Raw genomic sequence first — 72,089 nt, forward strand, 5'->3', positions numbered from 1 at the left:
ATATACAAAATTAAATTTAATGAAATTAAAACATATATATATATATATATATATGTATATGTATATGTATATATATATATATATATATATATATATATATATATATATATATATATATATATATGTTAAATATTTTATAAAATAAAAAATAAAACAACAAAATATTATATATTATATGATATTTTGTTTTTTACATCTTTATTATTATTATGCTATAGCCTATTACTTATAGACTGTATTATACTATATAATTTGTATTCTGTTTTCCCGCTTTATAATATGTTTCTTATGAATCAACCGTAGGCTACTATAGTAAATAGTACATTTTTCATTTTTCCCAATACTAACGATAGCTTGTGCAGCAAAACTACACATCCCATCATCCTCTGCGACAGCAGCACGAGAATGGAAGTCATGTGACGTCATGCGGATGGAAACTTGTGTCCGCTGTCGCTGATAGAGACGAAAGTCCAGAGAAAGATGCATGAAGAGGATGACAGCGCTGCCAATCCCAGCAGGAACTCTCGGATCCTGGCGACCAAGTCCTTGGATGTGGCCGATTGCGATGGCACGAAGGACCAGAACTCCAAATTATGCGGCTACCTGAATAAACTGACAGTGAAAGGGCCCCTGAGAGGCTTCAAAACGCGCTGGTTTGTGTACGACCCAAGGAAATGTTATTTGTATTACTTTAAGACTCCTCAAGACGCCCTTCCACTGGGACACATTGAGATCGCGGATGCTTGTTTCAGATATGATGTGGAGGTCGATGAGGGGCTTTTTGAGATCCACACCGAGGGGAAGGAGTTCATACTGAAGGTATGTAGATCTTTTACTTCTGCCTATGCCAATAAGAACCAACAGTTCTCCATATACAGATTAAAAGCACTGGATTTATTGGCTTCTTTATGAAATACTATTTTCTAAATGAACTTTAACGGAGTGAAGTGACTGTGAGAAAGTTCTAGTGCAACAAGTGGTTACTACTGACCATCCTTAAAGTGACCTACAGTAAACCAAAATTGTGCATAATTTAATATTTTCCCTTTTATAATATATTAAAGATAAAATATTGCATATCATGCACGATTTTGGTGCACCATGCATGCATAATTGTACATACATACATATATATATATATATAATGTATGTATGTGTGTGTGTGTATGTGCATAATTTTAACTATATATAAAATATGTATAATTAACCTATATAAAACTATGCATTCATGATTTCTCTATGTAAGGATGCATGTAGACAGAAGGGAATATTTCTTTACACAAAGCACACTGGCTCAGTCATTCAGCTGTTGTTAGGATACAATATAACATGCTGGACTCATCGTGTAAACCTCTTTCCTCATGACTGGAGAATGTAGGACTATAACACAAGATTAATTGTGAACTGTGCTGTCTTTGCAAGCTCTGTCTGCAACAGTTTGGTCTTATCGCTGGACATGGAAAGCGGTTTATCAGATCTAAAACTGTTCAGTAATTCAACAGGATGCTGCTTTCTTAACTTCAAGTTTTATAAATTTAATTGTGCATAAAACTCGCTTGGCTTCAGGCCCTCATGACACTGCAGTGTATAGCGATTTGTTAACACGATCTAGGTTGAAGGAAATGTCTTCAAACGGATCTGAGCTGGCACAGGTCCCAGCATGCCTGTGCTGACTGAAGATGAGCAGTGTTTACTGCAAAACTTTGCATACCATGTAATGTAACATTGTGGAGTCAATGTCATTATGCTAATATTTTGTTCTGTTGACTAATTTATTCAAAGCTATATTTAAAATGCAATGCATACGTACATTTATTTTCTTGAATACAATTTTTTATGATAAGCATGTCTTAGTCTCTGAATTCAAATGTATTTTTAACACTTAAATGCATGATTTTTCACCAATCATTATTACATATTCAGGTCTTTGGCGACTAGGTTCTATATCTAACACGGATGGTGTTATAGATTGATTGACTGATTATAGAGTAACAATTACAGAAGAATAAAATTAAGCATATTTTGTTATCTTTTGGAGCTTGGAAGGGTTCAGTTTGAGCAGATGTTTTATCATCACTGTCCTCATCAGAGCTCATTTCCCTGTACATTCAGCATCTGGCTCATATTCGCCATCTATTATTAAAACTATTATTTTCAACATCTTCAAAATCAATATTTTTAATACTGACAGCTTCTTCACCAGATCCACCATCAAGTGACAGTGACACTGATATTAGATTGCGTTCTGTACTTGCTCTGCTGTAAATCACTAAGCCATTTCAAGTTTTGCTGATGATACTTCCTATTCTTTTGTTTTCTGCCTGCAGTAACTATGAGTGAAACTTCACTTTATCATTGTGTATAAGACACTGTACTGCACTTATTCAGTCATCAAAAATTAAATTATTGTTGTGCAGAAAAAATATACTTACACTGTTACACACCTCAGGTCGTTAGCGACCCTATACAATTTTTACAAAAAAAACAAAACAATTTATATTGTTTAACAGTGTTATATTGTTTATAATGAATTAATTGAGGAATACTAAGAAGGTTGATGTCTAACTTTAAAAAATGAATGAGGAGGAGGGTGGTGGTGAATAACGTCCCGAGTCACTAAAGACTTGAGTTATGCGTATTAAGGGTTAATATGTACATAAATATACAGTATGTGGTAATACAACTGTCCCAATATTATAATGAAAATAAAAAAGCCTCATTAAAAAAAACCTCAAGTAGTTTTAAATAATCCTTTATTATTTTTTCTTAGGAAAAGAACAAAACCGCTCATGTCATGTGGTGCATCCAACATATAAAAAATAAAACATGAAATTATATAATAGAGGTCTCCTGAATGACTGTTTCAAGTCAGTACCGTTTATTAAATTTCAGATGATTTTGACAAAGCAACGTTAATTAAGAAATGTCATGTGGTGCGACTCCCCCAAACCGTAATGGTATTTCATGATATGTGTAAACTATCTTTTTCAAACTGAAAAATATATTGAAAAACATTTTTGGAAATATTAAGATGTGTGCACTCGCATGTATTCAAGATTTAAGGAAAATGTTACACCATATGACATTTTTAGAGGCATTAAATTGAAACTTTTCTCGAAAATGGTATTAAAGACTTTCAAAACCAGATGAATCCAACAGTACATTTTTAAGACCTTGGGTTTTTAAAATGATTTTCTTTATTGTGGACACTAATTGACCATTTATTAGGGTTTTTCTGTTTTTAAATGTGTTTTGATTCTCACAGTTAAAGAGACACTTCATCACCAAACTGGAACTGAGAACGAAACAAGCATGATTATTCTCAAAGGGGACAGTCACATTCACACCTGACCCTGTTCCTCCGAAGACTGCTCTTATACCACAAAACAACAAGCAAAAATAGAGCCTTAGTTTCACACTCCTTTTTTTGCCCTTTCTGCATGCAGGCACCCAACAGGCAGGTGATGCATTACTGGCTGCAGCAGTTGCAGCAGAAACGATGGGAGTTCTGTAACATGTCTGGCCACAGAGACAGCTGGTGCTCCCCCACCCCGTTTCATCCACATACGGGCCTGGTGGCCAAAGATGCAGGTGAGATTATATGGAGAAGTGAGCAGGCCGTGACAAATACACAATGAATACACAAGAAAGATAAAAATCAGTTTTTGATCATGTCCTCTATTCTTATGTGGAATTTTCTATGTCAACCTGTATTTTGTTTGCTACTGATCATGTGAGGTGAGTCAAAGCTCATACTGTAAACTCCCATGACGACTCAGTCCGTGTGACACCGTTTTACATATTTTCCAGAAAGCATGTGTGCAAATATAGAGGTGGAAAGTTATTGTGTATCTGTGAGTACATACTAGGGATGGTTATTGACACACATTTCATGATTCCACGCAATTTCAATTCACAAACTTCAAAACTATTCACTTGGATATATATCAGGTGCAGTACATGTCAGTTTTTCTCAAGGAAAAAAACATCTTTCTCAAGTAATGCTGTAAACTAACCCTGTCAGTTGGTCCATTACTAATAATAAAGGTAAAAAACAACTGATTTGTATACCAACAATAGAGTTATAATAATTATATAATAATTGTATAATAATTATATTATATAATTATATAATAATAAAATAACGTTTTAATTATATTTTTCTAATCCAATTTGTTGTTGAATTATAAACATTTAAAGGTGGCTGTTAAAAAAACTTTTTATGATGGTAAAAATATAATGACTATGTGAATATATTTAGCATATATAATATAATATAATATAAATATAATAATATAATATAAATATTATATATATATATATATATATATACACACATACATATGTGTGTGTGTGACTGTGTATGTGTGTGTATATATATATATATATATACACACACATACAGACACACACACACACATATATATATATTTGTAAGCTTCTATGTTAAATGTGAAAATATTACAAATAATTTATATATTAATAATTAAATGTAAATAGATAATAGTGCCAGATAATGATATAGAAATAAAGTTTTTTTTTTTTTTTTTTTTTTTAATGAGGGACTATAAAGGGTTTAGACCGTTTTGTGGTTTCTGCTCTGAGAATGTCTGTAGCAGTTAGCATTATTTTTGAAGTCGAAAAGGCAGAACCAAAACAAAAAGCGAGTGCGCTTCCTCCTTATTAGTGTCAGTTTGCAAGTCATTAGCAATTCATTTTTAATGAACAGAAAAAATGCACCTGTGAATTTCTCTCTGCATTAGTCAATAAATTCAATTGATCAGCATAGTTGTTACTGACCTTTGTAATGTAATTTGTTTGCAACTTTGCATACGCAGCATGATTTCACATGCAAACAACATTCAGGAATGTTTCAGCGAAATGATAGTAAAGTAGAGCTCATAGCCTTGGTATCACAATAACTTTTGTTACGCAGTCAATGGGAGTAAAGCTACAGTGAGGAAAATAAGTATTTGAACACCCTGCTATTTTGCAAGTTCTCCCACTTAGAAATCATGGAGGGGTCTGAAATTGTCATCGTAGGTGCATGTCCACTGTGAGAGACATAATAAATAAAAAAAATCCAGAAATCACATTGTATGATTTTTTAACTATTTATTTGTATGATACAGCTGCAAATAAGTATTTGAACACCTGAGAAAATCAGTGTTAATATTTGGTACAGTAGCCTTTGTTTGCAATTACAGAGGTCAAACGTTTCCTGTAGTTTTTCACCAGGTTTGCACACACTGCAGGAGGGATTTTGGCCCACTCCTCCACACAGATCTTCTCTAGATCAGTCAGGTTTCTGGGCTGTCGCTGAGAAACACGGAGTTTGAGCTCCCTCCAAAGATTCTCTATTGGGTTTAGGTCTGGAGACTGGCTAGGCCACGCCAGAACCTTGATATGCTTCTTACAGAGCCACTCCTTGGTTATCCTGGCTGTGTGCTTCGGGTCATTGTCATGTTGGAAGACCCAGCCTCGACCCATCTTCAATGCTCTAACTGAGGGAAGGAGGTTGTTCCCCAAAATCTCGCAATACATGGCCCCGGTCATCCTCTCCTTAATACAGTGCAGTCGCCCTGTCCCATGTGCAGAAAAACATGATGCTACCACCCCCATGCTTCACAGTAGGGATGGTGTTCTTGGGATGGTACTCATCATTCTTCTTCCTCCAAACACGTTTAGTGGAATTATGACCAAAAAGTTATATTTTGGTCTCATCTGACCACATGACTTTCTCCCATGACTCCTCTGGATCATCCAAATGGTCATTGGCAAACTTAAGACGGGCCTTGACATGTGCTGGTTTAAGCAGGGGAACCTTCCGTGCCATGCATGATTTCAAACCATGACGTCTTAGTGTATTACCAACAGTAACCTTGGAAACGGTGGTCCCAGCTCTTTTCAGGTCATTGACCAGCTCCTCCCGTGTAGTTCTGGGCTGATTTCTCACCTTTCTTAGGATCATTGAGACCCCACGAGGTGAGATCTTGCATGGAGCCCCAGTCCGAGGGAGATTGACAGTCATGTTTAGCTTCTTCCATTTTCTAATGATTGCTCCAACAGTTGACCTTTTTTCACCAAGCTGCTTGGCAATTTCCCCGTAGCCCTTTCCAGCCTTGTGGAGGTGTACAATTTTGTCTCTAGTGTCTTTGGACAGCTCTTTGGTCTTGGCCATGTTAGTAGTTGGATTCTTACTGATTGTATGGGGTGGACAGGTGTCTTTATGCAGCTAACGACCTCAAACAGGTGCATCTAATTTAGGATCATAAATGGAGTGGAGGTGGACATTTTAAAGGCAGACTAACAGGTCTTTGAGGGTCAGAAGCTGATAGACAGGTGTTCAAATACTTATTTGCAGCTGTATCATACAAATAAATAGTTAAAAAATCATATATTGTGATTTCTAGATTTTTTTTTTTGATTATGTCTCTCACAGTGGACATGCACCTACGATGACAATTTCAGACCCCTCCATGATTTCCAAGTGGGAGAACTTGCAAAATAGCAGGGTGTTCAAATACTTATTTTCCTCACTGTATATTTAGAACTGTAAATGTGCTTTACACTTGCTAAAATGTAGATATTCGTCAGCAACATTATTATTGCACCATGGAGTCAAAGACTGTAGCGGTTTCTGATACTTCCTGACTGTATTTTCATACATGGAGATCTTAGTATATAAAAGACAGACTTAGTAGGGTCTGTTTTAACAGAGTAGCAATTTTGCCAAAGTCCTGTCATTTATTCTGTAGTATTTATTTACATTACATAAATATTTGCTTAAATGCATATTCTGGCAATACATAACTATATACATAAATATATGTTGGAATAAAACTAACAAAGGTAACAGGGTTGACAATTTTAGACTTCATTTAGACATTACTAACATTGTGCATGGCTAGATACTTATTAGAAAGAGAATTTATTTCTTATATTTCTATAAATATCTGATTTACAATAATAAATTATTTACTGTACAAACTCACAGTAACATGGTTGATAATTTAGGATTGTGGACAAATACCGAGACATAGTATTTGTTAGTAGATTCAATATGTTACATATTTTTGTGCACAATCCTAAATTTTTATTAGAAGACATTTTTGTGCTTGCAGCGTTCGCTTCCTAGAAATATGATGATGCAATTTTGACAAGTTTATGCAACTGTAGTTTAACTGTAGAGAAGGGAGATTTAATGGTAACAGGTTTGCATAAACCAGGGAAATAAACCTTTAATTTATTTTTTAAAAGTGCATTATGTAAATCCAATGGAATGTCCAGGAAAAATCTTACATTTATTTTAAAGTTAAACTTAAAAGTTATTTTTTTTATCAAAATCTGTGTATTTGTGCAACAAATTGTCAACCCTGTTACCATTATTGGCATTGATAAACAATAGAAATGGTTTATTCTAATGATTGAAAAATCCCTTGCATCATTTATGGTTAAAGTAAATGTTTGCACATAAGTTAATAAGGGTCAATAAAGTCGTTTTGTAGACTCAAATGACTTATTTCTCTGGTGTGCAAATTGACTTATGTGTGGCATTACGGACACATCTTTGGATTGATGAATGACACTAAGAAAAGTGCCAGACTGTGACGGTTGATACACACAAATGAACACCGATGACTCAAACCGTGACTGTGTTGTTTTAGAAGCAATGCTCAACGAGAAGCCCAACGAGAGCATGGAAAGTGTTCGGAATGACTTTGCTTTGGAGATGGACAATGACGGGCTGGTCGAGCTCCAGTCATCACGTAACCCTGTGGCACAACCGACCGCAGCTCTCAACTCCCTCCGACACTGGGGCTCCGGGCTCAGGTAGGTCTGTGAGACTCGCACTAGAATGGACGTTTATTGTTATTGGACATCAAATTGCATGTAGAGCAAGTACTACAAAAAAAAATTTAAAAATAAAAATGATAAGAACAACAACTACTGTAATTATGTGTATAATATAAAATCAAATTTTCATGTTTTTTTTTATTATTTTTTTATTTTTCTTTATTATGATCTGGAATTTAGTGATTAAATCTGTCTCATTCCTTAAAAACTCTGGAAAAAACAGAATTGGTTTGGATTTGATCTATATGCAATTTGTATCAAAACAACATTTAATCCTGTTTTGCGCACAGTATAGCATATAGTCGTACATTTATATTTGTTTTTTAATAGCCTTCAATTTGCTTCAAATTATTAGTATTTTTAAATCCGCTTTATATTTTCTTAATAATAATATAGTGTAATTCATAGAGTTATTTGATATCAATCTGGTTACTAACACATTGTACTACACATCCCACTTAGTCAGTATGGTTAATTTATTTGGGGAATTGTGGTTGAAACGGAAGAATTTTCCGCTTTTAATGGTCTTTATTTATGCATTTATATTATAGAATTGTTCATATTTAACTACTTTGACGACCGTTGCCACGTGTGATCTCTTCCTCAAACTTTCCAAAAGACTTTGGATCTGTTTAGATGACGTAATACTGAAGCCGGCCAAAGGACTGAATCTGGATTTCAGCACTGATAAACAAACTAAACCAGTTGGAAATGCTTCAGCAGCTCTGTGTTAGATTTTAAGAGGCTGGGAATAGAATACTTTGACCCCTTGTGCAAATAAAAGAAGTCATGTGAGATTGGTTTAAAAAACGATGATCCCAGAACATGCTGATAGCAAGATAAATGTACCACGTATTTCTTTATTATCTCAAGGTTTGGAATTAACCTTTACTATGTAACTCAAATGAACATTTGACGTCAGCGGTTGCATGTTATAATATACTGTGATTGAGTTATTACTTTTACAGATGGCATGCATTTTGCTCCTCCTTACTACATTGTGTGAAAACAATGTGTTTTTTCATTCCTTGTACGGTCTATCAGAAATAGCATGTCTCACCTGCGACCCGGCCGAGGAGGAGAGAACAGACGCAGTGTGTTTTACACAGCCAGCAATGAGGACTGGGAAATGGTGGATCCTCCAACCAAGGACGCACCGGATCACAAATCCCCAGTAGACAGCCAACGCCGGGAGAGCCCATCTCACTTTCACCGATGTAAGATCATAATTCAGAGATTTAACTTAATAAAACACAAATTATTCAATTGAAAGGCCTTTAAAACTCACTCCTGACTGTCCACAGACTCCATTGGCTCAGCGTTCACGTTTGATTTCCGCAACCCCTCGAGGATGAAACGGCCCTTTCACGTGGGCTCTGGCAAAGTTAACCGCAGCGCCGAGAGCTCGCCGGTTGAGTGTAATGGGACCAAGACCTCCGAACTTCAGCTCTGCATTCAGAACCAGCAGGAAGAGATCAGCCGGTTGCAGGAGCAAGAGAACAACCTCAGGGAGGAACTCGCCAGTCAGAAGGTACAATATGAATAAATCATGTAGTGGTAGTTTTTTAAAGCAATCAGAACACTCTTAACTTTCATCCTTAAAAAAAAAAAATCATAAACCATATTTTATTTATATTGTTTCCTCGGCCGGCAGCGTTAGTATCAAATGTTAGTTTGCAATCCCATTCTAAATTTTCCAAAGTGTAATAATATAGTATTTGCTTGTGAAATGGCAACCTGTAAAATGTGTCTTCAATCATTTATTATTTTTTATTTCTGTTTTTTTATTTTCTTTTTTTTCCATGTTGTAGTTTCCTCATTCCTTGTAACATGGGGATTTCCCTTGTGGAAGTTAATGTTGACACAGTATCTGATGATTCTACATTTTCTTCTACATTTGTAATTCAAAGCATTTTCTAATACCCACCAGAAAGCTTTGGTGCAGTAAATGCTTGCTACTCCAGTCATAAATTTCTGTGTGCTTTTCTATAAAGGTGTTTTAGCGGATCTAAAACAAGGGCCGTGAGAACCACAAAATGGGTACTGTTGTTATGTTTTTCCCTTTAGAGTTCCCCTTTGGCCAATAGATGTGCGGTTAACACATTAACAACTCTAAATAAGGATTCTTTGTAACATATATAAACAACAATATGTGGTTATTCATTATTACAACATTACTGATAACATTTTGTTAACCTTTTTAGGATTTGCATACTCAAAATAAAAATGTTTTCAGTTATTAGGTGAATTAGGTGTAAAGCCAGGGACACACCAGGCCGTTTTTGAGCGTCGGCTGACTTAGTTTTTTCGTTGTGTTCCGCACCGTTGGCTCTAGTCGGACGCTGTTGGTTTTTTGGGCCGATTCAACATGTAGAATCGGCGTCAGGCCGTCGATGAGAGAGAACTCTGATTGGCTGTTCAGTTTAGCAAATGTCAGTGCACAAGAAAAAGAGCAAAAGTGATGAAAGCGAGTTAAGAAGTCATGACGGCACTGACAGAAAGGCTGTTCTAATTTTACGTCATCTTACCTGAGCATTCCAGTGCACGAATATTTTCATTATAACATGAGCGGAGTGAAATAAAGAACATGATCAGCATGATTGGTATTCAAAACGGTTAGCAAGCGCTGCTTTGTTTATGGTTTGTATACCTGCAGTCTTAGTTTACCTGCAGTCAAAAAGCTTTCCCTTTTTGAATATATCTGCTGAAATAGACAGTTATCTCCTTTACACGCAGGCGCAGAACGAGCGTCCTAGCTCTCAGTCGGCTGTAGTCCTTTCGGTGTGTTCAAGCACAGATTTTCCCTCCCGACGCAGGCGACAACACAGTCGGCTTTCATCAGCGCTAGTTCTTTGGCGTCGGTTTGGTGTGTCCCTACCTTAATGAGACTGCTAATGACTTGAAATGGTGTTATGATTTATTAACAACTAAAAAAGCATGCTGAGAAAAGTATTTATCAAACCAAAACTTGTTCCAGCGAACCAACCGATCACTGGGTCTTTCTTCCTGAAGACTCGACGACTAATTTTGAAATTAACCAATGTACCTGTATTTCAATTCGATGTCATATTTAAGGTTCCGTCATTTCACCATGTGCAGACTCTTGAAACTATTTTTACCGGGCAAATTGAATGTTTGTACAGAATAATGGTTAACTTTGATCTTCATGTTTCTTTTTTGTTGTATCAGTATTTTGGTGATAATGCACTGGTCCATGAAGATAAAAGACCATTGAACGCTGAAGTTTATCATTGCCTTTCTCCAAAATGTTGATCTAATTAGTAATACCTAATACAATACCAGACCGTTCTAGGGTCAGGATGTAACATAAATGACTTTCGACTTATACCGGACAAGCCCCTAACTTATTTTGACCCAAGTTAAGGGTCCTAGTAAAGCAAGTGTTCTGAAATGTCTTGATTTTTTTTTTCGTTTCCCAGACAAAAGTAATAAACCATGAATGAGTAATTTAGTCAATCTGAAGACTAGAGCTCAATGACTCAAATGGAGGTGTACATTTTCGTAACTGGTTCAAATGCAAGGGTAGCCAACCCCACTCTTGGAGGGCTACCTTCCTGCAGACTTTAGATCCATTTCTGCCTTAACACACCTGCCTGTTATTTTCTAGTTCAGGTGTGTTTGATTTAGAGTTGGAGCAATACGGCAGGATGGTTGCCTTCCAGTAGCAGGGTAGACTACCCCTGTTCTAATGGATTACAGTAAACTTTGACCTCAGGACTTTAAAGAGTGATCAATGATTATAAAGGATCCCCATTTTGCTTGATCAGATCAGTTAGTGTGTGTCTGAGTTGTGTAAGTAAGTGATGGGTCACTGTGCTCTGCTGAACTATATTAGAAACATATTCACACCGTATTCCTTCTACCAGGAGTTGGTTCGTCTTCTACAACAAACACTACGTAGCTCCCAATGCGATTGGCGTTCCACAGTGCCTCCTGGGAACATGGAGCCTCACAATCATAACGAAGATGAGACTGAGGTGAACAAAGCCCTGACAGAACGGGACACCCAGATCAAAGATCTCTGTGGTCATATGGAGAGGCTAGCCTTGGAGAAGGAGAGTCTTCAACAGGAGTTGAAAGGTTTGAAGATCAAAATCGGGGAGATAAATGAACAGCTGGGCATGCTCATGGAAACCATTCAGGCCAAGGACGAAGTCATCATGAAACTTTCCCAGCAGAGTGACGAAGGAGGAAACCAGTCAGCTGAATGCAACTCACCTAGTGCAACTAGGGAACAACAAGAGCTGGACAGCCTGAAGGTATTACAAGACCACTGTTACATGTACTTCCCAATCAGTAGATCTGAATGTGTTTGTGAGATTATTAATAGCTTAGGGTGAAATGGATCTGACATTGGCAACAGTTGCATGCAATATTAAGGCATGAACAGAAGTACTTGACGTAGAGTTCAAGTCAAGTCTTGAGAGTTTTATCATAAGACAAATTAAATTCTCAGATCCTTTTTGGTATTAGTTGTCTATATTCCAGGTTAGTTTCATGATAGTTGTGGTTTTTGATGTCATGGTTAACTAATAAGTATATTAACATAGTAGGGGTTGGAATTGTTGGGTGTTGGGTAACAACTGTTAAGTGAATCTATTACAAAAATGTAAAATAATGTTCAGATTTAGTCCTTTAATACTTTCAGTTGCTTGTCCAAGCACAGTAACAGTACATACCTGTAAAAGTTCTGATTATTTTTAGTGTCTTACATACAACTTGTTGGTTTTTCACACTTTTCCAGGACAGTCTTCAGGGCTACAAATCCCAAAATAAATTCTTGAACAAAGAAATTCTCGAGCTGACAGTCTTACGAAGAAATGCTGAATCCAGAGAGAAAGTGCTTGAGGCAAAGGTCTGTGACTTCAGCTACTCAATGCACACAACCATCCTGGATGTTACAGATTCTTTCTTATGTGTCATGTTAGCATTTCCTTTTCCTTTCCCCTAGCATTCCACTATCCTTTGCCAGGTTGTCTGTGATGTCTCATGATTTTGTTTGCTGAGGAATCATTTTTTGTTCTTTGCGCTTTCTACAGTACAACAGTTTGGAGGCCAAGATGTGTCAGGTGGAGAGCAAGTACCTGGTTCTACTACAGGAAGTGAAGACTCCGGTGTGCTCCTCCTCAGAGCAGACCCATAGTGGAGAGGTCATCACCCGCTTACTAGAAGATGCGCTACAGGTGGAGAGTGCAGACCAGCAGGAGCACCCTATCCTCAAACCCAACGCTGTCAGGTATCATGCCCACCCCCCATGATAATGAAGCCACAAACATGAAAAGGTTGGCCGTCCTTGTTTATGTCAACATAAATTCAGTATATTCAGTAAGTTGGCAAATAATAGACCTTATTTAGAGCAGCGCCATGACAGGTATGAAAGCATGGCTGTGAGAGATAGACTTACCGAGCTTTTTTGTCTACTTAAATTCCTTGGAAAGATATTTAGCAGTTTTTTGTCAGCAGAACAATCCAAAAACATTAAATAACAGCACAACCCACTGAAGAGATGTATGTCATTCCCGTTAAAAATCAAAGATGGCACTGCTGTGAATAAGGTTTATTGTTATTCATTTCATATACAAAGAGTCCAGTCATAGCAGAGGTCATTTACATATTGCAGTCTTAAACGTACAGTAGTAAAAACATTTCAGTTTAATTGTAAGAGAAGGTATAGAGATGATCAAGTAAGAAACCTTGACTAACATTACAAGAGGACGTATGGGGAAATGATGATGCAAATTTATAAAATATGGCTCCTTTAAACTTTTGGTTACTGAAACAAACATGGTAGATTTGAGTTTTCTTTTGTTTACTTTCATTTTTGTGCTGCCACACTTCTAAATATCCCATCTTCAAACATGTTTGGTCATGTTAGTGTTTTTCAAATGCTACTTATCTACAGGAACAGGATGTTTTCTTGCTTCCACTAAACATGTCATGCTCTTCTTAAGTGGATCTATCCTAATACAAATGCTTGATTTCAAGTAGTTGTTGGTTTCAATAAGTTATTTTGACAACTCACCAACTACTAGATTTGTTGTTTTGCTAATGTCTACTAGCTTACTTTTGAAACTGGGCTTAGTTACTTTTAAAATTGTTGCCTCGTGTTACAAATTGTACATATAACCAGTGATAATGTTACCTTTCTCATATAGTGAATATGACATTTTTGGCTTCAAAACTGTCCCAGAGGAGGAAGATGAGGAGGAAAAAATTGAAGCAAAAAAGAGAGCGCTGGACCTGAAGTCTCTCTCCCTGACAGACCAGGAGACATCAGTCAGAGTGAAGTGGGACAACTACCTGGCCATCACCATGAACAGAGAGATGGTTCGATCTCCAGAGCTGAAGGCACTGATGCGAAGCGGGGTACCCCATATCCACCGTTCCAAAGTGTGGATCTGGTGCGTGAGCTTCCATGTGAAGAAGATTCGTGACAGCCAGTCGAAAGACTATTACCAAAACCTTCTGTGCACGGCGAATGATAAACCCAACCCGGCCTGCAAGCAAATAGAGCTCGATCTTCTGCGGACGCTCCCAAACAACAAGCACTATGCCTCTCCTGACTCAGATGGCATCCAGAAACTCAGGAACGTGCTACTGGCTTTTTCTTGGAGGAATCCAGATATCGGCTACTGCCAAGGCCTTAACAGGTAGCAGATCCAAATGATTCCATCAGCTCTTGACTTCATTGCTGGGGTGTTTGTATGTCTAAAGTGAAATCAACTTCTTAATAGTCCCCTTGAAATCAAATTTTAAGTTTTTTGACTTTTGGTATGAATACAGTATGTTCACCCAAAAAAAAAAATTCTGTCATTAATTACTCACCCTCGTGTCATTCCAAACCCGTAAGACTTTCATTCATCTTCGGAACAAAAATTAAAATCTTTTTGATGAATTTGAGAGCTTTCTGTCCCTCCATTGACAGCTACACAACTACCACTTTTACGCTTCAAAAAGTTCATAATTAAAATCCATGTTACGCAGCACGTTTGAGCTTCATCAAGAACCAATGAGGTTCATTCTCGTGTTACGCAGCACGTTTGAGCTTCAGCAAGAACCAATGAGGTTCATTCTCGCGTTACGCAGCACGTTTGAGCTTCAGCAAGAACCAATGAGGTTCATTCTCGCGTTACGCAGCACGTTTGAGCTTCAGCAAGAACCAATGAGGTTCATTCTCATGTTACGCAGCACGTTTGAGCTTCAGCAAGAACCAATGAGGTTCATTCTCGCGTTAACGCAGCACGTTTGAGCTTCAGCAAGAACCAATGAGGTTCATTCTCGCGTTACGCAGCACGCTTGAGCTTCAGCAAGAACCAATGAGGTTCATTCTCATGTTACGCAGCACGTTTGAGCTTCAGCAAGAACCAATGAGGTTCATTCTCGTGTTACGCAGCACGTTTGAGCTTCTGCAAGAACCAATGAGGTTCATTCTCGCGTTACGCAGCACGTTTGAGCTTCAGCAAGAACCAATGAGGTTCATTCTCGTGTTACGCAGCACGTTTGAGCTTCAGCAAGAACCAATGAGGTTCATTCTCGTGTTACGCAGCACGTTTGAGCTTCAGCAAGAACCAATGAGGTTCATTCTCGCGTTAACGCAGCACGTTTGAGCTTCAGCAAGAACCAGTGAGGTTCATTCTCACGTTACGCAGCACGTTTGAGCTTCAGCAAGAACCAATGAGGTTCATTCTCGCGTTACGCAGCACGTTTGAGCTTCAGCAAGAACCAAGGAGGTTCATTCTGGTGTTACGCAGCACGTTTGAGCTTCAGCAAGAACCAAGGAGGTTCATTCTGGTGTTACGCAGCACGTTTGAGCTTCAGCAAGAACCAAGGAGGTTCATTCTCGCGTTAACGCAGCACGTTTGAGCTTCAGCAAGAACCAATGAGGTTCATTCTGGTGTTACGCAGCACGTTTGAGCTTCAGCAAGAACCAATGAGGTTCATTCTCGCGTTACGCAGCACGTTTGAGCTTCAGCAAGAACCAATGAGGTTCATTCTCACGTTACGCAGCACGTTTGAGCTTCAGCAAGAACCAATGAGGTTCATTCTCGCGTTACGCAGCACGTTTGAGCTTCAGCAAGAACCAATGAGGTTCATTCTCGTGTTACGCAGCATGTTTGAGCTTCAGCAAGAACCAGTGAGGTTCATTCTCGCGTTACGCAGCACGTTTGAGCTTCAGCAAGAACCAATGAGGTTCATTCTCGTGTTACGCAGCACGTTTGAGCTTCAGCAAGAACCAGTGAGGTTCATTCTCGCGTTACACAGCACGTTTGAGCTTCAGCAAGAGATTTGTTCTCGCGCATCAAGCAGATTCAGTTGAGCTTCTTTTTATGTTTGCTGATTAGTGTTTATATGTGAATAAAGCCTAAATTCAATCTGTTCATCATATAAAGCGATCATGTCTCTTCAGAAAATTTGGACTGAACCCCTCAATTTATATGGATTAGTTTTATGATCTCTTTATGGAATTTTCGAAGCGTCAAAGTGGTAGTTGTGTAGATGTCTATGGAGGGACAGAAAGCCCTCAGATTTCATCAAAAAGATCTTAATTTGTGTAACATCAACACATTGAATAATGCTGTGCGTTTCAAGGCACTTAAATTGGCCTTTAAATGATTTCTGATTATAATTTTTTTCAGGCTGGCAGCTATTGCTCTTCTGTATTTGGACCAAGAAGATGCTTTCTGGTGTCTCGTTGCCATTGTGGAGGTTTTCATGCCACGTGACTATTACACTAAGACACTGCTAGGCTCACAGGTACCGTTTCAAGATTATTCATTCACTCAGATGAGAAAAATCCCCCAAAACTCTGGATATCATATGACTCATGAGCAGCAGGCTAACAGCACGACTCTTTTATATTCTGTCATCTGTCACAGTGACTTTTTAGGTTTTTAGGTTCCCTTCCATCTTCAAGACATTAACATACTTGCTGAGCAAACTTTACCACATTTTGACCTTATACAACATGAATACTCTCTTGTTTTACCGAAGTTTTCAGTTACTAACCACATGATCATTTATGGAGGGACTTGCCAACTGCTTTTCAGTTGAAACCATTTTATTGGCACGCTTCTAGTTATGGCTTGTCATTGCTGACATGTGACTTCAGCAGGGTCCAAAATATAATATTTAAAGTGACTTAAATATATTTTGTATTCTTTTTCTTAAAAATCTGTATTTTTGTCCTGTTACAAAATGGTTTTGGTTTGTTAACCGTTTTGATTGTCTTATTTTTGATGTAGGTAGATCAGCGTGTGTTTAAGGACCTGATGTACGAGAAGTTACCCAGGCTTCATGCTCATTTCGAGCACTATAAGGTAGACTTCTCTCTCATCACCTTCAACTGGTTCCTGGTTGTGTTTGTGGACAGTGTTGTCAGTGACATCCTCTTCAAGATCTGGGACGCTTTTCTCTATGAGGGACCCAAGGTATGGTGGAATAATGCCACTTAAACATAGAATACAGTGATACCTACTTTTTCCCTTGAAGCCTGCTAATCATTACTCAGTTTATATAACCGCAAAAGCAAATGATGTGAAACATTTACTAACAAACCTAAAATGAGCATTGTAAATCCTTAAATTAATGTATGATTATGATACTTAATAATACAGATGATAATACTAATACTCACCTTTCTTTTTAATTTCCATAATGGGTCTGATTGTTTCAGGGTGACAGTAGTCCTCCATGATTGCTGACGCACTTTGATGTTTCTTTTTACCTTGACAGATAATATTCCGATTTGCTCTTGCGCTCTTCAAGTACAAAGAAGAGGAATTTCTAAAGCTCCAGGATCCCATGACCATTTTCAAGTACCTTCGGTACTTCACACGTACCATCTTGGATGCAAGGTGCATGCAATCATGAAACCACAATCATTGCGCAACTTTGTTTTTATTAGTTTTGATTATTTGTCAAAATGGTGACTTAATAGTTAGTTACTATATGTTTATACATTTATTATTATATTCATTTTAATAAGAAGAAAATAAATATTTGAATTTGTGTTTTTATTATTATTATAAATATTTTTTATAGTTTTTTATAGTTTAGAAATGTTTTGGAAACATTACAGTTGTAGTTTTGTGATTATTTATGGTGACATCTTGTGGTTTTATTTAGTTTTTGCAGGAATTTTATTGTCTTATTTTTATTTACTGCTTGCATTTATTAGCAATTACTACTAGTATATATCATAAACATGGTGCTGGAAACATTCCTCAGAGATTTTGGTCCATATTGACATGAAATCATCACGCAGTTGCTGCAGATTTGTTGGCTGCACATCCATGATCCGAATCTCCCATTTCTCCACATCCCAAAGATGCTCTATTGGATTGAGATCAGGTGACTGTGGAGTCAGTTTCAGTATAATGAACTCATTGTCATGTTCAAGAAACCAGTTTGAGATGATTTGAGCTTTGAGACATGGTGTGTTGTCCTGCTGGAAGTATCCATCAGAATATGATACAGTGTGATCATAAAGAGATGGACATGGTCAGCAACAAATAGACTGTGGTGTTTAAATGATGCTCAATTGGTACTAAGGCTGCATTTACACTGCAGGTCTTGATGCCCGATTCCGATTTGCTGACTATATCCGATTTTTTTGACGACCCGCTTACATCATCTTTTAAAAGTGACCCGTATCCGATATTTGCATTTACACTATACACTGCCAAAACAACCAAATGTAGACGTTCTGACCCGGAAAATGAAGTAAAACAGCTCAATATGCAATGGATGCAGAAGCAGACAAAATTATTATAGTGATGCGCGGATCGCGGTCATATCCGCGGGGACTCTGTGGATAATCCGCGGATCGGGCGGGTTAAGTAGGCTAATAAAAATAACATTCTGATTAATTTCGGGTGGGTCGCGGGTGGATATGATAAATCATTATTAACGAAAATATTAACTACATTCTCTAAAATATGAGTATGTTCCATTCCAGTTTAAGTTTCAAGGGAGTAAAGCCTGTTTATGCCATTAAGAAAATAAAATTCTGTCAAATAAATTTTGTTTTAAAGAAATGTTCATTTAAAAGCAGCGCTCATTCATCAGTGTATTATGTTACCATTAGAGATGCACGCATCAACCGTCGCCTCGAGTCCGCTGTTGAAGGTGATGATCATCCATTTATCCTCACCAAGCGGCAACATTCTAATCTGAAAAATGAAGCCTACCCGGAAGTGCGAAAAACTGCAATACATCGAAAATCCGCTAGAGGAAGGTCCCAAAAGGGAACAAATGTCCATAGCCCCCATGTTAAAATGTCCGTTTTCACAGCATAAATTCATGTTTTTACAGGTTGGTCCCATGGACTTTTATTTTATTTTTCGATAGGTTCCGAGTGCCTGACAACTGTGAGGGGGGTGAATTTTTTTCTAACTCGTTAGTTTAGATCGTATTTAGATATAAAATGTATGACAAATAAGGGCGTGGTTAACTTTGATTGACAGCTTGATTGACCACTGATAACGAGCATAGGCTGCGCCAAGGAGAATGACAACATAAGAAGCGCCATTTTTTAACACAGTTGAAATATAATACTACTGTTTTTGAATCATGAAATGTAGTTTTAAGAGTTTTTCAGGCGAGAATGTAGTTGTTTAAAGCTCAAATCTGTGGTTTATTTATAAAGATTTATGAAAATTTTATCCAGGTTGTGAGATCCAGCGATGACCGGGCGCTCGGCGTTCATGTACCCCGCCTGGTACAGCCTTTCCTCGGCTAGTCGTTCTGACGTTTGCCGCTGTCTCTGTAGTGGTTAAACATGAGATATAATTCGTCTTGTGTATATCTAACGGGCGATTTTTGGTCTCGTGAATCTATAATTTGTTCCCTGGCCAATCGTTTTGGCTGAGGGGAAGTTTCATAACTTTATAAGCTATTTAACTTTACCGTTGTATGGTTAGACTAGAGCGCTGACTTTGTATGTTTGACTGAATTGTTTGCTTTATTTGTATAGCTTCTTGTACCTTTTACTTATACTTTTATAATAGCTAATATTGATAAAAACTGAAATTTAACAAAAAGAGACTGGGTTGAGTTTTGAAACCGTTCTTCAGAAAGTCTATGGGTGACGTCACAGACGCTTTGTCCATATTTTTTACAGTCTATGATCCTCACGCGTAACAACACATACAAATACATAATTTGACCATCGGGTGCGGATACTTAAATCAGACAAAAATATTGGTGCAGGTGGATGATTTGTTTTTGGCTGCGGATTCGGGTGACGTTGGAGCTCATCTGCGCATCTCTAATTATCCAGTGTTTTGCTTTCCGCACTATTTTCAAAAATCAGCAAAACATTGCTCTCGTAAGGCGGAGAAAAAATACTCCACTATGTTGAGCCTTCGTCCTCCATCGCACCATTAATAAGTCATGTGATCGCAGTTGGTGTCCACCTGAGTTGACGTCCCTTTTTTAATGACGTACGACTTGCATTTACTGGGGAATATCCGATTTGTCTGCTTACATGGCACACGCAAATGCATGTATCCGATTCATATCCGATTTATTACCACATATGAGTGAGGCCTGAATCCGATCTGAGAAAATCGGAATCCATGCGTTTTTTTCCTGCTTACTGTTTTCTGTGCCACATGAGAGGAAAAAATCGGAATTGGGTCACTTGAACCATGCAGTGTAAATGGGGCCGTGCCAAGAAAATATCCAACACACCATTACACCACCAGCAGCCTGAACCGTTGATACAAGTTAGGATGGATCCATGCTTTCATGTTGTTTACGCCAAATTGTTTGTTACCAGCAGAAATAGAGACTCATCAGACCAGGCACGTTTTTCAAACTTCTGCTGTCCAATTTTGGTGAGCTCGTGCGAACTGAAGCCTCGGTTTCCTGTTCTCATCTGACAGGAGTGTCACAATACTCAGACCAGCCCGTCTGGCTCCAACAAACATGCCATGTTTAAAAGTCACTTAAATCGCATTTCTTCCCCATTCTAATGCTCCATTTGAACTTCATGAGATCGTCTTGACCATGCCTAAATGCATTGATTTCCTGCCATATGATTGGCTGATTAGATATTTGCATTAACGAGCAGTTGAACAGGTGTACCTAATAAAGTGGCCGGTAAGTTTGTATGTATGCATACTCAGTACCATGATTATTTGTGTTTCTCGCAGGAAGTTGATGAGCATGGCCTTTGTGGACATGAACCCATTCCCACTGAGGCAGATCCAGAACCGCCGCACATTCCACCTGGAGAAGGTCCGTCTGGAGCTGACCGAGCTGGAAGCCATCCGTCAGACCTTCCTGCGGGAGAGAGACACCACCCTGGACGGCCGCTCGCTCATCAGTGACGACGACGAGGACAGCTGAACCACAGCCAACGAGGGAACAAAACCTGCTAAGCATTAGCTTTACATCTTAGCATACATCTTTCAATGTATTCCATTCAACAAACTGTGACTTCGAGAGACCAAAGAACAGTATTCCTTTTGATTAATCAAAAATGGATGACTTTTTTTCATTGTCTTTTAATTGCTTGTCCAATATTTCATCCATTTGTACATATGGACCAAAATCAGTATTAAAGTAACTAAAGTACTTGCATTTAGATAGTAATTATCGTGCGGGTGCGGGTGCGGATTGGACACAATTTTAATACACTTGCATTATGCTGGACATATTAACAGACACCAACACTTTTCCTTTCAGTCTCACGGCTCGCACTTATTAAACAGTTTCATTTGTTTACATACTATTGGTTATAATATCAACACGTATTATATTGCATGACAATTTGATATAAATCAAATTCAGGTTTGCAAGACTTGCCCTTTTTCTAAGCATTCGGTACTGTTCATTTACAGTAATTTTAATAACTTCCACTTAATTCAGTGTCCAGTCAAGGCGTGGAAAAGCACACATATGTTGCAAACACAACATTTCACAAGATAGATCGTCCTGTCTGCTCACAACATGATTGCCAAACCCTGCCATATCACAGAATGACATTTTAACATGTTTCTCACAAGTTTCAGCTCATGTTTCTTACAAGTATCTGCTCAGTTTTAGAAGCACAATCCACATTTGCTGTTGCCTAATTGGTACATTTATGTATTTGTTCCACGCATGTTTCTGTGGTCTTCACTTCCATTTGAAATATTCTAACAAAAAATGTATGTTGTTATACTTAAAATTTTAGTCTAAAATCCACAAAAAGCTGCTTAAAATGAAGATAATAATATGGAAAATGTGAACAAGTTTTTTTTTTGTCATGGGTTCCACGCATGTTCATTTTGTGTCGTTACTGAAATTCACTTAAAATCTAAAATGGAATAAGAATCCATAAGGGCCTGTATAATGAGGGAATGTATATCTAAATGAATAGCACTTTTCTTAACTTTCCATGCACAATTTGGCTTTGAAGTCATTTGTTACACATTTGTATGCTTGGAAAAGCTACTTTCTTTTAAATATCAGTGTATGTACTTCTAAGTGCAGTCAATTAATCTCTTCTACGCCATTGCATCATGATAATACACATATTATACATTTTAACACCTGCTGTCATGACAAACAAAAACTGTCTTTGGTTTTTGAGAGCTGGTCTCTCTGATTGACCATGTTTTTTTTTACATGTAGGACGTAGATTTTGTCATCCACAGTGCCATTATAAAGAAAATGTATTGTGAGATACATTTTAAGACAGTCTAATCCCTCATTTACATAATTATTCTTTTTTATATAGAAATTTTGGTGTAAGACTTGTTGGAGCATTCATTGTTCCATAAAATCTTTCATATTACCCATGTTATTTAGCCATCAAATATGTTTCATGAGCTATATGTCTTCAGTGAGTAAGCTATGGTTTCAAACCGTCTTTGTTGCTGTTTCTCAATGCAATGTGTTGAGCAGACCTTTGATACAAAATTATTGAATTCTTTGAAATGTTACTGAAACTTACATCATTATAATCCTCCAATACTGTTTTTTTTTACTTATGCATGATTTCCCAATAAATTTCTATTGCATACAATTGTTTTTGTGTAGTTTTTATATACAGTACATCTTTACAGCCAGTCCCAGTAGTTGCGCTCTCCATGAACGATATCAATTACAAAGGTCTTCCTCACTGTAATTTATTTATTTTTATTTTTTTGCAATTAGTTATACCAACTTAAAATTTGTTGAGATAACTAAACAACTAAAGTTAACTAAACTTAATATTTTAAGTCAAGCACGAACACATACTTTTTTAAGTTGAAACAACACTTTTTTTTATTCTAATGTTGAATTTTAAGTTGTGATAGATAATCACAATCATTTTTTACAGTGTAGGCCTACATGATAAATAGTTTGACAGGAAATACTGCATAAGTGCAACAATAGAGTTCCAGTTTCGTTATGGTTATGTAATAAAATACAAAATTCAGCATCTAAAATATATTTATGTACTAAAATATACTTTTCATTTTTATTTTTTAAGTAAAAAATGGGATGTTGGGGAAAAAAATAATGCTTAAATTATTTGTCGGCTATATTAGTGCATCTCATACAGATGCACCTTGCTTATTATGCCCAGCAGATGGCGATAATAGTGCAAACATAATAGAGCAAGCACAAGCAATAAAGACAGTAGACTAAATTATTTATTTAGTAGGCCTATTCTATTTTTAGTATTCTATAGTAATTATTTATTTATATTTACGAACCGGTTTTATTGAATCAATGAATGACTCACTCGCGAATCAGACATGACTGCTGAAGCATAGAATAGCTTATACAGTCAAAATAATTTACATAGCCTATTGGTATTATTAAAACTCTGTTTCGTTATTAAACTGTCATTTATTTTCAGTACATATTATTTGTAACGCTTCCACTCTAGTCAAATTCTTGGTTTACTCCAAATATTATGTGTAGGCCTATCTGTCTATTCAAGCATTCATGGCAAAAAGTTGAATTACTCCGATTACTCCGATTAAGCGTAAACTATGTTGGAGGAAGCCATTTAAAGCGTATATTAAAAAAAAAAAAAAAAATGAATAGCCTATGCTTTAGTTCGATTGAAATCAAATTTTAAGAATGTTTTGATTAAAAAATTATTCAGAAAAATGTCTAATAAATGACTCATGCAAGCGGATGTGTTTAAACCGGTTCAACTGATTCACTCAAAAGATTTGCCAATCTGACATTACCGCTGTGCTCAACAGGTGGCGCGTGAGCAAGCTCGAGATTGACAACATAAGCGCGTGCGTTCATCCAGTCTCCAGTTCTACAGCGCGACTCGCGCAAGATACGAGCTCGAACCCGGGAATATGCTTCAAATGTCAGCGGAATACAGTAATATAAGAGTTATTTCTTAAAAAAGGTAAGACATCCTTTTTATGACTAATTTACAATATCACATAAATAAACCCTTCTTGTAGTTCAGTGTGTCTTGTAAAACTTGTGAACAATGAAATAGGAGGAGATAATATTGTGTAAATGCAAACGGAACTTTTCTAACGTTCCGGCAAAGTTCTGAAAAAGCGTTCTTCCAGTAGCCTAACATTAATAGAACGTTCGCTTTCATTTTCTCAAAACAGCAGGAAACATGTTATTTAAACATCGTTCATTGAAGGTTTTTATTCCGTTTTTTAACTGTCACTGTTTGTTTCAGAACGTTCAGAGAACATTCAAAAGTAACATTCCCATGATGTTTGCAAAATTATCAAAGGGAATATTCCCTTAAAGTTTGCATAACCAAACATGTTTTTAAAACGTCAATGTTGACAATTAAGATGACATTAAGTTCATAACTTAATGCGAACGTTAGAAAACGTCCTTATGTTTGTTAGCTGGGTATGCAGCTCTTAGTTATAGAATATAACAAACAATTAAAACAGAAGGCTGCGTTCTCTGTACATCTGTGAGGTAAATATTTGATATCAGTATACACTTATATTCTTTACTTTTATAAGGGTTGTCAGCCTGTCAGAACACTAATGCTGCCCGGCATGGTTGGCATTTTTTCCACAGCACTCTCAATTGCACCTGATAATTCTCATGACATTGAAACCCTCATTTTGCTCTAAAGAAAGTAATTTGATCACTTTTAACGACTTGATATGTACGTCAGCTTTGGCATTTCATGCTTCAGGAAGCTAAACTTGAGGTGCCAAGGGTTTTGTTATATTATCACATTGCCATAAACGTCCAAGCAAGGACAATTCTATACGTTCTCTAACATCTTATTGCAAGTGCAGGAATGCAGTGCAGCATGCTGGAACATGTGCTTATGTGTGTGTCTTTTAATTGCAGAGTTGCACCCTACAAATCGACAGAACTTCCCTGAGATTGTGACAGATTTGGCCTGCTGTCCCTTGTTTACTGAGACACAAACATCATCATCAATGAGGACATTAGGAATGGCTGTGTTCAAGCAACAAAAAGTGGAGGATTTCTATGATATTGGTGAAGATCTTGGAAGGTAAGTGATATGATCGGTTGCCTGAGGATGTCTTATAATTGCTTCTAGCTTTTGTTTGTTGTTGACTAGCCGGTGAGCAATGTGAACTCTCCCTGTTACAGGACAGGTTAAAATCTAGGGAGCTAGAATTTGGGTAAGGAAAGGTTTTACCTTATAACTGACAAGCCCTTCTGAATTTTCACATCACTGGACAGTGCATCCAAAGTATTATATCATAAGTGTTATTAAAGGGAGTTCACCCAAAAATGAAAATTCTGTCATCATTTACTCACCCTCATGTTGTTTCAAATTGTTTGCCTTTTTTCATCTGTGGAACACGAAAGAAGATATTTTGAAGATAAGATTATGAGGGCACATGAATTTCAAAACAACAATTATGTGCAAGGATAAATCATTTTTAATAAATACTACAATACTCCATAAAAAAATACATGTCCCTTTTGATTTCATGGTGACTAACTGTTTTTCTTTATACAATGAAAGTCAATGGGGTCCAATTTTGTTGTTTTTTTGGACCCCATTGACATTCAGTGTACGCACAAACAAAACACAAAGACATTTACCAGAATATTTTCCCAGTGTTTCTGGGAGAACAATCGTATTATATTCTTCATATTATAATCGTAGAAAAACTGCACAAAAACGTGAGCCCCCCCCCCCCCCCCCCCCCACACACACACACACACACACACACCCCACACCCCCCCTTCCCTTGGCACCAGTTCTCATTCTTGAGTCATGTTTTGTTCTCTCTTACAAAGCACACTCCTTTTAAAAGCTGCCCCAACAAGCAAGCCAAACACTCTGATTAATGCAAAAAAACCTGTTATAATAACAGCATTTCTACCATTTCAGCAGAAGGAAGTTGCAAATCCATCCAGAAAGGAAGTGCTAAACAGCGTGTTTAACAGTGAACATTCAGGAAAGGTGTAGTCTCACACCCAGGTGACTACCGGGTCTCGCCCCTGGCTATAGGTTGCAGGTGAAAGTCAGTCACCCTTTGGCACTTCTCTGTCAATGGTTTCTCTTATCAAAACTTGAATATGTACAAGAAAGGCCATAAAACTGTTCTCAGGGAAGCTTGGAAAGGCGTCCTCCCGTAATTCGGAAAGGTTGTTCCCTTTTGTCACAGAGGTACTATGAGCAGAAAGACAGATGTTGGTTATTGTTTGCAATATGTAACAGCTCAGCCATCTGCCTGGATGGCTTTGTGTCCCACTCAATGGCACAGTTACTATGACACACCCTGGATTAGATGAGATACCTGACCTCCCCTGCAGGACTGTAACTGAGAACGGGATTGATAGTGCTGTACGTCTACAGGGAGCGACTTGCTTTAAATTAATGAAGGGCCAGTTTTGTGTTTTCAAACCTTTAATGCAATTAGATTTTTAGGCTACCTTTTCTAAAGAACTCACATTTGATATCAACAGTTTGAAGTTTGCATGTTGCTTATCTAACAACATAATTCTCTTAATAAGCTTAAAAATAAATAGCATACTTTACAGACCTATATACCCTTTCACACCAAGAACGATAACCATAAAAATAACTATAACTATATTTGAGTCCACACCAATGGACAATAGTGTTCAGTTTATTATAAGCGCGCTGCAGTTTTGTCCTCTGCCGCTTTAAATGCTCAAGTTGTTAAAGCAGGATGGATTCTGATTGGCTGTTGAAAAATGTTTTTTTCGTTCATCAGCTGGAAGTGAAAGTGTTTCCAACAAAATTGTTCTTCTGTGTCATTAGAATAGGACTTCCCTATTCTCATAGAATTAGAATGATTATTAAAAGTTCATAGGTTTAGTTATCGTCCTTGGTGTTATAGGCCAATCAAAAGAGCCCATCTACAATTCTCTATGATATTCTGGACTCTAGAAATGGCTTGGTTCCCTCCTTCAGTGTGAGTCTATGGGATTTTTTTCATCCGTTTTATCCTCCACTAAGTGAAAAACCTATTCATGGCCAAATTCACATGTTCTTTGCTGAGTATGCATTGCAGAAGAAATGTTAAAAATATATTTATGTTTCACTGAGTATTTTTTAGTATTGAGTATTTTTGTAGTATTTTACCCAATATGTATGCGTGCTGTGCTATGTATTTCTATGCTTATATTAGATTATTGTGTCGTTAGCTTAGCAACATGCTAACTTTGAACTCTGATGATATCAAATGCTAACCAAGATCAAATCTTGGATCCAAGATCCAGATTTTCACATTGTTGTATCTCGACCAAATATTGTCCTATCATAACAAACCATACATCAATTGAACACTTATTTATCCAGCTTTAAAGGTTAAATTAAAGGTCCCGTTCTTCGTGATCCCATGTTTCAAACTTTAGTTAGTGTGTAATGTTGCTGTTAGAGCATAAATAATATCTGTAAAATTATAAAGCTCAAAGTTCAATGCCAAGCGAGATATTTTATTTAACAGAAGTCGCCTACACCGAACGGCCTGTTTGGACTACATCCCTCTACTTCCTTCTTTAATGACGTCACTAGAACCGTTTTTTGACTAACCTCCGCCCACAGGAATGCTCCCTCAACTCTACCGAAATTCGTTTATGTACTTGCGCACTTCTTATAACTTACTGTGTTTACTCAGCTCTTACGGTGATTTTCTGAAGTAAAACTGACGCTTCATCTTTTGTGTGATGTACAATAAACTTTATTAAACTCATCAGTATATGTTTGATCATCATTCGGACCTGGTCCGAAACAGCAGACTTGTAGGCTATTAATAGTGGATACTAGGGATGTGCAAAGCAGCCGGTATTTGTATCTGTATTTGTATTTGTTGAGGGGGGAAAAGTATTTGTATTTGTATTTGTATTCGAGTAAAATTCTAAATAGGTGTAAAAATCCAGTTTTTTTGCATTACACTTCTAATTTACGTTATAGTGTAAGTATTCTTTAATTATATCCATTATAATAATTATGGATATGCAATATTGGTTGATGTTTTCCTTAAATCCAGCAATGAACATGTAACAACAAATGTCATTAAAAAAAACAACAACAACATAACAGCCATTACCTACGTTAACGTTACTCTGTCAACACACAGCCTTGTCTAAATTACCGAGCTAACAGAGCTACTAGTGTTGTCACAGTACCAAAATTGCAGTATTCGGTACCAATACCAGTGAAAATCCACGGTTCTCGGTACCAATTTCGGTACCAAAGCTTAATTTAGATTAAATTTGCATATATTAAAGTGTATATCACGGTTACAAAGATGGAAACTGTAGTATTAAAAACACTTTACAATAAGATTCCATTTGTTAGATAACATTAGATAAAATGACGTAACAATAAACAATAGTTATATACTGTCGCAATTATTCTCCTTGGGGTTAATTTAAAAATACATTTTTTAAATCAAAAGTTAACATTATTTACGTTAACATTATTTAATGCACAATGAATGAAGTGAACAAACATGACCAATCAAGCGTTTGTATTAAATAACATTCACAAACATTAATTAATGTTGTAAAAATATATTGTTTACTCAATGTGTTGATGTTAGACAATGCATTAAGTAATGTCAATGAATGGTATCTTATTGTAGTGTTACCAAACTACACAGGAGATAAAACGTGTTTTATTTGACCTGACTGTACTTTTATTTAATCCAAAACTGCATTCATATTTCATTTTAAAAGGGCTTTTTAAACCTGCTTAGAGCTATCCAGCCAAGAATAAGCTGATATAACATGATATAACGGACTGATATAACATAATGACGGCTTTTTATTTCATTTCTCATCTCCATAAATATAAAGCTAATGCAAGGGCTAGAAATCAATAAATTCTTTGCTGATACTTCCTCGTCATCATGGAGAGCGCAGTTCGCACCGCTTTCTCCTTTTCACAAGCGCTTGCTCTCTCGTGGCGTCTGTCGTTGCTATGCAACCGCGCCGCTCATTTGAAATCTGCACGCGCAAAAAACGCGCTATGTGAACGGCCCCGTATGACAACGTGACATTAGCCTAATCCAAAATATTTCCATATGTGGCTCTTTCCTCCTTTCTTATCAACAAGTGGATTTACAGCCACCACATCAGCAGCACCGCCGGTCAGGAAACGCAGCTTTTTGAAATAAAGTTTTTCTTGTTCCCGAATACAAATATTTTTGAAGTATTTGTTCGAAATAAGTATTCGTACAAAAACACATTATTTGTGCCTTTCCGAATACCGTATTTGGGTTCGGCTCCACCCCTAGTGGATACATACAAGCAGATGACAAATACGTTATAATAACCGTAATTAAACTACTAAATTATACCTGTTCCATCTCTATACAGCACTCTGACTCTGTAGGCATTATTGTCCGACTCGAAATGAACACCGTTACTGAGAGTTTCTGATATTATCATCATTCCGTGAGATGAAATTGTCCTGAGAGACTGAGCGCGAGCTCATGAAGCTCCGCCCCCTGGGTCGTCCAGCAGCAGCTTATTTGCATTTAAAGGGCACACACTAAAAAAGTGCGTTTTTCTGAGCCCCAAAAAATGACAATTTAAACATGCTGTAAAAAATGATCTGTTGGGTATTTTGAGCTGAAACTTCACATACACACTCTGTGGACATCAGAGACTTATTTTACATCTTGTGAAAAGGGGCATAATACGGGACCTTTAAATCTCAATTTCATAAAATTGACCCATGTGACACGTTTTGTGGTCCAGGGTCACAAATATGAGCCAATAGTCATTTTTACAGCAGAGAAGATACAATAATACAACATTTTGTAGTGATGACTACAGCAAAACGTACAAAAGCTAAAGGTTGTTAGCTTGTTAGCAATGTGTGTTAATATCAAATAGGTCCTATCCTAGAAAATGTTAGTTCTCTTTGCAATGTTTTAGTTTTCTTGTTTCAAAATGATACCCCCATTCCCAAAGACATGTCATGGAGTGTCAGTTGCGTTTGAGGCGGAAATTCTCACGCACACAGACACGTATCTTGCGTGTGAAAGAGGAAATAGCTCATATGTGGTTTCACAGAGCTAGTGTGTGATGATCTGTAACACATTAGCAGCTACAAACATGTCAGAAGAGGACAGCGAGAGAGAGACTGAAGGGGAAAATAAAGACACTTTAAATGCAAAGAGTTGTTCACACTCACAAACTCCCACCAGCCGTCGTGTTCTGTGTGGGTTGGAGGAGACTGGCTGTCACACCACCGCATGAATCACCTGCTTCAAAGGCTGACGATGTGGGACAAATGAGACCCTTTTACACAACCATTTTGTTCCTTGGAGGTGGGGGGCTTGTTGCTGACGTGCTTTATTCAGAGATGATAGGAATCTACGTAATGGACAGATGACAGTGTACAAATTGGCTATATTTGTCTTAGCCACTGGACATGTTTGTTACATCAAATTTTATTTAAAATGAGATGAAATTTGAGATGGTAAAGTAAATCCAACATTTGTGTAGCGTAGTTGGCATGTATTGAGACTACGTTAACAATATGACACGACTTAAAAGGAATAGTTCACCCAAAATAAATATTTACTCATCATTTACTCACCCTCATGTCGTTCCAAAGCCATAATACTTTCATTCATTTTCCGAACACAAATGAAGATATTTTTAAAGCAATCTGAGAGATTTCTGTCCCTCCATTGAAAGTCTACGCATTGACGCTTCAAAACATTCATAAAGATATCGTAAAATAAATTCATATGAACTGAAGTGGTTCAATCCAAGTCTTTTGAAGAGATGATATCACTTTATATGATGTACAGATTTAATTTAGGCTTTTATTCACATATAAACTTTGATCAGCACACAGGAATGGTCAATGGAAGCACAAGCATGCTTGCTTGATGCGCGAGAACCAATAAGGTTTGTTTCCACGCGTCAAGCAAGTATGGTTGAGCTTCCGTTTTCCATATTTGTGTGCTGATCAATGTTTATATGTGAATAAAACCTAGATTAAATATGTTCATCATATTCAATAATTAAATCAATAATAATTATTTAAAAATTCTAGATATTTCTTACTCACAATTGATTATTGATGTCAAGGTTGTAGATTGTGTTACCCAAGTATTTTAATATGATGTTTCGTCCACATTTCAAAAATCTTGTTGTTTTTTTTAGACAATGGAACCAGTTCTGAAGAAGAACCGGTTGTCCCTTGCATCTTTGTTATTACTGTCATGTATTTTAGCGGGGCGAAACATATTGTGTAACCACTCATAGCTTCAAAATAGTACAATCGTGTTTTACTGAGTAATTCAGCTCTCATAACTTATGTCAGAAAACTTCTAATATTTATATGAATATTTCAATTAAATTAATTACTAAAAACTACACAAATTTGACCTTATAATGCTGTTATACTCAATATTGCAAAGGTTTACGTCCACTGGAAACGGGACATGTATTTAACATTCGACAGCCACATAATGGCCTCATTCATGAAGCGACAGTTTACATAAGAATGGTTTTATGAGTGATTTACACAAGAAGAAAATGTTTGTGTTTCATGAATAAAGCCCATTTACCAGATTGTATTTCTGTTGCGCACAGCCTCACTTTCAACTTTTGAATCAAATGATATAATGTGTCTAAAGGTCTATTAGATTTGGATTCATGTAATCCAGTCAGTCTATATTGTGTAGTAGTGGTGCAGATACCAGTTCCAGCTAGTTTGTTAGTCGATAGGTAAGATAGAGGAAGAGTAACCCATAAACATAGTGATCGTGTTATATTGCTTAACTGTTTTTTTGAGTCAGAGGGGTTTGGCAAATCTGTCACTTTCATAAGCAAATCTATTTTTGGTTAAAGCATTCAGTTTATAAATTGGACAGGTGCTACTGAGCTCAGTAGACGGATGATGCTGGATGGTCCTCCATGAACAGCATTTAACATTTTTAAATTTAGCTAGACTTGTTTTATGCAATCTTCCCCTTCACTGTCTTGAGGTTAAGCAATACGAGGAAGTGATGAAAGCAATTGAAGAAAGACGAAGAGAATTGGTGCAGTTTTCATTATCTGTTTGGTAATGTCCTGTGTATTTTGACAGGTCTCTGCTACAATACTATAGATGCCATGTTGTAAATATACAGTATGTATCTTTTTTAAGAGATCATGCAAACCATCTCCATAGCAACAGACTATACGCACAGCATTTGATTTGTGAGTTTTCCCCCCATAACAGCATACCATATGATTCTGGGCTGTATTTTTACTGGCTGCATAATCTGTGAGTCATTATACATGTATGCTCTATATACAGGGCTGTCGTCATGAGGACAACCAGGTGATAAGAGTTAATGTCAATAATGTCCCTACCAATAAATCTGTTGTTCCAGGCCCCCGTTAATTTAATTATTATATAAATAGAGAATAATCTCAAACTTTTCTGCCATGTCAGAGTGATTTATGAGTCATAGAGTGAACACTGCAATGACTAATACTACAAGTAATCGTGCTGCACACTTTATAACACTCTAGTCAAGACATTTTTTACTCATATTTCAGCAAGTGATTGTTGATTGTTCAAGTGATGAAACAATTGAAATCACTGTTTTCTAATTGAATATATTCTAAAATGTAATTTGTTCCTGTGATGCGAAGCTGAATTTTCAGCATCATTACTCCAGTCTTCAGTCACATGATACTTCAGAAATCATTCTAATATAATGATTTGGTGCTCAAGAAACATTTCTTGTTATGTTTATACAAATATTTTAAGAATGACTATGAATAATTTGTACAGAAATTGGTTTGGCTTGTTTTTTTGAATGAGACCCATTAGGCATACAGCACTGTACCATACTTCTGTTGCTCAATGTTTGCATCAAATATTGTCTACTTGTCTATTTCCATTATAAAGCTCTGAATTAGAAGAATCCATTATTTTTCTAAGCTCAAGGCCGGATGTGTAGGTGTCTGACCCTGATCAGGGGTATCTGGGTAAAGTTGGCTATTTTAAGCAAGCTAAAACAGGCTCCCAGTGGAATTATAGTGAATATTTGTGTATGTCAAAGTTTGATAAAAAAAAAAAAAATAGCAAAGGAGTTGGAGGAACGGGGATCTGTCGAAACATCAACGCACATTCCTTGCATTCTTCCCCCCACTGCTCTTTTGCCTCATGCAGCACAAACAAGATGCTTTGGTGAAGAATCTGTTAATGTTTTCTCCGCAATAAAAATCATCTGTCCAAAGTGTTGAAAAGGAAGTATTCGGCAGCTGTGAAGCGAAGGAGTTGAAAAGCTGTTATGATAGATTGTGTGGGAGGGTTGACAGTCTGTGTTCACTTTGAGGGGAACTCGCTGGCAGGATTTAAAAGAAATGACATCCATGAGGCAATAATAGTTTATTGTTTATACATGTAATTAATACTTCCGGTCCTGTATGCTGATTGCTTAAAGAAATATGCACTTATTCCCTTGTGATGGAATAAAAACACACACTCTGTTGTTTTAAACTTTCTATTTAACTGAGACCGATAAAGAATGCGTTAACATCTGTTCCATCCTTTCGTCAAAGCAGAGGACCCAGTTTTTCATATATACACACCTGGATACAATGAAACTCAGTGTTATAATGTCCCCTCAGGCCATCATGGACATGCATTTGAATATTGCACTGGCGCCATTGGGTCAAGTGAGGCCCTCCGGCTAATAACCAGCAGCTGTTGGGAGTGGAAAGTCCACTGAGACCTCCAGCCGTCAAAAACACAAGCGGGCTTAGAACAGAGACTAGTGGCACGCCTGTTAGTGCTATGGGATGCCTTTCTTCTCCCTCAGCTTTTCTGCAAATTGCACCTCCGACAAAGCATTTAACACATTTAACACAGCATTTTTTTTTCTGCACAAGGCTTTTTGAATGTCAGGATCAGTTTGTGAAGTGTTTGTTTGGTTTGAAAGAATGAGTTAGTCCTTATCAGGAAGTGTTACAGTAACATAAAGTAAAGACATAAGTAGTAATGGCAAAATCCAGTCATTTTAATAGGAATCCACGCTATTGGAAATTTCGTTTGAGGGTTCAAGTTGTACATTGGAGTTTTTTTTGTTTTTTTCTTCAATTGTGCAATTTTTTTTTTTGAATGTTTACATGCAAAAAAAAATCCAATATTAATCTGAATATGGTCCTATTCCGATTATATAAGCATTCTGTAAATACATTTACAACCAAAACCAGATTAAGCCAATATTCCAGTTTCTAGAAATCTGCATAAAACGGCTGGAATATGTATTAATCAGATTTTTGGGTCTTAAAACACCTTATTCAGAATATCCCCCATAACTGAATATTCATTTACAACTGCATATGTCCAAACAAAGGTAATTTTGGCACAGCTCGAACATTCAAGAATAAAGTTATACTTTTATCCAGAACAACATGAGAAAATGATGTGCTTTGAGTAAATTCCTCTTTGATCCGCTTCCTGCATCGTCATGTGTTTTGACTTGAAAGCCAAGCGGCTATAAATGACATTATTGTGGCCTGTAGAGGTGAAATATGCCTCTAATGTGATAAATGGACAGAAAACTTGAGATGCTGAGTTGTTATGGTCTAGGTTTGCATTCTCCCGTGGCTCTGGGAGAGACCGGTCATCCCTCGGGATACACATTCCTGTTGGGTCTGTTTTGGTTTTCCACGGCTGTGATGTGTGTGTATGTGAACGAGGGAAACCTCTTATCGTATAGGCCCCTCTGAGCTCTCTGCGGACAGCCCGACCCTTTTTCCAGGCGGAGGCCTCACAGTGTTTGGCGTCCTTGTATTTCAGTGGGTTATAGGTTGTTAAACAAACATAGTTATCGATGTGGCCAGTAGTCCCTGCTGATTTAGCAATCAAACTTATTTGGTTATTTGCCAAAGGCACTGAGCTGTAATGCAATTCTTCTCTTGATTTTATTACATGAACAGTAAACCGCATTAGACACAGTGAGGAAAATGTCCTCTGAGTGAAATAAAAGTGTTTTTTTGTTTTTTTATCAGTGTTTCTTGTCCCAGCGTACACATCTCTCTGTCTTTATAATGTCTGTGATTTTGCAATAAAACAATCAGAATGGTGATGTGAACTCCCCCTGTCCTTCAGGCTGTGTGCTTCCTGGAAACAAATAAAATCTGCTATTACTGTGGTGAAGGAAGGAATAGAAACAAAAACTGGGTTGTGAATCAATGGGTGAACCTTACAAAACACATCTGAATCATAATTCATATATAAATGTATACATTTTTACACCTTAAAAACAAAATTTAAATGTTATATATATATATATTACACCTTTTTAAAACATTCAAATTTTTTACATTTTGGAATTTTGATGACAATTAAGCCATAATTTTCCTCTCGAAATCTAACCTTAATGCATCTAGAAATTTAACTTTTTGTAGTTTTGTAATTAAACTCTGATGATTTTTCATTTAATTCTCATGCAGTACACTATTTTTATGTCGTCTATAACTTTTTACTGAAATCATCATGATTTAATGCAGTACACTAAATAGCACCATCATGTATAAATATTTACAATTTAAATAATATTTTTTCTCAGACTAATGACATTTTCTTACAGTATGGCAATGAGAATTATGGGGAAAATGTGCTTAATTGTCAAAAATAATATCACTATGGGGTTCTAAAAAGGTTTCTTCAGTGTTCATTTTTTTTTTTTTTTATAATAGATTTTTGGGTGAAATGTGACCTGGACATGTTCTTGAGAGGTTTAATGACATTCCCCAAAATGTGTTTATTTATTTATAGTTTATTTGGTAGGGACAGATACACTGAACATATCTCCTCGAAGCAATCCCATGTCAGTATCATAGTGTTTATAAGAGTGTCCCTAGAAGAGCTTTTTATATTAAATATTACACTAGATGGATAAATGAAAAATTAAACAATAAACAGTGAATACATTAAAAGGTCCAAAAAAACAAACAGCACAAATAACACATGACCCTCTCTTGGGACGACATAAAATGTGTAGCCCCCCAATCTGTACCAACAGGTAGAAGAGGAGAAGGGTGACATCTAAAAGAGACACACATATACTATGTCCACAGCCTATCGCAGCCTTTATAGAACCTCTCAGTGAGGCTTTTCATATGAAACACAGGAAGTAACTGGCTATCATGGTCTATCAATCATGATCAAGAATAGCACGTGACAAATAGAACTTTAGTCTGCAGCATCATATTTTTAAATACTTCCAATGTGAGATCAGAGAAAAGGGAACAGAAACACAGAAGTACTTAGAAGAATCAAAGACATAGAGAGTTGTTTACATGGTGTTCTTATCTATCTATCTATCTATCTATCTATCTATCTATCTATATATATATATATATATATATATATATATATATACTGTATACTTTAACATCAAAGAATGCTACTGAAACAGAGTCCATATTTACAAAGTCTGCTGTGATCTGCTGGAAGACATTCCTGCAGATGACATGTTTAGAAACCTTGCGAAACATCCCGCACATTTCACAGAGAAGACATCATCCCTCGTTTTTCTTTCCCCCCTCATCCTGTTGTCAGTTTCCCCCTAATCCCGCCTCTCTGCTCTGTCCTTCTGTGGTGGTACAGGCCGTCTGTCACGAGCACCAGAGGAGTTGGACAGTATTTCCCGGTCACAGCTGATAATGTTCCAGGCCAAATGTACATCTGAAGACGTGAGGCATGATGTCAAGAACGGCCAGCTGAGTCAGTGTAGATGCTGTCCGTCTAGATCTGTGGAGTGATAGGCACACGCTAGATATAGTCGTGACTCAGAGACGCTTCCTAAATCTGCTCGCGTCATGTGCTGCCCCTCCATGTGCATCAGGAGTCAGTTTCTGTATTAAAGGTGCAGTAAGCGGTAATCAACCCAAATAAACTCAACCCTCTTCATTGCTCCGCCCCCCAAAATGTCATGCATGATGTATGTCTCTTTATTATAGCTGAAGTGAAGCAAAATAATTTCTCTGACCTTTTCTCTTTTGTAATGTCTCTCAGCCATCTCTCTTTCTACAGTCTTTCTTCAGATCTCCCTCTTGCTCACTCTCTCTCATGGGTGGACACGCCCCCTACTGCTGATTGGCTACAAGTGTGTTCTGCTGCTCACTCTGATCCACTTTCAACAGCGTTTCTCAGGAATAATTTACTGCGATTATTAAAGGAGTTTCAAACTTCAAGGGCACCATTTTCCACCCTCTCTGTTGTTTTTGCTGCTATTTCTATTTATGTAAATGACCTCTGTTATGACTGGCTAATCATACCCCCCCCCTGCCAAGTTGCTGTATACTGTGTAAACCACACTGTAAAAAAATTTGATCAACAAGTTATGACAACATATGTTTTACATTGCTTTAACTTAAAATACTCAAAATAAGTTAAGCAATTTTCAACTACTTTTATAAGCCATACAAGATTTATCTAATTTAATGTGATTTAAGTTGAAATGGCTTAAATATCCAAGTTGACTCTGCTTAAAAAAATTTAAGGCAGCAAATTTATTTTACAGTGCATCATACAAAAGTTTTGGGTAAGACATTTTCATGACAATTAGGCACATTTTCCTATCAAATTCTCATTAGTGTAATGCATCCGAACATTTTACTTTTGAGTAGTTTTGTAATTCCCATCATTCCCAGTGATGATTTTTCAATTGATGATTTTTCATTTACTTTTATTAAGCAAAGACGCATTCAATTGATCAAATGTCACAGTAAAGACATTTATAATGTTACAAAAGATTTCTATTTCACATATTAACTTTTCTTTTAAAGTGTCTGTCAATCAAAATTTCATGAAAAAAAAAATGTATCATGGTTTCCACAAAAACAGTTTTCAACTATTTTCTTTAGCAGCAAATCAGCATATTAGAATCATTTCTGAAGGATCATGACATTATGTCTATTATGTCTATTATGATTATTGGAGTACGTCTGCAGAATGTGATAAATTGAGAAATAATTCAAAAGAGAAATAAAGGTCCTGTTTTCTATTATACAACCCTCTTTAAAAACTTTTACTTTCGTCCTGGATGTTGCTAAATCTGGAATCATTATCAGTAGTGGTGCATCCCTAATTTCTCCTTTAATTGATCTTTTCTGCCCGCAGTCTACACAAACCAATAGATAACATGAGCAGCAGACATATTTCATCTGTCGGGACTGGGGAGATATTGTTTGAAATGTTCAAAGCATGTGTGAGGAAGCAAAAGCGTCTTTGACACAGAAGCGGTGGGTGGGTGGCATTCCTCTTCTCTCTCTCTCTCTCTCTTTTCTCTGAGAGTGTTTTCCTCCCACACCGTGACCCCAGTTGGTGCGCGCTTCCCTGCGGCAGGATTTCCTCTTAGGCTCTTGCTATGCAAGAAATGTTCTGTTCCGAGATTCTATAGGGAGCATATCCTTGCAGACATATTGCAGCATTAAGGATCCAACGCATAACGGATTGTTCAGTACAATAGCGCAAACCCAGTGGGTTTCACAGGCTAAGAGCAAAGCTATGCCAAGTTACTGAATACTGAACGTGGGCAGTCATATGTTAATGTACTTTGTGATGTCAGTAACTCTTGCAAAAGAGTCTCTGTTATTAAACTGGAAAATGTGGTGCTATATGCATGTGATGCAGCTAAATAGAGCTTATAGAGATCATTATTAGACTGACACTAATTTGGCTCCAGTTAAGTATTTTCTCTTGTTTCTAATTCTGCTACCAGTGTCATTTCAAGCATTTCTGCTTACATTTAAGGAAATTAAGCATCTAAATCTTTTATTGAAAATATTCCCAGCAATGTCTCAGTGGCATGTGGTCGACTTTTGCAATGGAGGTAAAAGTTTGGTTGTTTTAGTCCAGTGTAAATTCATGTTCAAGTTTGTTTATATTAACATACTATTTCTTAAATCATATAAAAGTCTCATCAGGTTTTTAATTTTTAAAACACCACAAAGGTGCACATTTGAATTTAACCAAATTGTGTGGTGCTTAAAAAAACCAGCTTACAGATCAGATAAAGATTTGTGTTTTAATTTGATGTTGATTCAGATATACCAGAAGGTCACACGTTAGGCTTCATCCGAAATTGCATACTTCCCTATGTGAAAAAATATATATGTCTGGATTCCATTCATACTACACACATTCATACTAAAACATATTTTTTTAGCGGTCGTGACGTGATAACTTGTTACATTATATATTAAGTACCTACTCAAAGGAGTATGCGGTTTCAGATGCAGCCTGAGTCTGTCCATTTCCACAAGTTTGACCTCTTTGCACACCCCTTTAGCAACTTTTTCTTCTTCAAAATAGCAAATGGTGACAAATCTAGTGACTTTTTAGACTGCTGGTTAAGATTTAGTCAATCGCTATATCATACTCGTTCCGTTGTCTGACAGAAAATATGTAAAGGAGAACAGCTTTATTGGACATTTGACTATATATTAAAATACAGTATGTGAGCACGGATTAGTATATGAATAACAGGATATGGTTATTAACCATATCCTGAGGAGATGAATGTTAGAAGTGATTACTCAGATCATTCATCATCTGGCTTATTGTGCAGAAGAACTAAATGCTCTTTCTCTCTCTCTCTCTCTCTCCCCCTTTCTTTTACTCAGTGGGCAGTTTGCTATTGTGAAGCGCTGTAAGGAGAAGAGTACAGGTGTGGACTACGCTGCAAAGTTCATAAAAAAGCGTCAGAATCGGGCAAGCCGGAGAGGCGTTCGGCGAGAGGATATCGAGAGAGAAGTGGATATCCTCCAGGATCTCCAACACCCCAACATCATCTCGCTGCATGACGTTTACGAGAACCGCACTGATGTGGTGCTCATCTTGGAGCTGTAAGTGAGAACACGTCCTCCCACGCTGTTTGTGAAGAGCTACAATTACCCACTAGCACAGCTGTCCTCACTGTATAGCTCTTAAAGGGGCCATATCCAAAACCCTTTTATCGGTTTATTTTTTCCCTGTCCCTTAGCCAAATTCAAGGTTTTATGCCAAAAAAAAGACATTTAATTTAAGGCCCTGTTTACAACTGCTATTAAGATGCGCTTTGGTTGATCGGATCACAAGTGGACGACGTTAAATTCAGGTGTAAACAGGGTCTAAAACGTTTTGAGCTTGTCCACTTTCGAACACTTCTAGAGGTAGTCGAAAGCGCATATGACCGGATAGCTTTCGTAGTGTAGAAGCTCATGTGGTCGAATGCATTCAAACAGCCACAAAAGACCATCTACTCTCCACCTACTGAACTGATGCGTAAACATTATAGGAAGCTCGCTAGCCAGACGGGATTTAAACTTTGGCTGGAGACCCAAGTTTGATTTGAAGGTAACACACACTCACAGCATTCGGCATGGTCTTGCGTCTTTCAGAGCAGAAACAAAAGCTGCTGCTCTCCGTATGTTTTTCCGTCATCTCCGGGCGCGTTCATATGTAAATATTTTGTCCATTAGATCAAAAGATCTGAAAAAAAAACATACATACACAGACCCTCCCCTTGAAGAAATCAGGACAGAAGTGGATTAAAACACCAATTTGTAAACGCGTATGTGTCTCCCTCGTCTACCTGTGAACTGATTGACCATATCGCATCTTAATACCAGGTGTAAACAGCGTCCGAAAGATTAGGCAGCTGACTTGTTGCCTCATTGCCCTATGACTTTGCAGGCAGCGTTTGTGCAGGAAGGTTCCTCATGAAACTGATTCCGGACCGACTTCTGAAGCAGCGTAACGATTTAATGATCTACAACAAAATAGCAAGCAAATATTTAATTACTACAATGCTAATGTCTCACTAGAAATGACATCAAAAGTGGAAAACGTTGAAAAACCGACCACCAACCACAACTTTCAGATGCTATATTTATTATTTTGAGCTCAACTGTCACAGAATGGAAAGCACAGGATTGTGGTATATCAAAGATAGTGAAGATACATCTATGCTGCCCTCAAAAAGATTAAGATTAAGGTATTTCAATAGACAGGATGCGGTACAATCATTGGATTCTGATGTGCATTGAGCTTTCAGACACATCCTTAGTTTTACATGACCAATTTCATATTTTCTCTAACCCTTAGAATTCAGAAGGGTGTTTTTGTTACTTCACACTCAAGATTTCTGAATGTAAATGAAAAATCCAGGAAAATATTAGCTGAATTTAAAGGCCATTTGTGGAAATGTGACAGGAAACCCATTACAACTCTAACAAACAGGGCTGTACCTTCAAATGAATGTGAGCTACTGCTTGATTTCAAGTGCCTGTTCTCAAATGACATTCCTCTTTAGTTGACTAATGCCTGCCGCTCTCGTCCAAGAGCACATAATTTATCTTACTCACTTATTTAACTTTAGTCTCTTTAGCCTTTCTCAAAAGAACGCTTACCATCTAGTCCTGAGCTATAACGGCTGCTTCAAGTACCATTTTAATCAACAAACGCCTGATTGATTGAGTCAGGTACATTAGTCGGCAAAAACATCGGCTGCATGATGTAGTTTGAATCCCATTCTACATATTCTCCATCCTACACAGTACAGTATGTGACATTTGGATTGGTATGTCCCAAATCATTGTGCATTGTAAATATTATGCCAAAGGTGCAAAGATGACATAGTACTTCTATATATTATGTATTTCTATTGGATTTTCATCAATGCATCAGTTTGGCTTATATGTTTGGCTAATATTTTTATACTTTTTTGTCTAATATTACCCATGACCCCTTGCGCTATGGAAGAAGAGGAGTTTAAACTACCATGCTACCCATATTTTAATGTATGAACCTTAAATTTAAGTTATAAAGGATTTGATATAATATTTTATATATTTATATTTAAGTTTTTAATTAATATATTTAAGTTATTTAAGGATTTATATATTCACACAATCACACAATTATATATTGGTTAATGCATAAAATATGTATTTTATACATTATATAATAGTGCATTTATGTAATAACATATATATATATATATATATATATATATATATATATATATATATATATTGATATATTGATATAGTTGATATTTCACTGGTTTTGGCCATTCTTCTGTTAGACTGTCTCACAAATGAATTAGGTTGAATAGCTGTCAGCTGTTAAATTTAAGTACACAATTAGATAATACCAATTTAGGTCAACCAATTACCAAGCAATGCTTAATTTTGTTCAGTCTGTGATGTAAAAAGGTCGCATTAGCTATTAAAGAAAAAACACTTGGTAAAACATGGTCAGGTCAAATTGTCTGAATAATTTTTGGTACCAAATTTTTATAAAGTTTACCTGTGGTCCACTGTATCAAGAATTTTTGGGTATAATATGTCACAGTTTCCTTTATTTTGCTATCATCACTTACATAAATGAACTATAGTGTTGTGCACCCACTAGTAAAAAAAATATATTAAAAATTACATCTGGTGGAATTTTTGGTTTGACTGTATGCAAATAACTTATCATATCACTACTATATATATATTGGTAAAAGGTTATGTCCCAAAACTGGCATACTGTTGTTTACGTACTCAAATACAGTATATTAACATTGCCAGTAATCATTATTGACTGTTCCCTTACGTCATTTTAAAGAGAACTATTTGCCACTCTCGTGGTCTGGAGGCCAGTGTGTTTGTCATTCTCTGAATGTGTAGGGAAAGCTGTAGTAAATGTCAGAGCTGTAGAGTTTCTGGGAGGCCCGGCTCAGGTTTTCACTGCCTGGGATGTGTGCATGGGAGCGTGGAAGCTCAATTAGGACTAATTGTGGCCTGAATCCAATCTGAACGGTGGCTGAATGGACTGTCTGTGACAGTCAGCTGCTCTGCATTTTAAGTGAAGAGCATCGTTATGGGTGCACTGATCAGACCTTGTAGTGTACAAATTCAGCTAAGCTGATATACTACCATATTAAAATGTCTGTGAGTGTTTGAGAAAGAGATTTCTGCAGAGCTATGATAAAGTGGTTTGATGCTAGTGATAAAATGAGCTGTGCTAAGCTGTTTAAGTTCTGCTGTGGTTAACTGTCACAGAGGAAGTTTACTAGTCTCATTTTATTGAGATGAACATCTCTGTATGTGTGAGATAAACTTTTCTTGGTGTGTCAAGTCAAGTTATCTTTATTTGTATAGCGCTTTTTACAACACAGATTGTTTCAAAGCAGCTTTACACAGTGAAAACAGGAAAATAATGCAACTGAGTTTGTTTCGGCTATACATCAAATAGCGTCATAGTCCAGCTTAAGTTAGTTCAGTGATGGTTCATTTTTGTTGTAAAAAGGTTATTAATTTAGTTCATTTATATATACATATATAGCCGCTCTGGAGAAAACAGTGATGTCATAGCTTATGACAACTTAGCACAGCCCCAGTTTTCATATAATGGTGTCAATGCAGTCAGATCAATAATATTGTTGAATATTAAGTGTCCCCAACTAAGCAAGCCAAAAGCCAAAGCCGACAAAGGTGGTGCTCAGTTTATACTCAGTTAGGAGGGTATTTTTGTTTAGACTTATAAATTGTTTTAACAATGGTTGTAGGTTTGAGATTATTTTTCCCTCAACTAACATAATTAAACTAACATAATTACATTGAAATATACAAATGATGTACAATTTTAGAAATGCAAAACTGCAACAGGAATGGATGGATGGATGGATGGATGGATGGATGGATGGATGGATAAATGGTTAGCATGGTATATGGGTAACCCACTTCTAACCACCTGACTCTTTTTTTTCTCAGTGTTTCAGGAGGTGAGCTCTTCGACTTCCTGGCTCAGAAGGAGTCTCTGAGTGAAGAGGAAGCCACAGAATTCATCAAACAGATTCTCAATGGAGTTCAGTACCTGCACTCCAAGAAAATTGCACATTTTGACCTGAAGGTACAAAACAAATTTTGGCCACGGCTGTCTTGGAGATCTTAAGTCGGTCGTATAGTTTCCTATAAATGGCTTGGTTGTGGAGGCAAGAAATAGCTATAATGGTTGCCATGGCAACAGTATAGCTCTTCCTCAAGCAGAGGTGAATTGGCCTTTACTGAAGAACAATCGGGTCTGTTGCATGGCAACACCTGAAACTTTGCATGACAAAATAGCTATTCACTTTTCTAAGACCTGCTATTGTACTGTTTCTTGGGAATGCATACATGACCCCATTTCTGTCAACCATCTGGAAATTCCTTCCTTTCACCATTTCAGCTTATAAACAGCTTCCTCTGCTAATGACAGCTCTAACTAATCACTGTGGCGAACACCGTCCCATCATGGACTGAGAGCGTACGTGTGTTTGAACCCCATTCACATGTGTTCCTCGTCCAGCCTGGCCCAGATCCAGACATTCTAACACAGCAAGGTTATCAGCGGCACATGATGAGACATGTCACCCACGCTGTTCCCTGCGATAATCTCCATCCTGTTTTTCTAAGTGCTACGTCTCCACAGTCGCCAGCACACGCTTGAGCTCTACAAGGGCAGACAGAGACACTCAAAATATATTACTTTGGCAAACTCCCTCTCTTGCTCCAGTCAACACATGCTAACTGCTATCTATGCAAACAAAACATGCCATTCCGTGCAATGCTCACAAAAGAATTGCAATAAAAATAGCTAATTTAGCTAGCAGCAAAATTTCAAGATTTAGGAAGTAGCCAGTGACTAATTATAGTAGATCACTGGATATCGCTTAGCATAAAGGCCTGTTCAGACCGATGCGTAAAACCTAGCAGATGGGCTGAATGAAAATGCAGATTCACTCTTTGACAGTAAATGGCGCTTTTAGAAAAGCAGAATATCCTGGTTACTCTGGGACGCAAATGCTACGTAACTTTATGCTTCTGACACCCACTTGTCATTAGGGTGACCAACTGTCCCGCTTTGCGTTGTACTGCACAGCACTTTCACCCCTTGTCCCGCACGTCGCATATTGAGAAAATGTCCCTTATTTTCATGAGTCTATTGGTTTTTAATTATCAAATTAAGAAAACGTTCATCCGTTCTTTTGCCTTTTTAAAGGGGTCATCGGATGCCCATTTTTCACAAGTTGGTATGATTCTTTAGGGTCTTCATGTAAAGTTTGTAACATACTTTGGTTAAAATTCCTCAATGGTTGTGTAAAACAACACCCTTTTTACCTCCTCAAAAACAGCTCTTTTCACAGCGACCCGTTTCGGTGCATGTCTCTTTAAATGATAATGATCAACTGCAAAGACACATTTATATGCAAACACCATATAAAGTGAATTTTGCATCCGATGACCAAAGCTAGCAGCCAAAGTAGCCAGTGACTAATTGACTTTCTTTTTACATTGACAATCCCTAATTGTACATCCTAAACATGGCACAATTGCTGAGGGAACATAGTGTACGTCCTCCTCCGCACTTGAAGTCAGCTGGATGCCTCTTTTCACCTCTTGGGTGCGTAGAGGCATTAATACAGGAACATAACAGGTGTTGAGTCCCACGCAACGTCCCTCAGAATTACATGAAACATTCAGCCACTTCATCAGCATGCAAACTGCTGAGGTGGAGGTTAACACTGATTAGCCGTAAACACACGACAAATACCATTTATGGACTTGAAAATGGAAAGCTTGTGTATCTCCACTGTTGTTTGAATGATACAAAAACATGGTGCACTAAAGCCTGTATTTTCTGCCAGGCTTAGAAAGGTTAGCAAGACTCATCTTCAATATTAGCTATCAGGCTATAATGTGCTTTGTGAACTCAAGATTTTCCAGTTTCACTTTTTTCTATTAAAGGTCCCGTATTATGCCCCTTTTCACAAGATGTAAAATAAGTCTCTGATGTCCCCAGAGTGTGTATGTGAAGTTTCAGCTCAAAATACCCAACAGATCATTTTTTACAGCATGTTTAAATTGTCATTTTTTGGGGCTCAGAAAAACGCGCTGTTTTAGTGTGTGCCCTTTAAATGCAAATAAGCTGCTGCTGGACGACCCAGGGGGCGGAGCTTCATGAGCTCGCGCTCAGTCTCTCAGGACAATTTCATCTCACGGAATGATGATAATATCAGAAACTCTCAGTAACGGTGTTCATTTCGAGTCGGACAATAATGCCTACAGAGTCAGAGTGCTGTATAGAGATGGAACAGGTATAGTTTAGTAGTTTAATTGCGGTTATTATAACGTATTTGTCATCTGCTTGTATGTATCCATTATTTATTAATAGCCTACAAGTCTGCTGTCTGAATGATGATCAAACATATACTGATGAGTTTAATAAAGTTTATTGTACATCACACAAAAGATGAAGCGTCAGTTTTACTTCAGAAAATCACCGTAAGAGCTGAGTAAACACAGTAAGTTATAAGAAGTGCGCAAGTACATAAACGAATTTCGGTAGAGTTGAGGGAGCATTCCTGTGGGCGGAGGTTAGTCAAAAAACTGTTCTAGTGACGTCATTAAAGAAGGAAGTAGAGGGATGTAGTCCAAACGGGCCGTTCGCTGTAGGCGACTTCTGTTAAATAAAATATCTCGCTTGGCATTGAACTTTGAGCTTTATAATTTTACAGATATTATTTATGCTCTAACAGCAACATTACACACTAACTAAAGTTTGAAACATGGGATCACGAAGAACGGGACCTTTAAATTTTTCACTGTATAGACTGAAGAAAATTGTTTCCCACTTGATTTTAAAATTGAGATGATTTTTTTCTTTATTAAGAAGTATTGATCATGTAAAATTATAATATAGTAGAACAAACTGAATTATGAATGACAGGTTCAGCATTGGACGGTCAGACAGTGACACCCATAATGTCAATGGAAACATAGCTGCCAATTGATTGAAGTTTTTGACTGTTTGGGTGTTTGAAGTTTGGGTGACTGTTTATGGTTTTAAAGGGTAATTTAATTGTTTTTCAGCCTGAGAACATCATGCTGCTGGATAACAACATCCAACTGCCGCGGATCAAGCTTATCGACTTCGGTTTGGCGCATAGGATCAAAGACGGAGTAGAGTTCAAAAACATTTTTGGGACTCCAGAATTTGTTGGTAAGTTCAAAAGTTCATGATGTAAAATGCTAAATGAGTGATTCATTGTCTTGGATGACACTGATGGGTCAGATGCTTCTGAAATTCTCTACCATCTTTGGACATCTTACATTGTTGTTTTGAATCAAATGTAGCTAATGCCTCTAACGTGGTTTATTTTCAGCTCCAGAGATAGTCAACTATGAGCAGCTGGGATTAGAGGCCGACATGTGGTGAGAACTTTTTAGCAGATCACGCTTTGTACTTTACAAACAGCAAGTGTCAAAGCTCGGCTATGGCTTAACCATGTGCTCTCTTCCGTCCCTCTGTTTCCTCCAGGACCATCGGAGTCATCACATACATCCTGTGAGTATGAATGGAAGAATGACATCTAGACATTCCACAGATGATAGACAGATTCCATGGAGTTCCATACACATGGAATGAACAGGTCAAATGCTGAACAGATGTATTGATGAACCACACCAATGAATAATGAATGAGAGGTTCTCATAATGGGCCTTTCACATATCAAACTATAACACCCTTAATGTTACACCCATGCCCATGTGAATTGTGAACATGATCGGATTTACATCTGAACGCACCCAGTATACCAGTTTATACTCAGTTTGTAGGGAATTTTTGTTTAGATTAACAAATCTGACAATAATTTTATAGAATTAAAAATATATATATTTTGTATTATAAATTTAGATCATGCTAAATTTTTATATAGGAGAACAAACAATATCCAATTATATTTTAAAATATAATTTATTCCTGTGATGGCAAAGCTGTATTCACAGTTCACAAGCTCATATATTCACAAGCTCATAGAATTAACAGTTCACAAGCTCATATTGATTGAGAATGATAGAGGTAAACAAATATATCGATATACCAGAAAAGTGAATAATGGATGACAGGTTGAGCCTTGGGCCATCAGACAGCGACACCCAAACTGTATTGTGAACATAATAACAGCACTTAACAGCTGTCTGATGCGTAAACTCCTGCATGTGTTTGGATTCCACTGTTGGATCAGTTTCAGGAATTAATTAACAGGAATTTTCGAATGTGCTTGTACATAGGTCAAGCATTTGTTTTTCTTTTTCAGATTAAGCGGGGCTTCGCCATTCCTGGGCGACTCCAAACAGGAAACTCTTGCAAACATATCAGCTGTTAACTTTGAATTTGATGAGGAGTTCTTCGGCAACACAAGTGAACTGGCCAAAAGCTTCATCAAAGAGCTGCTGGTGAAAGATACAAGGTGAGAGTTCAAATCACGATTCATCCATAAAGAGAAACAACAGTAAAGGCTTCAGTGTGTCTTTGGGGCTTTTTTGGAGAATTGTTTTTTTCTTTTTTTTAGAAGGGCTGTCAATTCAATTTTTTGTGATTAAATCTAATATTTTTGTAGTTAAGTTTGTCTTTGAATATATTTATGCAACAGTGTTTTACTAGTCTCACAAGTACAAAAATAAATAAATATATATAACATGCATTAACATGCTAATTTTGACAGCTTATTTGTCATTAATAGTGTTTAGACAAGTTTGAGCTTCTAATTTTCATTACTGTCAGGTTAATGTTAAATGATGCCTCATACCAGTTCTGTATTATATTCTATGGTGGCATCCTACAGATCTAGTGTTTACTACAGCTAAGTAGACTTTCTATGAGTCAAAGTGAAGTTTCTACCTTCTTTTTGAGCCTTATGGACTCACTTAATTTTGTACAGTCGGTCTCTAGTCCTACACATAATTTAGGCCATACACTGGATCTTGTTTTGTCTCGTGGTTTCTCTGTTCATATCTGTGAAGTATTTGATGCTGGCACTTCTGATCATGTTTGAGCCTGTTATTTTATATGATCAGCCTATCCTTTCTCAGCCTGTACATTACTTTTGTGCCTTTCATGCTACTACTGCTCTTGAATTCTTATTTCAAGTTCCTTTCAAATTCTAATGTCTCTTTGTCATTCTGTATGAACACTGAACAACTGGTTGAAACTTTCAACTCCACTTGAAATGACTTGAGTCTGTTGTTGGAGTCCAGGGCCTAGCTTTACAGTGGTTCGCTTCATACTTAAATGGGAGGACATTCTTTGTAAATATTGGGTCATTTGGGTCACCCTCTGCGCCTATCCATTGTGGTGTTCCACAGGGATCTATTCTTGACCCTCTTTTGTTTTCCCTCTACCTGCTTCCTTTAGGCTCAATATTCCAGAAACATAACATAAATTATCATTGTTACGCTGACGACCTCCAACTATATCTTCCAATCAAACCAGGAAATGACTTTTCATTAGATCATCTCTTCGCATGCCTCAATGAAGTCAAGACCTGGATGACACATAACTCACTGCAATTGAATGAAAACAAAACCAAAATGCTTTTACTAGGTCCTGCTGCTACCAACAACTCCATTAAAACACAGTTAGGTTCCTTAAGTAACAACCTACACAATCATGCAAAATATCTTGGAGTCTATTTTGATCCTCTTCTCAAATTTGACAAGCCAATAGCTTCTTTCAACTCAGAACTGTAGCAAAAGTGCACCAATTTCCTCTCGATTGGATTACTGTAACTCTCTGTACGTTGACCTACCTCAATCTATACTGTCTCGGTTACAGATGGTTCAAAATTCAGCAGCCAGATTGTTAACAGGAACCAAGAAAAGGGATCATATCTCCCCTGTGCTTGCCTCAATGCTTTGGCTACCAATGGAATTTAGAGCCGACTTAAAGATCCTTCTTTTCACATACAAGGCACTGCACAATTCGGCCCCGGATTATATTTGTGATCTTATTATAGGCTATACGCAGCCTCTAGGTCACTAAGATCTTGTGATCAGTTACTTTTATCGGTCCCACATTCTCGTTGTAAAACAAAAGGTGATCGAGCTTTCTCTGTAGTTGCCCCAAAGCTCTGGAACAGTCTACCTTTGAACATCAGGGCCTCTCCATCACTGGATGCTTTTAAATCCAGTTTAAAGACTTATTTTTATTCTCTAGCATTCGAGAGATGCTGTGTACAGTGTGTATTTTAAACAGCTGGTGTTCTACGTTATGTATGTATGTATACATTTTGATTGATTTTGATTCTTGATTTTTATCTCCATTTCTCTTTTTTCTACTCCTTTTTTCTCTTAAATTCTGGAGAACTTTGGATCTACTATGGTTATGTTAAACTTGATTGGACTTGACTTGACTTCTTTTCTTTTTTCTCTCTTTAAGTTGTTCTTTTGCGTTTACCTTCAGTTTTCTTTGTCTTTGTTTTCTTTGCAGAAAGAGGCTTAAGATACAAGACGCACTCAACCACCCCTGGATTAAGGTAACAACTTGAAAATTGAAAGCATATTTATCTACGCTTGTGCAGCTTATGTGAAATGAGAGCTTCTTACTGGCATTATCACATATGCGAGTGTTGAACTTTGCTCTGATGTTTAGAGTGAACTGACCTTGGTTGTACGCACATCATTAACAACGATACATATGGCAAACTTCCTGTAAACGTGCTATATCACATATGCCACGCTCTGAATTGTGCAATTGAAGTAATAGTTCAACCAATAATGAACATTCTGTCATCATTTACTCACACTCATGCCGTTCCAAACCAGTTTGGCTTACTTTCTTTTGTATTTGAATTCAAAAGAAGATATTTTGAAAAATGTCTCGATCTTTGTTTTGTCCATACAATAAAAGTTTGTTTTGTCCATACAATAAAAGTCAGTGGGGTCCAATGTTGTTTTGGACCTAAAAAATCCTTTAAAAAACCTGGAACGACACGAGGGCGAGTAAATGATGCTTGAATTTTCATTTTTGGGAGAACTATCCAGGTATTCTGGTATTACCTTGTTGGCCGACCACTAGATGCACGTATGCATGCAAGTCTTCATCATGGAAGCAATCGCATGTCGATGAATTCTTCTAATCAGTGATTGGACTGTACAGACGACTCAATCCAGTGTGTACCATGCTGTTCTCCTCATCCTAACACCACCATCCCTTTGATCCAAGATCCTTCTTCCTGCCTGGGTCTGCTGTTTACCCGTGCGTGAGTTGAGTGCTTTGACTCCCTGGGGAAAAAGCAAACCAGTTTCTTACTCATTCTTCCTCCTAATTTCTCTATGCGAAGACCCACAAACGGCCGGAGGACAGCAGCGCCACCCTAGAGGCGCAAGAGAAAGTGGAATCACAGCAGCTGAAGACCAAACGCCTGAAAGAGTACACCATTCAATCCCACTCCAGCATGCCACCCAACAACACCTATGTCAACTTTGAGCGTTTCGCCAACGTTCTGGAGGACATCTCGTTGGTGGAAATGGGTCTCGAAAATGTGACTCAGAAGCGTGAATCCCTTCAGGACGACATTGAGGCTCTTCTTTCCATCTACAGAGAGAAGGAAACTTGGTATAAAGAAGAAAGTGAGACCATCCGGCAGGAGATCTCGCAGGTGCGCTATGAGTTTCGCAAAGTGGAGGCGTTGAAGAAAGGCCTCCAGGAGGACTTGAGGACAACCGATGGCAACTTAGCCAGCATTGACAGACGATACCTGACTAGAGAAGAGCACCTGAGCTCCCTCAGACAGGAGCTGAACGCAGAACTACGCTGGTTGCAGGAGGTTATGGGTTCACTAAACGGAGAGGCAGGGAACAGGGGCTTGGGTTCTAACTCAGCACTGAACAATGAGGTGAACAAGGCCCTGAAGGAGCTGTTGAGCAGGGCTTGTGGGGGCGAACTATGTCCTCGAGCACAACCCGACATCTCTGAGTCTAGCTAAAAGAGATTAGACTGCAGTTGTAATACACTGGGATTAGGAGAGTTGCAGGATGTGTAGTCAGTGGCGTAGATGGTGGAGTCGCAACCACTGTGAAAGAAATGTATAATTTTGTCCCCTCACATTTTGGGCAATAGTAATATTTTAAAAATCTAATTTTGTCATGATTTAATCACCCTCATGTTGTTCCAAACCAGTATGACTTTCTTGGGTGGAACTCAAAAGAAGAAGATTTGAGAAATGTCTCAGGTTTTTTTTGTCCATACAATGAAAGTCAATGGTTACCAAAAATGCTTGGCTACCAACATTCTTCAAAATATCTTTTTACCGTATGTATTCCACAGAAGAAAGTCATACAGATTTTAAATGACATGAGGGTAAGTAAATATGACAGAATATAAATTTTTGGGTGAACGACCTTTGTGACCTATTTAATATTCATGAGCTAGGCTAATACGGTTTAAAACGTCTAAGGACCAGGGTGTAGCAACCTTTTATTATCCACTTTATGAAATTCCTAACCTGTCCTGCACTTTTTGGAATATGATTATATTTCAAGTGTTTAGTTTTTTGTGAAAAGAAAGAAAATGAAAAAACAAAGTACTTTAAGACCAAGCAAAATAAGGTTTGACAGTGAAATGGATGAATGTGCCAGCATCAAGTTCCCAGTTCGAATAATGCACTGAATATTGTCACCTTATTATTATTTATGAGCCAGGCTTGGCAAGGTTATTGCAAAACAATACATTTTAAAGTCAGTTTTGCATAAATGTTGCTGTTTATTTGTTACTTGCTTGTTTTGTATATTCAAGAGCATACTTTTTAATTTAACGTATTCCCCAATATGGTTTTTGTCAGTATTAAAGTTTTTTTTTTTTTTATGGTCCAATACTGATCAAACATCCATAAAACAATTCTTTCCTTTTTTAGAGGCAAGAGCCAACAGTTGAGATGATGTCAGCCTTTATGATTTCATTCCTTTTGTCATATTTATGCATGGGTTGTTTTTCTGTTGTTTACAGGGGCCATACTTTTGATTTTGGCCAAAAAAAATTACTTGCTTTGTTTTTCTCTCTCTTATAAGTAGTTTTAAGTTCTCTAATTTATTTAAACTGACTTTTCTTTCTTGCACATGTAATTTATTGTATATTCCTGTTGCTTTCTACTTTAATTTAATTCAAAAAGTAATGTTTATAATATGTCATGTGCATTGATTTGTGAATGTCAGCACATGGATGTTTTCTTCAGCATGTCATGACAGATGTCATTTCTTTCTACACTGAATAAAGCACTGGAATGATGATTAAATATCTCACACTGATCATTAGTCCTTCAGCTGGCCATGGTGCATTGTGGGATAGAGGGAGATGAAGTGTATTCAGTCCCTCAGGGGTGTGTACTTCTTGGAACTTGTGCAGTCATGTGCAATTGCTAAGGCATCACTTTTACCGTTGCTCAAACTATGGGCTAGCGATTTGAACAAAGCCCTAACACAAAATAGTGAACTTCTGTAACAGTTTGTGCTACAGACATGAGTGATACCCCAAATTGCGTGGAGAGGCAGCCTGACTTGAGATGTTTCACCTGGTAGTTGATAAAATAGGGAAATCCAAAGACTTACAGTATATTGAATGGTAACGACAATGTGATTGTCTTTCCTTTAGCCCATAAACCCCCGACAAGCCCTGGTGCGACGACAATCTGTGGTGAACATTGAGAACTTCAGGAGACAATATGTTCGGAGGAGGTGGCAGGTAGGAGTTTAAATCTGTTTTCTATTTTTCCAGTGATGGTAAAGCTGAATTTTCAGCATCATTACTTCAGTCTTCAGTGTCACAAGGACCTTACAGAAATCATTCTAATAAGCTGATTTGATGCTTAAAAACAGTGTTGAAGCAGCTGTGCTGCTTTATATCTTTGAGAAAACTGTTTTCCAGGATTCGTTAAATTGAAAGTTTAAAAGAACAGCATTTATTTGGATTAGAAATCTTTTGTAACATCATAAATGTCTTTACTGCACTACTTTACTGACCCCAAACTTTTGAACTATGGTGTTTAGTCTAAAATGTAATTAAATTGTCTCCCTGTTCTCCAATAGCTTTCTTTCAGAATCGTGGCCCTCTGCAACCACTTGACACGCATGATGAAGAAAGGTCAGCCCAAACCACAGGTAATGCATGAGCCTGGCTCAGTTATACTCTGTTAAAAATTTCCAATAAAGATAATTGTCTGGTTCCAGTAGGTCCAGCAGTCTCCAGGTAATAATATGACCTGTTAAATCACAAGAGCGACCCTCTATTGTCTTAGATCCCAAGATCACATACTCTGTCACGTTGGTATCTGTCGAATACCGTTTTACGAATGCATATTATCTTTGTCGGGGTTTACAGGACAAACCCAAGATGGGCTACGTAGGGCGCACGGTGGCCATGTTCGAAAGAGAGTGTGAGAGCGATCAAGAGGAGGAGGTGATGCAGAGGAAACCCCGAACCAGGAAGAGAAGTAGCACCTCCTGAAACTCCTTGCTGCTCCTACGAACGACCACAATACAAGCGTCTCAGCCGCACTCAGGTTTTGAGTTGAACCAGCAGCTCGTGTGCCTTTTCCAAACGCACACAGGTTGGATTGTTTTTAGAAAAGGTTTGTATTTGGTTTGTTTGACTTCATAGAGATTTGTCACCACATCTATAAACATGATGCAACAGTTGTGGCAAATATAGAATGTTCATGTTTTGAAGCCGTGTATAAATGTATTTATGTACTGTACATAATGGGATAGGGAAGACTTTACTGGATGTATTACAAGTTTGTATGTAAAGTTTACTTGTACAATGTCAAAATACATATTAGAGATGTTTAACGTCACACATGCCACTTTGCCTTGAGCCTTGTCCGTCTTAATATGTGCCACAACATTTTTGCATTCCTTTATTGAACGTCATTTCAATGGTGCATGATTGATATAGCCAACTTTATTCTGTATGAAATTTGTTGATTTTATGTGTTATTTTTATCATTTTACTGTGCACATTGTTGTCTCAAGGTGTGGTCACATTTAGCATTATTCTGCAGATTTTTGTGGGAGATTGCGAATCAGGAATTGCGCATATTTATGAAAAATCTCCCCACGCAGATTTCACAGTGGGTTCAAGTTGGTCACACGAATTTACCACGATGACCAACAGAAAACTTATTGAAAGTGACTTCTGTGTGGGCTGTGCTTCATATATCGCTACACTATTGAGAATGGACCTTTTTTTTTGTATGCAAAATTTTGAATATTTGCATTTGATGAAGCAAGTCAGTGTCAAATGGACTGGGTTTGAAGTCCAGTTTAAAACAGTGTAATACTCAATGTATTAGCTATTAAGTGTCTTAAATTTAGGTCAATTTCCAAGCCTGGGTCGACAATGACTTGTAAAATTCTTAAGACAATAATGATGTTTCAGATGCCATTTTGATTTCAAAAACCTATGTTTATTGAAATCAGGGCTGATTTTTTGGTGCATGGGAAAGTCCATCCCTCTGTTGGGGAAAGACGATTAGGAATCGGCAATGCTGTTGGATTGTGAAATGAAACTATGTATGTACTGTATCATTAGCTATGTTTCCATCCACCTATTATTATGCGCATTTTGGGATACTGCATTAAAAAATGACAAGATGCACATAAATTCTAAAAATGCGCATAAAAGACTTATGCACTCAATTCCCACACAGCATCATAGTGTTGGCCCAGATCCAGGCCACATCTGGTACATTCCACGCATACCAAATGTGGGTCGGATCTGGGCAGACACTATATTGCTGTCTGGGTTAAAGCGGATACGTTTTTATATCCAATGACGGTGGAAACACATAATTCCTTCAATCTGCAACAAAAAACTCATGTGACTTTGCCTCAACAGTGGATGTGATTGGTTAACTGGACTAACCAATGGACCATTTTCATTGCACGGCATCTCAAATGTTGGTTTACCTATTCTGAAATGCCTGAGCCAAAGTCTGGCCATTAAACCAAAATGGCTTGGTTTAATTCCCTCCCAGAAACATCTCACATGATTGCTTTCCCAAACACCAGGCATCCGAACACAAGATAACATGACAGCGTTTATTGCGTTTCGACTACGCACTCTGAGACACAAGTTATTTATGTTGGAGGAAAAAAGAGCCACAGTTGCTTCCCTGATTGCAGCAACTTCCATTTTTTTATGACAGATATTTTGCGCCAATTTCCCAGGAAGTGACGATGTTGTTCTCTTGAGCACATGGGATGGAAATCGTGCTTTTTTCGCAAATGTTTTATGCGATATTCCAATTCTGCGCATAAGGTAAATTCTCAACTTTGGATGGAAACATAGCTATTGAGACATTATGGTACTTGAGATATTTCAGGACTGCGCCAAATATTGGTCAGATGTTATCAAAATGATAAAAATGAGACATATTCATATCTTTTGAACCTAAAATTGCGGTTACACCATTGTCTGGCTCTTTGGCTCCAGTATTCCCTTGACCCTACATAGGACAAGGGTTTTGGAAAATGAATGGGTTTACTTTTTAATAGTACAGTAACTAGATTAAAGTTACACATATGTAAATGATTGTATCACAGTGCCTTGAGGCTGAATGTGATTGTAGGACTGAAAGTGTGTCATAGGCTGCACGGAGTGCCCTGTGCTCTGCATACAACACCATCAGGAAGAGGTTGTAGTATCTTATTGTTCCCAGGAATGTGTTCTATACAATGGGCTTATAAATCTCAATGTAATTTTCTAAGTGGGCTCGAAAGTTCCAATTTAATTCTTTAAAAAATTGTAAGAAATACAGTTGTTCATTCTGCTAGAGTATTAAACCTTAATTGATTTTAAACCATTTTGCAGTGTGTATTTATACATTACATACCTGTTCAAATCTTTTTGTTTACGTGTATAAACATGACTATGTTCAGTGCATGTTAATGTACCCCTGTATCGCATCATTTCCTGTGCATCAGTCACATGATTGGTGGTGTTACGGGACTAAACATTATTGTTTACCAGTTTAAATGCCAGATTTTCCTCTAAGTGGAAAATATTCGTAAAATGTGCCTCAAAAAATGATCTCCCTTATATCCATTTATTTTATACTCTTGATATGACTCTGTACTTGTGTTGTTCACAACCAATGTGAAATGAAAAAAGTTTACTAAGAATAAAAAAATGCCCCTTTTGTACAAATAGGAGAAGTAATAAATGATTAATATATTTATTGAAGTGCTTGTTTGATTATTTTCGATTCACTAGTAAGGTCAGAAAAATTGAAATTAAGAAGAATTTCATTAAATCTTCATGAGGTGCATCATGGGATGCTTACTGACAGAGTTCTCGGCTGCTTTTACTATCTGCTCATCCTCCAAAACAATTTAAAAATAACCTGATGTTCATATAATATATAATTAGTAATTATATCTTAAATATTAAATGCTTGATTCAAAAATTCCAAATGTCTGAATAATAACAATAATAATACAAATAATTGCATTTCTGCACAGAAATTTATATAGGAACCATTTAAGTTTGATTACACAGTTTCAAACATTTCAGCCTTTTTATTAAGATTTTGAAGGTCATGTAACATAAATTCAAAGTCAGTACAGAGTGAACTGACTGCTTTGGGCTTGTGTTATTCTATAATCAAACTTTTGTGTCACAATCAGTATGTTAGTAAGAAAGTTTGCCTCTGGACCAGGCAGTCTGGCAGTTTCACAACACCAGTGTAGTTTGTGGTGAAAACTTGATCTGAACTAAATAAACCGCCATTAGAGAAGTAGGCCAGTGGTAATTTGAAAAGTATCAGTTGGAAGAAGTGAACCAGTTTTTTTTTAGTTTTTTTATCTCACCTCTAAATCAGTCTGGCCAGAGCAAAGTGTACTCTCTGAAACCAAGGGGTCTTGAGTTTAACGTGTGTGTGTGTGTGTGTGTGTTCATTTTAATTTCCATAATTTCTTAATAACAATGAGCTGAATTTTACCAAGTGTGCCAAAGTTTGTTCCATTCCAGACCATTGCCCTACATATTTCAGTAATCTTTCCTTATCCCATCTAATTTGTTCTTGTAATGTATTATGTACAGCCAATGTGCTATTCAATGAGATTAGAGTTGTCATAATGTCATTAATGCCGACCTGTTACGCAAAATTCACTTTTACGTGGTGTTTGAACTTAAATGTGTGTCAAGGGTGTGTGCACAACCACCCTATAATGATAAAAATCCACCCACTCCTCGTTTTTAATCCCCATAAATCATAAGCAGTGTCTCAGAACAAGCCATTTGCAGATTGTAGCTTTTGTAATGTCACAAATGCATAGGCCCCGCCCACGACTGACTCTGCCTTATTAGCATAAACCCCGCCCTGAGTGAGCTGTACACAGTCCGCCATGTTTATCTCCTGACAGAGCATTTAACAGCAGCATTCAGTAAGAAATGTATTCTTATTAAAGATACTGTGCTCACTTATTAAAGCAGTGAGCAATTTTCTGTTTTTCTTTTGTTGTTTGAGTCATATTAACAGCATATTACAGCATATATTACTGCTGTCACTTTAATACACAGATCTAATACATGTGATTTCTTTACTTGCTGCTGTTTACGTTCACAGATATAACCGAAGGTTATGTGAACTTAGTGTGTTTTTGACATAACCTTGTGTGTATTTGACAGTTTAAGCGCAATAAAACGTGAAAGAGAACTTAGTTTAATACTCACATGATGTTCCTTCTGACATCCAGCTTTCTGTGCACGTGCTTTGGGTGCATGCACTCAGAAAACCATATATCCGAAGTTTAGACTGATATGGCTTTAAAACGCATGCAGTTAATAAACTTTCATGATGATGAAGAACTGCATGAGCATGAGCATGAGCGTGACCGCAATAGAGATGATAATCAAAACCAAACAGATGTTTTAGTTTTTGGCAGAGTATCAGTCTCCAAGGCACGGATCCGCCCTTTTCTGGAAAGCAGGACAGGGAGCAGCAGCTCATTTGCATTTAAAGATACCTGCATAAAAACAGCATGTTTTTCCTTCTACTCAAGAGGAATTTACAACGTGGTATAATAAATGATCTGTGGAGTATTTTGAGCTGAAACTTCCTTCTGGGGACACCTGAGACTTATTACATATTGTAAAAAAGGTCCCCTTTAACATCAACAATGTCTCACATTATTGGGTTGGTGTCTTTTGTTTAATTCAATCGAATGATTGGGTTCTTGATTTAAGAATTACCTGTAACTCAGAGCCAAAAGAGTTTTATTATCCTATTTATGTGATAAGACCGCTGGGATGGCCATTTATGCACTGCAAGTATGTGCTTTCATTTTTGTTTTATTATTTCACAATGATTCTTGAAGAATACCCTTGGTACACATACACATTTTTCCACAGAAGTCTTTCTTCAACAAATATCCACATAACTGCTGAAATCTGTTACTTTTTCCACAAACTTCAAGCTGCTTTTTAGCCGTCAACTTATCAGATTCCTGTTGAATTATGGGAGAAATCAGAAACTCTGACAGCTTAATGCTTCACATATCTAGCTTATCTTATCTGCTGCTTCCAATGTATTTTTAACCATCATAGCATCATTAAAGCAACTATTATCTGGTCTCAGATCAGTTTTGCAGGTGCCAGTGTAACTGATATCTATCTGTTACTGCTTAAAACAGAAGATGAATAGCAGTTGCTGGAATGTAGCTGTAAGCTTAAACTGTGGGTGGATGACTAAGAATTGCTTGTGTGGAATTGTTAACATATATATATATATATTTTGCCCCAGGCCATTACATATCTTTAACAAAAGGATAGTCCTAAAGCTATGTGAGTCAGGCCTATTGTTTACAGAAGCACTTGTAGGTCTACATATTTTCATCAGTCATTTAGGCTACTTCTGACCTTAGGTAACTCAAAGTCTCAAACACATGCTGAATGAGCCTTTGAATTTCGACAAAAACATCAGGCTATATTGTAAAAAAAATATATAATAATAATAATAATAATAATTCCCTAAGCACAGTCAAATTTAGCAATGAATGAGATTGATTAACTAGGGTATATGCAAATGATTCTGCTAATATTTCATATATCCTATAGCTCTGGATGGACGTGTCAGTTAGGCTATAGGAAATTCATGACATGACGTAGGCTATGTCACGATCATCATTGGCTACCCAAACATCGGCACACACCAGAAGTTATGATAATTGTAATGACAGTGTCACCTACTGGTTAGACATTGTATCTCCCATATATATCAGTGAACTGATACTTGAGTAGGCTAGGCTACTGTATTTCTATTTATTTATAGCCTAAATTATTATTGTTGTTGTTGTTAGATATATCCTATTGTCCTTGGGTGCAATCTTCCACTTCTTGCTTCTTCTTCTTTTTCTTTTTTTTTACAAAATAGTTTTTTTTTTTTTCTCTTTAACCCATCTATTGCTGAACACTCTGCAATGTAGGCTATATTTATTATAACTATTATATTTATTATAACTATCTGCAAATCTACCATTCGTTGCCATGAATTTATTAATTTGGACACAGAATGTTTGATATTCAGCTCCATCTATTGGTTGTCCCCGTCAAACAGAAAATCTTATGGGTTTGACAAAAGTATTTTATTTTTATAAAACACATAGCATATAGCCTATACCTATTTATCTGTTATCTTTTTAATATGTATTTTAATCTATAGAATGTAAGATATTATCTGAAGGACAGCAGGAGTGTGATAATGTGTCATAATTGTATGACAAATAAGAAATCATATTAAATGCTAGGCTACATTTGTGCTAAAAACATTTTAAGGCTAAGGTCAAGATCACAAGATGATAACACAGGCTGTATTTGCTCAGTCATTTTAGAAAAAATAAAATAAAATCGTTCTTGGTGGGAAAAAAAAACAACCCTTTGCCAGAAGAGGATTATCACTGAAAACCTTACAAATGTCTCCCTCTGTTGGACAAAAAGTGGACGTGCATGATTAGTACTGAGAGGTTTCCCGCCGTTATAAAATTTCAGCGCGAACTTTGCAGGTCACGACTCACGAGACACGCGGGTTTCTACAAGGATTCGCCATAAGAGACGAGTTCAACTCTTAAAATGTCATTATTGTCGTGTGTACCAGCAGTATTACACAGGTAATATTGGCACATGATTTAAAACAACCATGTCCATTTTGCTTTTTTTTCTTCAGCGAGTGTTGCCCACAGGAAAACAAATGCAAGGAGTTTAATAAGATTAGATGCCTAACATTTTCTTCTTATCCAAAACCAAGTATTTAGCCGAGACATTAGTATTACTTTGTTTATTTTATGATGTAACTTAGGGGAGAGCAGGGGCGAAAGTACCATTTTTCAGAAAAACTTAATTTGAAAAGATGATATTTTAGACAGAGATATATTTTTGCTGTGGTCAGACACTTACAAGTGTGGTCTATCAATAGCAGGTGGTATTTTGAAAAAATGTAGAAGAACTTAAGACTGCTTATGTTACTTTCGACCCCGTCAGTTGGGACGAAAGTAACACACAGGTGGGTCAAAAGTAACACAACAATATACAAGCTAGATTTTTTGTGTTACTCGTTTTTTTTGTGTTTTTTTTATTAGCCTAAATATACCTGAGTATATGACCCTTGTTAACATGTAACTGCAAACATATTTTGGCCTTTATATAAGCAAAAAATTGTTAATTTAAATTTTCATTTTAAATTTCAGTTTCATCAATGTTTCAAATAACCCAACAGTACAAACTTGAATTGTTTAAAATCTTTTTTTTTTATTGGCAATGTCAATCTATTTTAATGTGTTTTCAACATGAACAATATGAAAATTAAATTCAATTACCATAATATAAATTCTCAACATAATGTAACAATAGGCATGTTTCCATCAAGCTGTTTTTATGCATAGATTTAAAATCTGCATAAAAACATCAGGATGGAAACCCTACAAATCCATAGGTGGAGGTGGAAAAGCTATAAGGTATGGCTAAAACCTAAATGTGACTAGGGTAAATGGAAACAGATTGAGTGTAAAAAAATGGTGACACAGAAATCAGCTGATTTAAATGTGAACGCCCTCTCATAAACATCTGGCTGAATCAGACCTCTATCTGTCTTACTGACCCTTACTTTTGCCATATTCTGTTAGTATAATGACATAAACATGTTTTAATAAATGCTGCAACACAGAAAAAGTCACCACATTAGCAGCGCGACAAAAGAAACACTTGTTTTCACTATAGAGGGACAAAAGTAACAAGTGTTACTTTCGTCCCGACAGGAACATTTAAACCCGATTTACTTTTATACTGAAAAACTCTGACAAGGCAAACTTCAGGATGTGTTACAGCACTTAATAACCTGTAGATTGATCATTACTGTGTGGCATGAAACTAAAAACACAACTTGTAATTAGAAAAAAGGAACCGCTTCAGTAATTTACTTATCGCACTCTAAAACTGCTTACCGGACCTAACCGCGGGAAATGATGACGAAATCGCGTGATATTTGGCAGCTCTGTCAAGGGTTGCGTACTAAACGTGCTGTCATAGCTTGAAATGCTAATATAGTAAGGGCTCTGAGAAAATTGCTTTGTTACTTTCGTCCCGCGTTACTTTCGCCCCGGTTCTCCCCTACTTATAGAAAGTTGACATTTTAAAGGATAGTGCCTGACAGGTGATCATTTCAAGCCAGACAACAACTAAATTAAATGGAATAGAGGGTTTATAATGTGGGGAGCAGCTCGTGTAGGCCTATACGGGATCTCTGGGAAACTCTTGTGTGATCCATCCAGATCTTATTTGGCTGCACTGCAAACTCTTACCATCTGGACGTGGGCAGCATGCTTGCTAGTAAGCAAATGTTACATTTGGATTGCATGGAAATCCCACTGATGTAACTGAACAGACAGTTTCGGCAAATTCTAAATGACCCAGTTTCACGATTGTTAGTAATTAGCGATTCCAATTAAATAGACCATAAATGTATTGTATGATATGCCATAAGGTAACCAGATTTCTAAAAACAGGCCATATTTTTTAGCCTTGAAGACTGTGCGATTGTGATTTCCCCCTCAAATTATTGTTGACTGATGATAAATGATGGGAAAATCAGGTGTAAAGTGTGGTGGTAATTGTCTTTAAGTGTATTGTTAAAGGCAAAGAATTTTCACTTTTAAAGCTTCATCAAAAATTAATAATAATAAGAAATAAAATAAAAAAGTACGACCTCAATAACCAACTATTTGTTAGTTGTACGATTACTTGACTGGTCCATTCCTTTTTACATATGAAATAATGGGTTCGACATCTTCATCTAAATTTGACTCATTAGATTGAAATTGATATCAGAATTGGATTTGGAGATGGTTGAGTGCTGCAAAATTATATGAAGATAAGGAGCTGCTCATCATTAATCATGCATGACATCCTTTCTCTCTCTCTCTCTCTCTCTCTCTCTCTGTGTGTGTGTGTGTTTGATCATTAGGTTGGTTTCTGGTCAGATGACGACATTGAGGAGATGAGTTTCTGGAGGGCCCTCTCCATTATTCATTCAGGTCTCGTATACCCTATTCTTAGAATAGATGTTTAATGGACATGTCCGCTCAGGTCGCTCTGTTCCCTACCTGTTAATGTTCCACATTTGGGGTAAATGTTACTCTTGGTGACAAGTCTGGGATCAGTTTTGTTTGCCTTATACATGTCATAGAGGGATTTAGATTAGCCAATGAATAAATAAATTAGCCCCAAAACATATCTACAGCCTAAAACAGCAAACTCACCATTTTTAATGATAAACAATCTCTGGACATTAAATCAAATTAAATTTTGTCTGGAAGGTCAGTCTCAGGAACTGCTGTCTTCCTTTCCTACATTGCAAAAATTTTTCTCACTCAGTATTTTATTCTTGTTTCCAGTCCAAATATAAAAAAATTCTTAATCCAAAATGCATTTACTAGATGAGTAAAATGCCATAAGATATTATGTCTTGTTTTCTTGGGGAAAAAAATTCAAATTAAGTGAGTTTTTGCTTAAAACAAGCCAAATTATCTGCCAATGGGGTAATAAAAATGATCTTAGTTCAAATGGAAACAAGTTTATTTTTCTTACCCCATTGGCAGATAATTTTGCTTGTTTTAAGCAAAAACTCACTTTGATTTTTTTTTCCCCAAAAGCAAGACATAATATCTTATGGCATTTTACTACTTTAGTAAATGCCTCTTTTATTATAGATATTTGGACTGCAAACGAGACAAAAATACTAAGTAAGAAAATATTTTTTTGCAGTGTAATTGCATTAGATTAAATTATTGATCCAGCTGGAAAGGCGATTCATTGGTTTCTCAATAGAATTGATTCAGGGTTCTTGCTCTGGCAGAAATGGGGCGGAAAGCATATCTAGGGCATTAGATCTCAGGGGGACCATTAGGCCTTTTGCCTTTTTCTGGGTTAAAGGCATGACTGAAAATCTGGGGCCAGAGTGCTGAAGACACCAAAACACACCCTATAAAGTGGAAAATGTTTGCTTCCAATAGTGCACTATCGTTCTGTAATGATACACACTGAGACGATGAAGATGAATCCAGTTTATTGCAGTGCAGAGGCAGAGATGTGGTAAGTAGAACAGGGTAAGTATACAGGACAGGTAAGGATGCTGGCCAATCACACAGGCTTTTAAAGATAAACATGAAAACAGAATATGGAGCATTCACAGAGCGTGCTGGAGGTACATGCGAGTAATGCATAAAATTCCTTTTCCACTTCATAACAAAACTTCTTTCCTTCAACAGGACAAAATCACTGGCATGCGTTTGGGATCAACTTGCAGATCATAACAAAACCAAAGATTCAGGTAAGCAGCTCAATATATAACGAAATCACTGATAAACAAAGTCACTTATGTTCCTGTATTACTAATATATATATATATATATATACTGTATATGAGATTTATTAATTGTGCTAATTTTCCCTATTAAACACAAATGTAATAACACTATTAAAGGTATTCTTTAAGACATGTAATTATTAACATCCATTTTTCATTCTGTATATTATAATGTTGTGATGCCTGAATTCACTTGTAGCATTTACAATGATTTATTTAAAATTGTTATTGTTTTATTTGAATGTATTTAGACAAAATAGTATAGAATTTAGTATTGACTGTTTATCAGTAATCTACCATAATATGGAAGCAGTGATTGCACAGATGGCAACATAGTGTTGGTCCACATCCGGGCCACATCTGGTACATGTGGATTCCATGCATACCAGATGTGGGCCGGATCTGGGCCGACACTATGTTGCCATCTGGGGGACTTGACAGTATATATCCCGAAATATATTATTTAATGGCAGCTATATGTTTCTGTGACTTGTTTATCAGTGATGGCATAACAATAAGTAACCCATTTATAATCAAATCTGTTGGGAAACAAAAGCACAAACACACACAGTTGTTTTTTTTCCAACCAGACTTTCAGACACACAGCTTAAGTCCAAACAGGATATTCCCACGAGGAAGAAAGAGCTAAATTGGTATAAATAACTATGAGTCAGCCTTCTCGACCCAGTCCTGTCCTCACTGAGGCTTCTTTGGGAGATGACTTTGTGTCTTTGTGCTCTTTCTAAAGACCTGAGACGACCCACACGATGATTTGTTTGTTGTGTGCTCTGTTAATTGGTCTCTGGTGACGTTCGGTACTTTGAACACATTTACTTTATAATTAAAAATCTAAATCTTAAAAAGTCATAAAAATACTTAGCAAAATCAACTTTTATCTATTTATTTACCTGGCAGCTCTAAATTTTCTAAATTTCAGGTTCTAAATTTAATTTGAAAAGATACACATCTCAAACAGTAAAAAATTAAAGTCAAGTCAAATTATTTTCAAAGGAGGATTTGAGTTATTTAAAATTAGACTGCATTTGATAGACCTTCTGTCTGTAAAGATAAATTTTCCCCTTTTGAAACTATTGTGCCATTATTTTCATTTTATTTGCACTTTAATGGATTCTTCTTTGGATCAGAGCCCATTATAAACACACTGACTTACTGAAACCGAGTTTTTTTACTGTTAAACTCCTTTTTACAATCTCTGTTGATAATGCAAAAACAATGAAGCCATTTGTACGTTGATTTCCTTCAAAGTGTAAATACTGCGAGTCTGTGGCTCTCAGATTTTTGTTTTAATATCCCAATCAGCCCAACACAGCAACACTGACTCCAACAACCAAGTGTGTGCGTTTCAGGCAGAGATAACTGTTTGTTCATCCAATGACAGGCGGGAACACATGCAACTAGCTCTTCTAACTTTATGATAGGCTAAGTCTAAACTTTTGTCCACATATTATAAATGTATACCAGGCAAACTACAACACCAATATGCCAGAATATTAACCTTTAAGTTTACGGACATTTCCTTTAACCCTAAAACAAAACACAATGCAAAGCATCAAACACGTGAAAAATCTATATGGAAAATCAAGCCCTTTTTTAAATGTTGAATCGAACTGTAAATAAATAATCACATTGATTTTGTTTCTTTTAGGGCTTAAAAGAATGCCAGGTATACTGTGCATATGAAAAGAAATAAGGAGCAAAATGTTCTGATGGCGAGGTGTGATCATTACAATGGCAGTGGTTATTTTTGTAATCTGATGGTTCAGTTATTTAGGGCCCCTCTGTGACAAATGAGATCATTATTTCTGGTGGGGTTGAATTACCTATTGAATTACTTAACAAGTTAATGAGCAATTTTCTAAGTGCGTGGGCATGATGCATCTCGCCCCACAGATATAAAGACAAATAGACATTATTACGTGAAGAAATGCTGCCGTTCAGAAAGAACAAAGTGGTTCACTGGGTATTTTCTTTTATAAAATGACATTCAAAGCACACTTTAGTATAATTGGAACTGGATTACAAAACACTTCAATGTCTTAAATTTCAATTACAGGGTCACTTATACTGTTCAATAGTCATTAAAGTTGGGCAAGATGACCAAAATCTATCTATCTAGTACTTCTGTATCACAGTAACGGGATATGTCATTATTTTTGCTGGAATTTCAACGTAAAAAAAAAAAGTGAAAGCAGTGAGTTTTACAGTCCTGCCAACTAATAGCCGCCGAAATGTATTTACTGCGGCATAAACAACACTATAGCAGTAAATCTGTACTAACTTACACATGGACAAATCATCATACTGCTTCATTTTCATCATCTTTCTTTGATGTGGATTGATATACGAGCTTTGGGCTTGTCCTCCTGTGGCACGAAAACCCAAAAGAGTCTTGACTTTAGGTCTTGTGGTCTTTCTGTAGTCAGAGTATCAATTTTAATGTTACTTTTGGCTCAGACTCTATGTTAAATGATGACTTCCACATATTCTTATGAATGAGTAGAGCTTTTCCCTTCTAGCCTGCTGAAATATAAATGCAACTTTAGTTACGTAAATGGACAAGTGGAAAAAGCCAATGAGCCGCGCTGTTGTTAAAAACCTAAAAATCTATTTTAAGACCCTAAACAAATAACAAGGCACAAAAGACAAGTGAATTTGCCTCGTTTTGATTTTGATTTCTCTGGAGTTCAGGGAATGTGCATATCTTGATTTCTATCCTAAAGCCTGTTTGCACCAAGAATGATAACTAAAAAGATAGCTAAAACTATATTAGCGTCCACACTAACACAAGATAACATTCTGTTTATTACAAGTACACACTGCAGGGTGGATTCTGAATGACTGTCAATGTTGTTTATGGTTCATCGCTCTGAAAGTGATTCTGAGGATATCGTTTGTGGTGTGGACTCTGCTGTTCTCATAAAATTAAAACTATTATTAAAACTTCATAGTTATTATATGGTTATAGTTATCATCCTTGGTGTGAACAGGACTTTAAATGTGCTGCAACCTTTAGACCAGTGGATGGAAATGGCTAAAGAGAATGAGACCACATCCCTCACATGACAGAAAATGAATTAATTTGGGCTGGACCAGACCTCCTCACCTCCCACTGGGCTCGACAGCTTGTGACCACTGAGCCTAACAGTCAAACAGTAGTGGCCTTTTACAGTTTTGATCCATTTTAATTGCCAAGACCTTAGCTTTTTCAGGTAGTATTTGATACCAGTCCACCAAAATCTCCTAGGAGTACAAATGGTAAACCCTCAAGAACTGGGGGAATGTGCCTGTTTAATTAATTTCAGTGTTTCATTAAAATCCTTAAATTAATCTTCTCGCACTCAGCATGCACAAAACACCCCATAAAGCTTGCGAGACAATATTTTTCCTCAGATGTGCCATGCCTGCTCTCACTGAGACACTTAGAGTGATACAGCAAACCTGGATATGAACCCAGGTTCCATTGCTGAACAAACATCGTACCACTAGATTAACACATTTTGCACTTATATGAAGAACTACAAAGTAAAATCACATTTTCTCCTTTTCTGGTCATATATCAACTAGAGGTCTGCACGGGCTTTAAACTGAAGCCCGAACCCGGCCCGTACCCGCGATCATTTAACCCGACCCGACAATTACATTTACATGTTAAGCCCGAACCCGACTCGAACCCGAGGTCCACTCTATTTCTCACAGCAAATAAATACCATTTTTGCAATATGTTGTATTTAATGATTGCTTGAAACGGTAAACAAATACATGTAGGCGCAGCGGCCCTCCCATACACAAAAGAAATATATTTGAAATATATTTGAATATATATATACAAACGAAATGTTTGTAACATTTTTAAAGCACTTTTATTTAAGTTATTTAAGTTATTGCTGTTGTTCATTTAATTTGTTTTAAAATTCACATTTCATCCAGAGCGGTTTCTTCTCGCTAATATTTTAAAATAATATTTTAAATAAAAGTGCTTAAAAAAACCATTTCGTTTGTATATATATATATACAAACGAAATGTTTTTTTAAAGCACTTTTATTTAAGTTATTGCTGTTGTTCATTTAATTTGTTTTAAAATTCACATTTCATCCAGAGCGGTTTCTTCTCACTTTGCAATGTTTTCGCTTTCTTCTCGATGTGCAATGTGTGCATAGGCTACACAGACCACAGACACACATGCTCTCTCTCTCAAATTTGAGAGAGAGAGCCTGTGTGTCTGTGGTCTGCGTAGCCTACTATGCACACATTGCACATCTGCGCACGCAACTTTCTCTCTCTCGCGTGCCGGTCACCACAACACAGCAAGCAGGCAAAGCACACGGTACGCAAACTATATATAGCCTATTTAGTTTTTCTTAGTTACAAACCCGAACCCGACCCGAACCCGAGGCTGTTCAATAAACATGAACCCGAACCCGACCCGAAACCCGCACATTTTTCGGGACCCGTCGGGCTGTATTATGACTGATATTTGACGAATTGCTTTGTTAATTTTTTTGTAAGTTTTGGACAAAATATGTAGCCTAAAATGTAATAATATGAATAATTATAATAATAATAATAATTATTATTATTATTTGAGTTAATAACTATAAATGAGTTCACTAGACAGTAATATGTTTATCATAAAATAATTTATGAATGCTTTATTTTTAAGCAAAAATTATGCAAAAAATGTAGGCCTACTTTATCCAAAACTGTAAAAGGTTAGGTTATAGCCTATAATAATAAAACATTGATAAATTATTTGATGACAAACATATTACTGTATTACTAAGTTAACTCGTTTATAGTTCATTTATAACTTAAATAATAATAATAATAATAATTATTATTATTATTATTATTATTACATTTTAGGCTATATATTTAAAAGACGCTTTTGTCCAAAACTTACAAAAAAATGAACAAAGCAATTCGTCAAATATCAGTCATAATACAGGTTAGAAAATAATAATAAAGTGCTAAGATTATCACAAATGAACAAAATATTTTGATGCACGTCATTCATATTAAATCGTATATTCCACCCATACCCGCTACAATTGAGAATCACTGTAAGCATTCAGACGTATGTCAATTTGATGTATTCCATTAATATTCAATAAAACAATATACAATAAGATTCGTTAACAACGTGTTCTTCTAAAATGAGGACGAGTCACAAATCCGTGAGTACAGTTTACAAACCCGTGGGAACGGATTACGAAAGCGTGGGCACGGTTTATGAATTTGTGGGTACAGATTGCAAAAACTGAAGGCACGGTTTACAAATCTGAGAGCGCGGATTAGAAACTCGTGGGTACGGTTTATTAATCCGTGGGCACGATTTGGTAAACCGAGGGAACAGTTTGAGAATTCGTGAGTGCGGTTTATAAACTGAGCGGACGGATTGCAAAACCGTCGCCACGGATTGTTTTTTTTTTTCCCTACAGGTGACTTCCCGGGCTCCGTAGGTAGCAGACCTCTAATATCAACTAAAAAACAATATGACTCAGGACTGGTTACTTCCTTAAAGGGATACTTCACCAATTAGCATTAAGCTTTGTATCAGTAGAAACCCGGTAGTATTTTCGAATGGCCGTGCCTCCCTCCCTCATATCCCCCTGATACGAGAGATTTCTGTATTGTGTGTCTGGAAAAAAAACTCAGATGACGCAAAAATCGCCATTTTGCGTCATCGGAGGCTTTTTTTGGCCAGAGGCTCGAGACTACAGCCAGTAGTAGGAGCTCGTTCTGCATGTTTTCAACCCGCCCATAGGGGGATCTCACGATAAAAACGGTGTCTCTGTAACCGGTAGGCGTGGCTTGGGAGTGGCCTCTAGGGCAGCGAAGCAAGTGCATTCTGGGAGTTGTTGTCTTTCATCCACATGAGCCAAAAATACATTTTCTGGCTTTTCTCAGTCTAGAAGGCACCAACTTCTAAAATAATTTCACATTTCTACTACATAAATGACCCAATTTAAATACACATTCATCTTTCCAGCGGTGAAATATCCCTTTAAAAAAAATACCCATTAGGTATTGAAATTATGGTCCATACTGAGAGCCATTAAATATTTTGTCAGATAGTACATAACATTAAAATATTATACTGTTTTATGCATTAAAAATGTTAAAAGAAAACAAAAAAATATAAATACTTTTAAGAGTGAATTAAGGAGTCACTATAATGTTAGTGAAAGCATGAAAGACTTTCACATATTTAATAACACATAAGTGTTATTAAATTATTTGTTTAACAGATTAACAACTCTAAATCATGTAAAATGTAAAAATATTTAAAAGTAAGCACCCTATTAAATACCAGCCGTTATATACACAATATCGATGTCAGTATTATCAGCCGGTATATTGTGCATCCCTATTACTCATGTTTATACTTACATTTGACTTTGTTGCAATTCTCTGAAGATGAAATAAACAGCTTGTTCTGCCAACGAACAAGCAACACACTCATTTAGTCTATATAAGAGGTAATATTAGTAGTAAATAATAGTAGCAGTTATAAGTCATCAGAATAGTGTCTCAAGGTCGAGTTTCAGTTAAAGCCAAGAGGAAGTGACTTAAGTTGTGGTTGTACAGATGTATCCTCATAAGATGGCATATACATATATTGCATGATTAGACCAGTTAATAAGACCATGCCCTTTACTGAGAAGTAGTGTTCTCTGTGCCGTTATTAGTAGAACTGTTTGTGCAATGGACATAAATAATACCTCATCTTGCAGATTACTGATAAGGTTACCACTACATGACCTTACTTCACATCTTTGCAGTTAGAATGATTATGCTAGTTGGGTAACTTCCACTCAGTCTTCTTAGTAAAAGGGAAGTGTAATTTGTTAATCTGCTCTGAGAACATTTGCACTTCTCTTTACAAGTGTTCAGTGGATTTGAAACCAGAATGGACCCTCTTCCCAATGCCTACAGTATGATGTGAAATGAGAGTGCCATTGCTCAATGCAACTGGTTGATTGGTTCAGACCATGCTTTTCTGCACAGCAGGGAAATGGAAAAAAGGGGGATCAAGGAGGAGGACATCTGAATCACCGTCC

At 37.0% G+C, this 72,089-nt stretch overlaps 2 protein-coding genes and 1 pseudogene across 4 annotated transcripts; all 3 read left to right on the forward strand.

The window, feature by feature from the left end:
* The first annotated feature begins 406 nt into the window (after window positions 1-406).
* Window positions 407-22,894, forward strand: tbc1d2b (TBC1 domain family, member 2B). 2 transcript variants are annotated; one of them, XM_084095902.1, is made up of 13 exons: window positions 407-819; window positions 3,447-3,591; window positions 7,668-7,833; window positions 8,902-9,074; window positions 9,162-9,388; window positions 11,745-12,137; window positions 12,623-12,733; window positions 12,918-13,114; window positions 14,034-14,528; window positions 16,515-16,632; window positions 17,121-17,306; window positions 17,611-17,732; window positions 21,036-22,894. In XM_084095902.1, the coding sequence occupies exons 1-13, from the start codon at window positions 481-483 to the stop codon at window positions 21,229-21,231; spliced, it is 2,868 nt and encodes a 955-aa protein (XP_083952028.1). In that variant the 5' UTR covers window positions 407-480; the 3' UTR covers window positions 21,232-22,894. The 2 variants fall into 2 exon arrangements, with proteins under 2 accessions (XP_083952028.1, XP_083952029.1); XM_084095903.1 differs by having other exon boundaries at window positions 410-819; window positions 7,671-7,833.
* Window positions 22,895-24,060: 1,166 nt separating this feature from the next.
* Window positions 24,061-57,329, forward strand: dapk2b (death-associated protein kinase 2b). Its single transcript, XM_084094117.1, has 12 exons — window positions 24,061-24,229; window positions 25,162-25,330; window positions 39,928-40,149; window positions 44,047-44,185; window positions 47,185-47,314; window positions 47,478-47,526; window positions 47,633-47,659; window positions 48,414-48,566; window positions 50,585-50,630; window positions 53,744-53,833; window positions 54,178-54,249; window positions 54,470-57,329. The coding sequence occupies exons 2-12, from the start codon at window positions 25,254-25,256 to the stop codon at window positions 54,593-54,595; spliced, it is 1,131 nt and encodes a 376-aa protein (XP_083950243.1). The 5' UTR covers window positions 24,061-24,229; window positions 25,162-25,253; the 3' UTR covers window positions 54,596-57,329.
* Window positions 51,173-52,214, forward strand: LOC311070396 (death-associated protein kinase 3-like; annotated as a pseudogene). The gene is made up of 2 exons: window positions 51,173-51,178; window positions 51,320-52,214. The product of its transcript is annotated as a death-associated protein kinase 3-like (transcript).
* Window positions 57,330-72,089: the final 14,760 nt, after the last annotated feature.

This window comes from Abramis brama (genome assembly GCF_963993115.1).
Source record: "Abramis brama genome assembly, chromosome: 20".
In the NCBI taxonomy this organism is placed as follows: Eukaryota; Metazoa; Chordata; class Actinopteri; order Cypriniformes; family Leuciscidae; genus Abramis; species Abramis brama.

Excerpts from the sequence above, each read along its gene's own strand:
- tbc1d2b (XM_084095902.1), top strand. The coding sequence starts at position 481 with ATGCATGAAGAGGATGACAGCGCTGCCAATCCCAGCAGGAACTCTCGG. Across the intron at positions 3,592-7,667 it reads CCTGGTGGCCAAAGATGCAG|AAGCAATGCTCAACGAGAAG; the intron begins GTGAGATTATAT and ends GTGTTGTTTTAG. Across the intron at positions 17,733-21,035 it reads CGTACCATCTTGGATGCAAG|GAAGTTGATGAGCATGGCCT; the intron begins GTGCATGCAATC and ends TGTTTCTCGCAG.
- dapk2b (XM_084094117.1), top strand. The coding sequence starts at position 25,254 with ATGAGGACATTAGGAATGGCTGTGTTCAAGCAACAAAAAGTGGAGGAT. Across the intron at positions 47,660-48,413 it reads GGAGTCATCACATACATCCT|ATTAAGCGGGGCTTCGCCAT; the intron begins GTGAGTATGAAT and ends TTTCTTTTTCAG. Across the intron at positions 48,567-50,584 it reads CTGCTGGTGAAAGATACAAG|AAAGAGGCTTAAGATACAAG; the intron begins GTGAGAGTTCAA and ends TTTTCTTTGCAG.